The 71,942-nt window shown below is 40.0% G+C and overlaps 2 protein-coding genes and 2 pseudogenes across 6 annotated transcripts; 1 reads left to right on the forward strand and 3 right to left on the reverse strand.

The window, feature by feature from the left end:
• Nucleotides 1–6,997: 6,997 nt before the first annotated feature.
• Nucleotides 6,998–15,597, reverse strand: LOC306666855 (sodium-dependent glucose transporter 1B-like). 3 transcript variants are annotated; one of them, XM_079149151.1, is made up of 4 exons: nt 15,193–15,597; nt 13,258–13,426; nt 12,059–12,175; nt 6,998–10,550 (listed from the first exon to the last, which is right to left on the reverse strand). In XM_079149151.1, exons 2-4 carry the CDS (start codon nt 13,421–13,423, stop codon nt 9,310–9,312), a joined length of 1,524 nt encoding a protein of 507 aa, XP_079005277.1. In that variant the 5' UTR covers nt 13,424–13,426; nt 15,193–15,597; the 3' UTR covers nt 6,998–9,309. The 3 variants fall into 3 exon arrangements, with proteins under 3 accessions (XP_079005277.1, XP_079005278.1, XP_079005279.1); XM_079149152.1 differs by having other exon boundaries at nt 15,138–15,241; XM_079149153.1 differs by lacking the exon at nt 15,193–15,597 and adding an exon at nt 15,122–15,140.
• Nucleotides 15,598–16,474: 877 nt separating this feature from the next.
• On the forward strand, nt 16,475–17,742 carry LOC306666864 (ubiquitin carboxyl-terminal hydrolase 12-like; annotated as a pseudogene). The gene has a single exon. The product of its transcript is annotated as a ubiquitin carboxyl-terminal hydrolase 12-like (transcript).
• A 9,061-nt stretch (nt 17,743–26,803) lies between these two features.
• Nucleotides 26,804–41,965, reverse strand: LOC306666908 (sodium-dependent glucose transporter 1B-like; annotated as a pseudogene). The gene is made up of 5 exons (XR_013766700.1): nt 41,585–41,965; nt 31,311–31,479; nt 30,099–30,215; nt 27,365–29,040; nt 26,804–27,082 (listed from the first exon to the last, which is right to left on the reverse strand). The product of XR_013766700.1 is annotated as a sodium-dependent glucose transporter 1B-like (transcript).
• Nucleotides 41,966–52,097: 10,132 nt separating this feature from the next.
• On the reverse strand, nt 52,098–66,391 carry LOC306666858 (sodium-dependent glucose transporter 1C-like). Its single transcript, XM_079149157.1, has 4 exons — nt 66,128–66,391; nt 56,860–57,028; nt 55,526–55,642; nt 52,098–54,195 (listed from the first exon to the last, which is right to left on the reverse strand). The coding sequence occupies exons 1-4, from the start codon at nt 66,359–66,361 to the stop codon at nt 53,258–53,260; spliced, it is 1,458 nt and encodes a 485-aa protein (XP_079005283.1). The 5' UTR covers nt 66,362–66,391; the 3' UTR covers nt 52,098–53,257.
• Between the last annotated feature and the right edge of the window lie 5,551 nt (nt 66,392–71,942).

Consider the following 71,942-nt stretch of genomic DNA (forward strand, 5'->3'; position numbering starts at 1 on the left):
GCTTAGGGATGATATCTTAGGAATTACTTCTAAATATATTATGTTTTTAAAAAACTAAATGCCTCTTTCATTCATATAGATTCTAATAATCTATGCTGAAAAATAAAGCTGAGTGATTGCATAGTATCTAGAGGCCAATTTGAACCCCAGCACTGAAAAATATATAAAGCCAAGTTAAATGCACTTCAGTTCTAACCATTCCACAAGTATACATATTTTGGAAATATGTTTGCAATCAATATATACAATTTTTGTCAATTTAAACATAAAGCAGAGAAGATATCACTTTTTTTGTATGTGCTCTTTCGATCTTACTTATCCATTGCCAATTGCCTCCAGTTGAGGAGTCTGAGGGGGTCCACACTTTGCACAGTGCCTGAGCAGAGAGCTCCCAGTCACGTCTTACTGACTTCCCAGAGCAACTGAAAGTGTCTTTGTAGTCCATATCCTCAACAGCTTAGTTAAGGGTGTCACATCTGACCTTCCCAGACATAATAATTATAAAAATTTTTAGTATTTCCCTTTTATAGATGGTCTCTTTTACTAATTTAGAACTATCTTCCAGTTCAAATTCCCTATTTTCTGGCATTTTACCCCTTTAGCCTACAAATTAATAATAATTAATAATAATGACTAATATTTACTTTTTGCTGTATATATCTAGATATATATGTATGTATTTGGTGGAACTGCCACAAGTTACGTACCACAGTGGGTGACTTAAACAATAAATTCTCACACTGCTGGAGGCTAGAAGTCCAAGATCAAGGCGCTGGTAGCATTGGTTTCTCCTGAGGCCTCTCTCCTTGGCTTGTTCTCCCTATGTCTTCATGTGGTCTTCCCTCTGTGCCCGTGTGTGTCCAAATTTCCTCCTTTTGTAGGAACACCAAGCTTATTGGATTAGAGGCCACACCAATGACCTCATTTTAACTTCATTGTCTCTTCAAAGACCTGTCTCCAAATACAGTCATATTCAGAGTTCCTAGGAGTTAAAGTTCAACACATAAATTGGCGGGGTGTGGGGAGTGTTAATTCAGCCCATAACAATATGAATAAGGTAATATGTACGTGCTTTACAAACACAGTCTTACTTTCATCTCAGGTGAGTCCATGACAGACAAATGAGGTACACTGGGACTAAGTAATGAGATTAAGGGAAAAGTAGGTGGTAGAAGGAGAATGTGAAACCATACAGACTCCAGATCCTACTCTCTTCACTTCCCGAGTAAATATGAGTTGTTTTTTTTTTTTTTTTTTTTTTTTTTTTCAGACATTCTACCTCCTGGATGCATGAAAGATTCCCAGAGGAGGGAGAATGAAATAACTGTTGTAGTGAGCAGTAGAAAAATACGGTCCATTACTGGGTGTGGTGGTGCACACCTGTAATCCCAGAAGTTTGGGAGACAGAGGGAAGAGGATCCTAAGTTTATTTTTAATTTTATTAGAGAGAGAGAGAGAGAGAGAGAGAGAGAGAGAGAGTGTGTGTGTGTGTGTGTGTGTGTGTGTGAGCATGCATGTGTGCTAGGGATTGAACCCAGGAGTGCTTTACCACTGAGTACATCCCCAGTCATTTTTATTTTTGAGACAGGGTCTCACCAAGTTATTGAGGCTTGCCTTGAACTTGCAATCTTCTTTCAACCTCCCAGGTCACTGGAATTACAGATATGCACTATTGCCTGTAATTAGTGATGTACCTCAGTGGTATAGTGTCCCTGAATTCAATTCCCAGTACCACAAAAGACAAACAAGAAAAAAGCCATTTCCAAACCAATATTCTTTCCAGAGAGGTAGCAGAAGGGCCCCAGCCAGTTCCCAACTCTGTCCTTATGTACCACAGTCCATAGTTCCATCTTTCTGGCCCCATGGGGCCTCTGGCAGTGAGTGGTAAGGTCAGAAGTTGACCATTAGGTCCACCCTCATGTCCAATCAAATCCATGAAAACTAGGAGTTCAATGATAAGCTGAGCCCACTTCCTCAGGGAAAGCCTGGGGACACTTGTATATCACACACTCCATTATACTTAAGAGCTTGAAATCCTCTCCTCTCCTGTCCAGTGCCAAGGCTTTCTAGGAGGAGCCAGAGAAGGCCACCCTTTGCCCAGAGTCCCTGGCATGAGGCAAAGAGGGTCCCTGCTCTGAACAGAGTACACAGCTGTAAACTCAGGTCACTTTTGGCAGACATGGCGGCAATCGAGGACACCTGGAGTATCATTTACCTAACTTGTTTAGATGAGGACAGTATAGACATTTTGTTTCTCTCAACCTCAACTTTGCTATTTTAAAACTATCTTTCTTAAGACTCATAAAATGTTGAGAAGGTGGGGAAAGACCTGTACACTTGAATCTGCTCCAACTTAGAAGCTATGAACTACTTTATCACTATGCTTATTTTAAGTAGGTGAACAAACAGAGCCATGGTCACTGACAGCAAGCTTCCGTTGCTGGGCTCTGTAGAGAAGAGAAGCAGGAAAAGGATCCCAGGTTCTACCTGATGTGCCATTTAGAAAATCTCCATTCTGTTCTGAAACAGAGACATATCTATAACATCTCCATTTGGAAACTATGATTCAACAATAGACACCCTAAGATAAGAAGCTACTAACAGCTTTTACAGTGGACTGGCAAGTTTAGAAAATTGATCATAAACTTGAGGAACACTGAAGGTCAAGATACTACATGTCATTTCCAAAAAAAATGAGTGTGAGGTGAAACTATTACTCTGGTTTCATCATGTATTTTTGTGGGGTGGGGGGACACTCAAAATCTAAAATCTGAAGGAGTGATGCCAAACTCATTATTAAACATCCAATAAAAAACTAAAGAGATTGAATTTTATCTTAAACCAACATCAGTATTTATTTATATCAACATATTTCTCAAACATGCTCTTGTTTTCTACAAAGGCATGAAAACAGTGAATGCACTGATACTCAGTTGTTGTAAATCTACAAAATCATTCCTACCCACTTAAGCCCCAAGATCCAAACTGACAAGTGAAAACTCACGTGGAAGGGCAACATGCAGAAAATCTTAGATCGCTTTTACTCTTACTCTTGGCAAGACTTCAAAGAACAGCATTGACTGTTTCCGTGATTTGACCACGAGGGAGTGGAGGTAATAGAAAACAGAAGACCTCTTCCTCTCAACTTGTCTTTCAAAAAAATGCACAGAGCATTAATCTTCTACAAAGCAGCATGACTTAACCAAGGTATAAATTAGCCTAAAAAAAAAATCCCTCTGACCAGCAGAGGAGGATCCAGTTCTCTGCATTGTCAAAGGTAGTGGCTCTCAGCCTTGACTGAGCATTACACTTACCAAGGAATTTTCAAAATATCACTCAGGCTCCACTGCAGACCAAGTAAATTGGTATTTAAGTAAATGTATTAGGCATTGGAAGTTTTGATATAATGCCAGGTGATTCTTACAGCAGCCAGGACTAAAAACCACTGGAGCAAAGACTTGGATTGGGAACAAGAATACATTCTGCAATCATGTTTTCCCTTTAGGTCATATTTTTCTTCCTACAGTTTATAATTTTGGGAGGGCTACAGAAGCAAAATATCACTAAGCATTTCCCATTTCACAGTCAGGAGTAAAACACATTCTACCCTAAGATAAAACAAAAATGGTAGGGTCCTCTAAATGGTTTTAATCAAAAACAGTAAAATCGTGAATGTTTCCCATAAAGTGGGAAGCTCTAGCAAATCAATTTTGTCCATGGTTTTTGCTATACTACGTTAGAAGATTTGTTGTGATGTTTGTAAACATGATAACAATGAAGCATTTGCTATTTTTCCACTATGAATAGACTTAGCAGACTCAGAAATCTTGGCAGTTTTAAACTCTTCCTTCAAATATTGTGTTTTTTATTGACAAGAGAGACCCTCTCTTGCTTTTGTTGCAGGTAAATGTCTTCTTTCTGCAATGCTTCCAGCTCTGGCTCATTCTTCAACAAGGCAAAGGACCAAAGAGTTTTAGGATCAGAACAGGATGCTCTCCTCCTAAGGGCAGAGTTTTCTGCAAGGAATCAGGGAACTAGATGTGAGTTGAGAACCTGCTCAGTTACCCTGGTGTTGGAAGCTGAAACCCACAATCCAGCTCAACTGAACAAACATGTCCTCTTGACTGTACTGAGCAAAACCCAGTGTTGGTGTCAGACTCCTCTGCTGGAGTCTTCTTAGGCAGGATTGAGCTATATTAACTTTTCCTGCACTGTGCCAAATATTTTTACCAAACTGCAAATCCAGTGTGACCCCAAAGATAGAAAAATATTGGAAATGTACAAATACAAACACATACCAGAAACCACAAGCTTAGCTATTTTGCTTTTCTGGAAGCAACAATTGCAATAAACTGTATTGGCTCTTCAGTTAATAGAAATTATGTCCAGAAAACCTTACATGAAATAGTAAAACAAGCTCCATGAAACAGGAATCCCACCTGTCTTTTCCTGTTTTACCCATAGGGCCCTGGTTTCCAAAAATGGAAAATGCTGAGTCAATATCTGTTAAATGACTAAGCTGTTATGAACTTGGAAACTGTCTGGTCCACAGAGATTACAGCTGTAATATTATCTCCTGAAAGCAAAAATCCACTTACAGCTCACTCAAGTGTAAATGCTGCCCTATTAAGATAGTGCCTTCTTTTCGCTGGTCCACTAGCCTTGTCTACTACTCTTTCTCCCCCCAAATCCTGCATTTTGCTGGAATTGTTTTTCCATTCCAATTCAAAAGATGAATTCAATTCAAAAGATGAATTCAAAAGATGAATCCAGCCCACCCAGTAACTAGCTCATAAATGCTGAAATAAAATTAGCTCAAGCTGAAATAAAATTAGAAATGGATATAAATGTATTCTGAAATTAAATTCCTAAGCTGGAGCAAGACAAGAAAATATATAAGAATTAATACATAGTATAAGAATCAATCATCTCTGAAAGACCTAAAAGAAATAAATCAAAGAGGAGGACAAGAGAACACATAATAGAAATAACCACTGGATAAATGTTGGAAAATGAAGAAAAACATTTTTAAAAAATTTTATTTTGTGGAAGTGGGTATTGAATCCAAGGGTGTGCTACCACTGAGCTATATCCCTAACCCCTTTTATATTTTGTTTTGAGACAGGGTCTCAGTTAAGTTGTCAAGGTTGGATTCAAACTTGTGATCCTCCAGCCTCAGTCTCCCAAGTAGCTGGAATTACAGACAACAACAACAAAAAAATCTTGGTTATAAACATGTAATAAAATTTTAAATCATTAAATGTGAAATGACTTACATATATATATGAATATGCAACTCAATTCCAACCTAGCTAAAATGAACTGGCCAAAGTACCTTTAGGAATTGGAGCTGAAATCTTCCTCCTACAATCAAGATCATCAGTCTGCTTCCCTCCTTCACACGCAGGGGAGGCTACATGAACAATTTCTATCTTTTACTAACATGTAGAAGTCGCAGGATTAAGTGTTCAGTTGCTATGGTTCTAAAGTTCTGGTTATAAGAATGCTATCCCTGTTACTTACTGAATTCAAGTGAAACAAAATCATTTTAGGAATATCTTGGATCTTACTCTTGCAGGAGGGTGTTTGTAACACTAGTGTTTTGTTTGTTTGTTTGTTTTTGTGGTAGTGCTGGAATTAAACCAGAGTCTTATGCATATACTCTTACCTCTTACCTCTCAGCTACATGCCTGGCCCCTTTGTTTTCCTTTGATATAAACAAATTACAATTCTTCAAACAAATGACCAGGTCACCAACTGTAATGTCAATGTAGTTTGGACTCAAATTGGTTATTTCTAGTACTTTACCTGGTAGTAATCTTTACTGCCTTTTACTCTTTATTCACAAATTGTGGTTGATGAGGAATATAAGAATTTCTCTGTGTGCTTAGGATTATACTTTCTGTATAATTATCATTTATGTTTTCCAATATTTACCTAGTTTCTACCATAATCTTTTATAACGGTTATAATAAAGTGACTTTAAGATATTTTCATTAAAAAATAATAAACTAATGCCCTAAAAATTGAGTGCTTTACAATTGCTTCATTATTTTCCTCATATTAAGGTGCACTGAACAAGTTAAAAGTGCAGTAATAAAGGATAAAAGGTAAGATATATTAGGAGGAAAGGCATAATTCTAAGTATTCAACAAAGATTCTTCCATACAGGGTTTGTTGGCCTGGCCAGTGGGTAGCAGTGTGTCCACATACTAGTACACTCAATGGGGTGTACCTATAATCACTGTCACTGACTGCTAAAGCATTTTCTGCAGAAAATGGTTTTTAGTCCTTTTGAAAACCATGATTATAGATACCTAAAGATGGCAGATATGCCCTACAATGAACCCCAATAAATTTCTGTTCAGCTAGACTCCCTTTGAGTCTAGGTAGAACCTACAACTTGCTTCAAGACAAACAAGGATGGCATAGGTGATGGAATGTAATTGCTATAAATATATCATGTGATATATGACTCCAGATTAGCAGAGAGTCACTAGGGCAAGAGAGTCCCCTGCTGGCACTGAGGAGGCTGCCATGTTGTGGGAGGACCTACGAGAAAGTCACATAGCAAGGCAATGTGGGAAGCCTGGAGAACCTAAGAGTGGTGACCAGTTGACTGTCAGCAAGAAACAGGGACCCCAGTTAACACGCTAGGAACTGAATGCTGCAAGCAAGCCCAAGACCTGGAGGAGGACCCAACCTCCAAAAAAGAAGGAAGTGCTACCCAACAGGGATATGGGTCTCAGCCCTGTAAGACCCACAGCAGAGATCACAGTTAGGTTTGCTGAACCACAGAAATATGAATGTTGTTTTAAGCTGCTATTTTTGTGGTCACTTATTAGTCAGCAATAGAAAAGTTGGCTGAAAAGTTGGCTCTTGGTTATTGTGTATCAGCAGACACTGACCTAAGAACTGATCATTCAAAGGAATGCCAATGCTTCAAAGTGTGCTAAGGTCTATTCCTTTCATATGAAACACATTTTCAGAATTTATAATGCCAGTGATCTCAAGGATATTCACATTTTGGTTTGTGGAATCATAGCAACTTTTCTGTCTGGATTTCCAGAATGTATGCCACGTTCTCATTATCATGCATCTCTCCCATGGCCCCAGCTCCTACACTGGAAAGGTAGAAGCTGAGGGTAGAATCCCTGTAGTAATGAGCCTCTCATCAGCCAAACAACTGCTACTGCCTAAGGCCAGCAGCCTGAGGAAGAGCAGAGAGTGAAACAGAGATTTCCAAGCACTAACCAAGGGAGAAGTACAGTGTAAAAAGAGCAACAGGCGTTTTACCATCAGTTTCCCCACTAGCCCTCTCCAAAGCTGTTAGGTTCTCAACTTGAATGAAAGCTGTAAGGTAAAGGAAAAGTGGTTAAGAAAGGTACTGCATTTCACGTAAGACAAACCAAAGCAATTGTTTTTCAAAAACAAATTTATAGAAATTAGGTAAGAGAAAGCAAACACACTGCATTCTGATAGAAACTTGAGGTCACTCAGCAAAAACTTGGGAAAATATACAAAATCTCTCATCAATTACAGATACAACAGTTTAGCCATACTCATTTGAAGTTCCCCTTCTCATCCTTGATGCCTGGATCACTAAGCCACCTTCTGTCTGACACCCCCAATTCCAGCACAAGGGATTGAACTCAGGGCCTTTAGCATGCTAGGCAAGCTCTCTACCACTGAGCTACTCCTCCAGCCCTCCATCTTCTTAATTTTACTTTGGTTTCCCAGGTATTTCAAACTCAGGGAAGAGGATGGGTGGGTGACACAAGAATTCCAAACCCTGGAAAAGTCTGTGCCTCATTGTAAACTGAACTTTTAGCCTGGTTCACAGTACTTATACTGGGATTGTCACCCAAATCCAGTGAGGGTCAAAGTCTTGAAACAGAAAGACCTAGACCCAGCTTCTGTTATGAGGTAGGCCAGGGGCCTCAAAAGACCCATCTATACCTCTACTACTAATGTACTAACACAAATAGCTTCTAATATTGGAACATGGTATCTCCAAATTCCATTTGTATATCACTAGAGATTAAATTAGCATATAAAAATAAGTTTTCTTTCAAAAATATCTGCAAATATAATTTCCATAATTGAATGATTTACTGTCTATCACTGAACCTAAGACACTGATTATAAAATACAACCTTATTTTGTATATGCATATAGTAAAAAAAAAGTCAAACAAGATTTCTCAAAATATTAAAAGATCACTGATTAAAAGTATATGCAGTTCTAAAGACATTAAAGTATGGGGTCAAGGTATATCTTAGTACCAACAAAATGCAGCATTAAAAGTATTCTGCCAGGGGTGATGGTGTAATCCCTGTGAGTGGGGAGGCTGATACAGGAGGATCACCAAGTTCCAGGTCAGCCTCAGCAACTCAGATCCTGTCTCAAAATTAAAAAAAAAAAAAAAAAGCTGGTTGCAAGTGTAGGTCAGTAGGTCAGTGGTAAAGAACTGCTGGGTTCAATTTCAGTTCCCCACCCCCCCAAAAAAGTATTCTTCAGAATATTTTCTGAAGAACATATTTAATATACAGCATATGAAATTGGAATGAATTCATAATAGCACATACATAAAACTATTTATAATTTTTGTTTTAATTTGAAACAAAATGTGATGCTCTAGCTGTCATCCTGTACAAACCTTAAAACTTAACGAGTTTCTCAATTTGGATCTCATCTCACTACTATGTCTAGAGTCACAGATCAAGTGACAACATAAGCCAGACCTACATCGAGAGCCCTCAGCCAGACTCATGTCTTAAACCCAGTCTCTTGGGCCCTAGAAATCAAATATGAAAGGAGTCTTTAACAATCTTTGGTGCAACGATACAGATAAGGTAAAGTAATTAACAGAAACAACTATCAGTTTCCAGAGATGATCTTTCATGAAATTTCTCTGCCCAACATCCCAGACAGAATATGAATGCCTGATAGTTGAATGGAATATCCACCCCACACATACTGCTTTTGTTCTAGTAGAACACTACCCAACTTCTCAAGGAAAAAAAAAAAAAAGAATTCTGTGTGCTCTGAAAGGTAGAGACCAGAAAACATTACCTAATCAGTCTATGACAAACAATAGTCTCATAACAAGGTCCTACTGTACCACAGCAATTGATACTTTGTGGGAAACACTGAACATTAGAACGCTCCAAATTTTCAGCATTTACTATAAGTGGGCCTGGAATCTTTGATCCCCAAAGCATGCTGAAATCTGCTTATGCTGCTCTGCCCTCTTTAGAAGTGGCATTTATTCCCAGCAGTCAGTAAATAATTCATCTTCTCTAAGTGTTAGTCCCTTTTGTTCAGGCTTCTGGTAAGGTGTTTCACAGGGGAATCAGCAGTATTAACTGGAGAAGACTCAAATATTAATGTACTTGATAGGAACTGGGTGGAGACATCAGCTCTGGGTTCCATCAAAATATTTCCAGAATTTTCTGTGATAATATGTCTCATTGTATCATTCATTTCAACCACTTCAAAATCCATTTCATTCCATTGTTCTGCATCCTCCCCTTCATTTTCCTCCTCATAGTCATTTAGCTCAGAGTTGGAAAGCAAAGCCTTTTGGTCCTCACTCTTTCTGATTGCTTTTCGCTGGCGATCCAGAGGAAAAGTGGCTAATTTATACAGCACAGGAAATATAACAGCAGTGAATATTGATGACCCCAAACAGGTGTACAGAACTATGGGCAAATCTGGGTATTGTCCTTGAACAATTCCAATTACTGCAGGAATAGCCATTTCTCCAAGGGCAGCACCGACTACAAAAAAGGCTGCAGATTTCCCACTTATGGTCGTGTACTGCTCAATCCAGGAAACACCACTGGGAAACGTGGCTGCCATTGAGGCCCCATACACTGAAGTGGCAATCCAGAGACAAAGTGGACTCTTGTCAAAAAGCACCAGAAACAAAGATGAAGCCAGGCTGCCAATGTTGCTCAACACAATCATGGTGCCAGGCTGTAGACAGGTAGCAAAGAAGATTGCCAGCCCCCTGCAGGCTGCAAAGGTCCCCCAGAAGATGGAGTTCAACCCAGCTGCTTCTCGTTCTTCCATGCCAGCATGGGTGGTGGCAAAGGAGAAAACATAAGAGCCATATGTTACCTCTGCTCCAACATAAAAAAAGAAGAACAGGAAAAGGAGGCAGAGAAGGCTTTTGTGATATTCAGCCCTTCGATATCCCTGAGCAGATGCTTTTGATTTTTCCTGCCTTGAGCTTTTCTTGAAAAACAGAGCAAACAGGAAGACAGACACTATGAAGATATAAGTGCCAATAAAAGCATAAGCCCACAGGAGATTCATGTTATCAGGCAATCCAAACAGAGAGGTTGAGTCACCTTCAGATGACCAGTTGGTGGCTGGAGGCTGAAAGTCAGGCTCTGTGTGGTTTTCGGCAGACACTGTGGTACCCAAGGCCAATTTAGCCAGAAGTGGAGCCAGAAAGGCACCCAAGGCGAAACTGAAGTGTAAGGCCTGCATGTGTGGGGCTCCTTCATCCCCCCAAATAGCCAAGATGAGGACATTACCACCTGCCAGTGAAAGATGGGGAAATCATTTATGTTAAACAGTTATCCCATTTAAAGAAACAAAGTAAAACAGGTCTTTACTATCAGAAAGAGGATAAGTCTGTATTACATGACATGAGCATTTTAACAAAGTTATCAAACACCATGCTTGAGTTAATTCTCTGATTAAGGAACTCTAACCTACTACCACCAGAGAGCTGTCTTAGAACATCTCATCTGCATACATGGAATTCTACAAACTGGTAAACCACTACTTCCTAGAGTCGGGCATATTAGCAAAGCTACTTATAAAAGACTGCCAACATCATACTGGGCAGTACATTCATACACCTACTTATTTGTAACCATTTTAAATTTTTATATTTAGTTGGAAAATTTTTACCATCAGCAAGTGGCCAATTACCAAAGTTTTCTATACTTGGAATTGATGCCACTTGAGGAATGTTATTTATTTATTAATGAAACAGATGCAAAACACACATTCAGGAACCTGAATACTCCAGGCCTCTGGTGTGCCCATCATAGGAAATGAGAACACATTTTAGCATCTGTTCCTACACCGTCTGAACACCTGCAAGGTGAAAGGCCAGAAGCATTAGTCTTTGACTTTTTAAATCAGTCTCAGATAAACATATAGTAACACCCTGTAATTTGCAAACAAACTAGGCCAGAAGTATAAAACATTTCTCCAATCTATAAATAACCTTAGAGTAGTGAAGGGAGGCATAGAAAGCTGGATCTGGTGGTCAACACATATCACATGTTACTTAGCAGGTTTTCAAAGACATGATGATCCATAGAGAAGTTCTACTGTGAAAAAACAAGAACTTTTGAGAGAGAAAAGAAAAGCAAGCAAACTAGTACCCAGCATGGGTTTCTCTTAACTCAAAAACCAATGTGAATTTTAATTGGAGGCTGCTTCTATACTTCATCAGCCAAATAATGGTTCCACACTCGTTTTATCTTATTAAACCATCAATTCCTCTTATACTACAATGTTAAAATTCTCTCCCAATATAAAATCTGCTCACCTGCACAGTATTAGCCACAGGAGAAGCTTCTTCCCTGTTTGGATACAGTAAATCACTATCTCCCACAGAAAATCCTTTATGTTAAATTCATAGTTGGCTGCTCAAAAATCGGTACCCTGACTGGCAAGAACAGTAGCTGTTGGACGGGTGGATCTGAGGAGATGAACTCATGACCTAAGTTCATGTCGCTTTTTCCCCCTGGTTTTAGGGATTGAACCCAGGGACACTTTACCATTGAGCTACATCCCCAGCCCTTTTTATTTTGAGAAAGGGGTCTCAATAAGTTGCTGAGGCTGACCTTGAGCTTGTGATCCTCCTGCTTCAGCCTCCTGAGTCTCTGAGATTACAGGTATGTGCCACCAAATGCACCACAGTCCATGTCATTTCAAGAGCAATGCAAGTGACAGTTTAATATCATTTGATCTACTTTTCTAGTAGAAAGTCCCCACTCCCATAGATGACACTTGAGGGCTCACTAACCTGTATCCAGAATGCCCATTGAAACACCAATGATAGACATCATGAGAATCAGTAACACTGCTGCCTTGCAAAAAGGAATAACATAAAGACCAACTGTGGTAGCCAACAGTGAAGCCCCTGAGAAGAAGAGTTAAAAGTTAATTATAAAAAGCAGGAGTCATGCAGAAACCTAGGTCAAGGAAACATCATAAACACTTCTGAAAATGCAAAAGTAAGGTCAAATTTAAACTTGGTAATCATACATAGATGAGAGTTAGCAGCTGCTACAAGTGATTTTGTCATTTAACTATTTAATAAAATTTATGGATGATAAAATATAAATCACTATGACATGATTACAATTCAAGTACTGTTGATAATCGAACTAAAAATTATACCAGAACAAAAAATTTTATAGCAAAAGAGACAGGACAAAATTATTTACTTACATATTTCACATTTAAGAACCTAAAAATATACCTGGATAGGAATTAACAGTGTATAAAAGCAAAAATAAAATGAAATAAATAAAGTACTTTGTAATAAGACCTTACTAAATAAACTAGGGAATAGGGAACATAAGAAATAAATTCTTTCAACTCTCACTGCAAAGAAAGTGAATTCTTTATTTATTCATCAGCAATAAATTAGTCTCCTTGCTTCCAAAGAAGTTTTATCACATTAATCTAAATTTTCTTTAATCATGTTGCTTTATCAAAAAAAAAATGTTAAAACTTTTGCCATCTATTTCCAAGGTGATGCCATAAGTGACATGGGGCAGCAGGGACAAAAATGTAGCCTACTTCAGTTCACTCAACATGCCCTCCCCACTTCACTTTCAATCCAGAGTCTGTAGAGCTTGGGCAGATTCCAGGAGCTCATTCTGAGGCTGGAGGAGATCTGCCCTACACCGGAATAAGCAGAGAGAGCTATTTGAACAACACATGCATGATCCTACAGTGGTACCTAAATTACAGTGCAAGTCAGGAAGTCCAAGCATTGCTAACACACACATGGGACAGCTGATCTGTTTCCAGAGGACCCAACACAGGTTTCCTATGTCAATATAAGAGCAGAAAACATGGAAATTCAGTTTCTATGGAGAAGACACAAACACCACTCTTTTCATTTGTCAACCACTCAGCAGCTACTATTTTTCATATTTAAAGTCATGTTCTAACATGACAGCAACAAAGAACTGCAAAGCAGGGTTTACTTACCCAAAAGTAAAAAATGATTCATACAGTCAAAAAGAACTCCACCAATCATAGAGCCACACAAATATCCAGAGGCACGGCCCACAAAAATGAGAGAAAGACTGCTGATGTTTCTGTTCACATTCCTTGCCAAATCTTGAAACGTGGGTCCCAATATAGCGATACTCATTCCCTATAATATAAAATGACAATTTGTTTTTTTACTTATAATCTTTAAAATAATGTCTAAGTGGTAGTTTTTTCCACTATAAAAAACAGTGTGAGGGGGATTACAATGTAATGAAGAATACTTTATGCCCTATAGTCAAGAAAAATGAACAATACTACTATTATAGCTATAGATCCATGGGTTTTCTTCTATTTAACTCTCAATTTTTTAAATAAATTATTTAGTTTTTTGGGCTCCTTGAGGCAACTCTGTTTAGTTTTTTGAACAATACCTTAAAAAATTATTCTGCATTATTAGTTAATAAGATGTAACAAAACCATCCTCAAAATGCTTTGTTATTTCATATACTACACAAATGAATAGAATAGGAATTTAGTTGCTAAACATTTAAATTCTCAACACATAGAAATATATTCCCACTTTAAATGTTGAAACAGTAATATTTCTGGCACCCTCTGAACTACCCATATGCAAAATGTGTGGGAGATTAAACAATTTGAATGTTTCTAACATATATTTTGCTTCAAAGAAAATCCAAAGCCATCAGGAATGTGGTTTTTTTAAGATTTTCTGAGAAGATATCACATACATGTATTCAGAATGACTTTAACAATAAAATGTCACAGGACAACTGGTCAACAAGAACTAAAGATGACAGCTGGTTTTCAGAGGAAATTCACTGGACCCTTTTTAAAGTTTTTGAGCCTGAGGGTTGGGTAGAGGGGTGTAATCCCACTCACTGGGCAACTAAGGCATGAATATCACCAGTTCAGGGTCTCCCTGGGGCAACATAGTGAAATCCATCTCCAAGAAAAAAGAGAAAGAAAAAACTTTTTCTAATTCATCTACATTTCAAGGATAACTGATTCTATTTGCACTTTCTGTTGTACATGCAGGGTGTACCCCCCTGTCCAAGCAGGAGTACTCCAAGACTAAGGACTTGGGTATGCACAGGCCCAGAGCAAGCATCAGGAACAAGGAAAGAAGCCTGAACACTGGTCTAATGCAATTACTTCATGTCTTCAAAGGATTTACAAGACGTGGTGCACAGTGAGGGCTCACCAGGAATCTGCAGTGATTTCTTTCTCCTCCCCAAAATATTCTAAGAATATTGTGGCTCAGACTGTCTGATATGCTAAGTAACCAGAAGTGACTCTCCGCAAAGGGCAATGTGTTAACTAAGGGTTACAACTCTCCAGCTTCCAAAATTATCACGTTTGGCAAAAAGGGTTAGGCAAAGCTGCATCTAGCCTTGCACTATGCTCCAAGAAAATCATGTAAGGATATGAACGCTTGATATAAATAGGACTGTGAGTGGAGTAAGATGTTCCTGGCTCCACCGCTTATACATCTGTGTGACACCGAAGTCACTTTGCTCTCCTTGCAAATTTCCCTATCTGCAAAATTAAGTGGTTGGCTTAATTTGATCAGGACACTAGAAAGAGTATATCCCAGAAAAATCAGCTTTTCTTTGTAATCATGTGAGGACTAAATGGGTGGGGTGCGAAGGCCTCTGCACCGGCGAGGTATGAAGGTTTGCTGCAGTCGTTAAACATAATAGGCAAATTAGTTCCACACTTGACAATACCCCCCCAGGTGGAATTGTGCCCGTTTTCCAGATGACCAAACTGAGGCCGAGGCAGATTAACTAATAAGCCCAAGGTCACACTGCGCGGGGGGAGAAGCCAAGACTCCAACCGTGAAGGCCACTTGCTTTGCAGGGCGCCTTCTCGCGCCCGGCCAGGGAGGGTCGCTCCCACAGCTCTCACCAGCCCCAGGAAGGCGGCACACAGGATGGCGGTGGTGAACCAGCGCAGCACGGTCCGGGCCCGGCTGCTCGGCCGGGAATCCGCCACCGTCTCTGGTTCATTCGCCTGGACGTCAGCCTGGAGGAGCCGCTGCCCAGCAGCCGGGGCCCCGGCCCCACGGAACTCCAGTTCCAACTCCAGCTTGGAGGCTCCAAATGGTCTCGCTGCGGTTCTCTGTTCAACCGAGCTTCAGGTGCTCGGAGGTGAGCCACGGTCCCGCCCCCCGCGGCCCGACAGCCTCCCAAGGTGCCGCCTCCCCTCCGCCCACCAGGAGAGAAGCCCGGGAAGTCGGACTCCGCGAAGCGCAGGTGTTGGTGCGCAGCTGGCATTTGCCCTCCAGATCGCGCTGAGCTCGCGCGGGTCACTTGACGGAAATGAAGCCTCTAGCCAACCAGAACCGCGCTTCAAACCGGAAGTTGCTCCAGTTGCCTAGGAGACTGGATGTCTGACAGGCATCGCATCACACTTAGTTGAACTTCCTGACGCTAGGGGACTGGCGCCCCGAGGCGGAGCAAACGGAAGCTGCAGCCTCTGAACAGACAAATCGGGAGGTAAGATGCCCCTGAGGAACAGGGTATAAAGTGGCAGGATTGCTGGCAACTATGGGCCAAGGACTGCAACGTGGAACCTCCACCCTGCTCCCCGGGTCTCCTAGGAAACACTGGGAAACTGCGAGGCGCGGTGGTGCACGCCTGTAACCTAGTGACACAGGAGGCCGAGGCACAAGGCAAGCCTCAGCAACTTAGTGAGATAGTGAGATCCAGTCTCAAAATTAAAATAAGTAAAAAGATCTGGGGTGTAACTCAGTGGTAAAGAACCCCTGGATTCAATTCATTCCACAGTAACTAAGCCTCTCTCTCTCTCTCTCTCTCTCTCTCTCACACACACACACACACACACACACACACGACAAAAAAAAAAAAAAAAAAAAAGAAGATAGGAAGACCAAAAGTCTTGCCTTCATAGAGTTTTTCTTTTTTTTTTTTTTTTTTCTTTTTTTTTTTTATTGTAAACAAATGGGATACATGTTGTTTCTCTGTTGGTACATGGCGCAAAGGCATACCATTTGTGTAATCATAAATTTACATAGAGTAGGGGGCCGAGGCCGGGAGTGCCTGTGCGCCGGCGGCGACGACGCCGGCAGCGGCGGCCCAGCAGGCTCTGTGCGTGGGTCCGCGGCGGCTCCGGGTCCGCCCGCGGGTTGCGGTGCGAGCGGGGGCCTGGCTGCCCTCCTCCCCCGCCTGCCGCCGCCGCTGTGATTAGGTGGAAGATGGCGCTGGGCGGATGGAAATCCTAATGACAGTCTCCAAATTCGCTTCCATCTGTACCATGGGCGCCAATGCCTCGGCATTAGAGAAAGAGATTGGTCCAGAACAGTTTCCAGTTAATGAGCACTATTTTGGATTAGTCAATTTTGGGAATACCTGCTACTGCAATTCAGTTCTTCAAGCACTTTATTTTTGTCGTCCATTTCGGGAAAAAGTTCTAGCATACAAGAGTCAGCCTAGGAAGAAGGAGAACCTTCTTACGTGCTTAGCAGATCTCTTCCATAGCATAGCCACTCAGAAGAAAAAGGTTGGAGTAATTCCTCCGAAGAAGTTCATAACAAGATTACGGAAAGAAAATGAACTTTTTGACAACTACATGCAGCAAGATGCCCATGAATTCTTAAATTACCTACTAAATACAATTGCTGATATTTTACAAGAAGAGAGAAAGCAGGAAAAACAAAATGGTCGTTTACCTAATGGAAATATTGATAGTGAAAATAATAACAGCACACCAGACCCAACGTGGGTACATGAGATTTTTCAGGGAACATTAACTAATGAAACCAGATGTCTTACTTGTGAAACTATAAGCAGCAAAGATGAAGATTTTTTAGACCTTTCTGTTGACGTGGAACAAAACACATCAATTACTCACTGTTTAAGGGGCTTTAGCAACACAGAAACTCTGTGCAGTGAATACAAATATTACTGTGAAGAGTGTCGTAGCAAGCAGGAAGCACATAAAGGCTCTGCACCTGAAGAGATTTAAATATATGGATCAACTTCATCGATACACAAAACTTTCTTACCGGGTAGTTTTTCCTTTAGAACTCCGTCTGTTTAACACTTCAGGTGATGCGACCAATCCTGACAGAATGTACGACCTAGTTGCTGTTGTGGTTCACTGTGGAAGTGGTCCCAATCGAGGCCATTATATTGCAATAGTTAAGAGTCATGACTTTTGGTTGTTGTTTGATGATGACATTGTAGAAAAAATAGATGCACAAGCTATTGAAGAATTCTACGGGTTGACATCAGATATCTCTAAGAACTCTGAGTCTGGTTACATCCTTTTCTATCAGTCTCGGGACTGAGGGGGAACCGTGATGAAGAGATATTTTCTGCCTCATTTCTACTCTGGTTATTTTGGAAAGGATCAAGCACTGATTTTTCAAGAAAAGAGAAATGCAGGAAGCTCAGGGGGCAGTAGCACACTTTGCACACAATAAAGCAAAGACTCTGGATTAACAAAAAAAAAAAATTTACATAGAGTAATGTTGTTTGATTCATTCTGTTATTTTTTCCCTTCCCCCCACCCCTCCCACCCCTCTTTACCCTCTATACAGTAGTTCCTTCCTCCATACTTGCCCCCCTCCCTAACCCTAACTCTAACCCTAACACTAATCCTTCCCTCCCCCCCATTGTGTCATCCTCCACTTATTAGCGATATCATTCGTCCTTTGGCTTTTTGAGATTGGCTTATCTCACTTAGCATGATATTCTCCAATTTCATCCATTTGCCTGCAAATGCCATAATTGTATCATTCTTTATGGCTGAGTAATATTCCATTGTGTATATATACCACAGTTTTTTTATCCACTCATCAATTGAAGGGCATCTCGGTTGGTTCCACAGTCTGGCTATTGTGAATTGAGCAGCTATGAACATTGATGTGGCTGTATCTCTGTAGTATGCTGATTTTAAGTCCTTTGGGTATAGGCCAAGGAGTGGGATAGCTGGGTCAAATGGAGGGTCCATTCCAAGTTTTCTAAGGAATCTCCACACTGCTTTCCAGAGTGGCTGCACTAATTTGCAGCCCCACCAGCAATGTATGAGTGTACCTTTCTCCCCACATCCTCGCCAACACCTGTTGTTGCTCTTATTCTTGATAATCGCCATTCTAATTGGGGTGAGATGGAATCTTAGGGTGGTTTTGATTTGCATTTCTCTTATTACTAGATATGTTGAACATTTTTCCATATGTTTATTGATTGCTTGTAGATCTTCTTCTGTGAAGTGTCTATTCATTTCCTTAGCCCATTTGTTGACTGGATTATTTGAATTCGTGGAGTAGAGTTTTTTGAGTTCTTTATAGATTCTGGAGATTAGTGCTCTATCTGAAGTATGATTGGCAAAGATATTCTCCCACTGTGTAGGCTCTTTCTTCTCATTGCTGATAGTTGCCTTTGCTGAGAGAAAGCTTTTTAGTTTGAATCTATCCCAGTGGTTGATTCTAGCTTTTATTTCTTGTGCTTTTATTTCTTGTGCTTGTCCTGTTAAGGAAGTCTGGTCCTAGACCAACAAGGTGAAGATTTGGACCTACTTTTTCTTCTATAATCTGCAGGGTCTCTGGTCTGATTCCGAGGTCCTTAATCCATTTTGAGTTTAGTTTCGTGCATGGTGAGAGATATGGGTTTAGTTTCATTCTGTTGCATATGGATTTCCAAATCTCCCAGCACCATTTGTTGAAGAGGCTATCTTTTCTCCATTGCATATTTTTGGCCCCTTTGTCTAGTATGAGAAAATTGTATTTATTTGGGTTTGTGTCCGTGTCCTCTATTCTATACCATTGATCTACCTTTCTATTTTGGTACCAATACCATGCCGTTTTTGTTACTATTGCTTTGTAGTAGAGTTGAAGATCTGGTATTGCAATACCCCCTGTTTCACTCTTCCTGCTAAGGATTGCTTTAGCTATTCTGGGTTTCTTATTCTTCCAGATGAATTTCATGATTGCTTGCTCTATTTCTGTAAGGTACGTCATTGGGATTTTAATTGGAATTGCATTGAATTTGTATAGCACTTTAGGTAGTATCGCCATTTTGACAATATTAATTCTTCCTATCCAAGAACATGGAAGATCTTTCCATCTTCTAAGGTGTTCTTTAATTTCTTTCTTTAGTGTTGTATAGTTCTCATTGTAGAGGTATTTCACCTCTTTTGTGAGATTGATTCCCAAGTATTTTATTTTTTTCGAGGCTATTGTGAATGGGGTAGTTTTCCTAATTTCTCTTTCTGAAGATTCATCACTTATGTATAAAAATGCATTGGATTTATGGGCATTGATCTTGTAACCTGCTACTTTACTGAATTCACTTATGAGTTCTAAGAGTTTTCTGGTGGAATTTCCAGGTTCCTCTAAATATATAATCATGTCATCAGCGAACAGGGATAGTTTGAATTTTTCTTTTCCAATTCGTATCCCTTTAATTTCTTTGGTTTGTCTAATTGCTCTGGCCAGAGTCTCAAGAATGATGTTGAATAGAAGTGGTGAAAGAGGGCATCCCTGCCTTGTTCCAGTTTTTAGGGGGAATGCTTTCAGTTTTTCACCATTTAGAATGATATTAGCCATGGGCTTCGCATAAATGGCCTTTACAATGTTAAGGAATATTCCCACTATCCCTATTTTTTCTAGTGTTTTGAGCATGAAGGGGTACTGTATTTTATCAAATGCTTTTTCTGCATCTATTGAAATAATCATGTGATTCTTGACTTTAAGTCTATTAATATGGTGAATTACGTTTATTGATTTCCTGATGTTGAACCAACCTTGCATCCCTGGGATGAAGCCCACTTGATCATGGTGCACTATCTATTTAATATGTTTTTGTATGCGATTTGCTAAAATTTTGTTGAGAATTTTTGCGTCGATGTTCATTAAGGATATTGGTCTGAAATTTTCTTTCCTTGATGAGTCTCTGTCTGGTTTAGGTATCAGTGTGATATTGGCTTCATAGAATGAGTTTGGGAGGGTTCCCTCCTCTTCTATTTTATGGAATACTTTGAGAAGTATTGGAATGAGCTCTTCTTTAAAGGTCTTGTAGAACTCGGCTGAGAACCCATCTGGTCTCGGACTTTTCTTTGTTGGTAGGCTTTTGATGACTTCTTCTATTTCAGTACTTGAAATTGGTCTATTTAAATTGTTTATGTCCTCCTCGTTCAGTTTAGGCAATTCATATGTCTCTAGAAACCTGTTGATGTCTTCGAAATTTTCTATTTTGTTGGAGTATAGATTTTCAAAATAGCTTCTAATTATGTTTTGTATTTCAATCCTGTCTGTTGTGATATTTCCTTGTTCATTCCGAATTTTAGTGATTTGGGTTTTCTCTCATCTTCTCTTTGTTAGTGTGGCTAAAGGTTTATCAATTTTGTTTATTTTTTCGAAGAACCAACTATTTATTTTGTCAATTTTTTGTATCGTTTCTTTTGTTTCAATTTCATTGATTTCAGCTCTGAGTTTAACTCTTTCCTGTCTTCTACTACTTTTGGTGCTGTTCTGTTCTTCTTTTTCTAGGGCTTTGAGCTGTAGTGTTAGGTTGTTTATTTGTTGAGTTTTACTTCTTTTATTAAATGCGCTCCATGAAATAAATTTCCCTCTAAGTACTGCTTTCATAGTGCCCCAGAGATTTTGATATGATGTTTCTTTGTTCTCATTTACCTCTAAGAATTTTTTAATTTCCTTCCTAATATCTTCTGTTATCCATTCATCATATAATAGCATATTGTTTAATCTCCAGATGTTGGAATAGTTTCTGTGTTTTACTCTTTCATTTATTTCTAACTTCAATCCATTATGATCTGATAGAATACATGCTAGTGTCTCTATCTTCTTGTATTTGCTAACATTAGCTTTGTGGCATAATATATGGTCTATTTTAGAGAAGGATCCATGTGCTGCTGAGAAGAAAGTGTATTCGCTCTTGGTTGGATGGTATATTCTATAAATGTCTGTTAAGTCTAAATTATTGATTGTGTTATTGAGATCTATGGTTTCTTTGTTCAATTTTTGTCTGGAAGATCTGTCGAGTGGTGAGAGAGGCGTGTTAAAATCACCTAGTATTATTGTGTTATGGTCTATTTGGTTTCTGAAATTGAGAAGGATTTGTTTGACATACATGGATGAGCCACTGTTTGGGGCATAGATGTTTATGATTGTTATATCTTGCTGATTTATGCTTCCCTTAAGCAGTATGAAATGACCTTCTTTATCCCTTCTGACTAACTTTGGCTTGAAGTCCACATTATCGGAAATGAGGATGGATACTCCAGCTTTTTTGCTGAGTCCATGCGCATGGTATGTTTTTCCCCATCCTTTCACCTTTAGTCTATGGGTATCTTTTTCTATAAGGTGAGTCTCTTGCAGGCAACATATTGTTGGATCTTTCTTTTTAATCCAATCTGCCAGTCTATGTCTTTTGATTGATGAATTCAGGCCATTAACATTCAGGGTTATTATAGAGATATGATTTGGTTTCCCGGTCATTCGGTTCATTTTTAAAATTTTATTTATTTATTTGTTTGACACAACTTGTTTCCTCCTTTATTTCATAATTCCTTTAGGATAATTCCTCCCTTTGCTGATTTGCTTCTTTGTTTTTCATCTCTTCCTCATGGAATATTTTGCTGAGAATGTTCTGTAATGCTGGCTTTCTTTTTGTAAATTCTTTTAGCTTTTGTTTATCATGGAAGGATTTTATTTCATCGTCAAATTTGAAGGTAAGTTTTGCTGGGTATAAGAGTCTTGGTTGGCATCCATTTTCTTTCAGGGCTTGAAAAATGTTGTTCCAGGCCCTTCTAGCTTTTAGGGTCTGGATTGAAAAATCTGCTGATATCCGTATTGGTTTCCCCCTGAATGTAATTTGGTTCTTTTCTCTCACAGCCTTTAAAATTCTGTCTTTATTTTGTATGTTAGGTATTTTCATTATAATGTGCCTTGGTGTGGGTCTGTTGTAGTTTTGTGTATTTGGAGTCCTATAAGCCTCTTGAAATTGATTTTCCATTTCATTCTTCAGATTTGGGAAATTTTCTGATATTATTTCATTGAATAAATTGTTCATTCCTTTGGCTTGTTTCTCTAGGCCTTCCTCAATCCCAATAATTCTTAAATTTGGCCTTTTCATGATATCCCATAGTTCTTGTAGATTCTGTTCATGATTTCTTACCATCTCTCTGTTTGTTCAACTTTGTTTTCAAGGTTAAATATTTTGTCTTCAATGTCTGACGGTCTGTCTTCCAGGTGTTCTATCCTATTGGATATGCTTCCTATGGAGTTTTTAATTTGGTTTATTGTTTCCTTCATGTCAAGGATTTCTGTTTGGTTTTTTTCAATATCTCTAACTCTTTATTGAAATGATCTTTTGCTTCTTGTATTTGCTCTTTTAATTGTCAATTGGTGCGATCATTCAATGCTTGCATTTGCTCTTTCATCTCATCATTCAGTGCGTGCATTTGCTCTTTCATCTCATGGTTGGCTTCTCTGATCATTTTAATTATGTACATTCTGAACTCCTTTTCTGTCATTTCTTCTGCCATGCTATCACTGGGTTTTATTGATGTAACATCTAGATTTGTTGCAGCATTTTCTTTCCTTGTTTTCTCATATTGTTCAGGTATCAGTGGACTGCTGAGATATTGTAGATTTCCTCTATTGACTTACAATGTCCCTGAAGATTTCTATATATATCCCCCCTTAGCCTTCAGTAGGCTGAAGTCTTGGAGGAAGTTGATAATGCGGTGCTCCACAAGGAAGCTGCCTCTCTAGGAGTGGTGGCCTTCAGGTGGGGTATAATCCCTGCTAGTGGGCAGAGGTGCCTCCACTTGTTGACCAATGGTCATCCAAAGGGGACCTAGGCTGCGGGCTGAGGCAAGGCCTGTTTGGGCCTGAGTCTCTGGTTTTACCGTCCTTGTGGGGAAACCTCACCCAGCAGGGAAGACTCACCCGGTGGGGAGGTCTCGCTGGTCAGTTCCCTCCTAGAGGTTCCCCTCAATTTACAGCTACCGCCTGGGCTGGGCTGCCTTCCTCTGCAAAGTTCCCAGGGGCCCGGCCCTACCTCCTGGGCCTGGGAGCCTCACCCTTCGCAGATGAATCTCCTTAGGCTGCCCCTCCTCAGAGAATCTGCCCGCAGGCCTGGAACCTTCCCTCCGCCCTAAGCCTGTCTCTGTGCGGCTCTTCCACCAAGAAGCCTCCTAGATCCTGGGACCCTGCTCTGCACCTAATCGCCTGGCTATGCGGCCCCTCCTCTGAGCAGCCACCTGGGGCCCCGTACAATCGCTTTGAGTCCCAGAGACCCGCCACACGCCTCTTCCTCCAGACAGCCGCCCAGTATTCCGGTGCGGTCATTAGGAGTCCAAGAAACTCACTGCGTGCCTCCACCTCCCACCAACCACCCGTAGCCCTGGGCAATCAATCACTCCAAGTCGAAGTGACCCTCCCCGTTCCTCCTCCTTCTCCAGATAACCCCCCAGGTGTTCAGGAGCGGTCGCTCTGAGTGGCTCTGAATCCATGTGACCCGCTGCACGGGTCCTCTGGGCAACCGCCCGGAGCTCTGGTGCGGCCACTCAAGACCAAGCGGCCCACCACGCTTCCCCTCCAGGCAGCCCCCCTGTGTTCAGGAGCTGTCACTTTAAGTCCAAACAACTCACCACTCGCCTTCTCCTCTGAGCAGCCGCCTGGAGCGCTAATGCAGTCACTGCGAGTCCAAACGACCCGCCGCGCTCCTCCTCCTCCTCCTCCTCCTCCGGGTAGGCCCCGGTTTTCAGAAGTGGTCTGAGTCCAAACAGCTCACCACGCAGCCCCTCCTCCGGCAACCGCCTGTAGCTCTGGTGCAGTCACTCTGAATCCAAGCGGCCGCGCTCCTTGTCCTCCTCCTCGTCCTCAGGGCAAGCCCCGGTGTTCAGAAGCGGTCGCTTAGAGTCCAAACAGCTCGCCGCGCGGCTTCTCCTCTGGCAACCGCCTGTAGTTCTGGTGCAGTCACTCCGAATCCAAGCGGCCACGTTCCTCTTCCTCCTCCTCAGGGCAGGCCCCGGTGTCCTGAGTCCACACAGCTCTCCTCGCCACTCCTCCCCTGGGCAGCCGCCGGAGCCCCAGTGGTTGCTCCGAGTCCCAGCGCTGTGCCGAGCGGCCTCCTTTACGGCGCTCCCAGTTGTCCGCGTTCACTGCTCCAGCAGGGGGAGGGGCGTCTCGCCGGCAGCTCTACTTCACAAAGTTCCCTGCGTTTTGGGACCACCGTCCCATCCGGGACTCCTTCCCAACGGGTGAGAGTCACCCGGCTGCTTTGAGTTGGTCCCAAGTGTCTCAATATCTCCTCTTTTGAATCCTGAGTCCTGGAGCAACATGAAATGCAGCCACCCTCTAGGTCGCCATCTTGAAACCCTTCATAGAGCTTTTCAAATTCACTGCCCTTGCTCCTTTGGTTTTTCAGTGTATTGTACATCTTTCAGTCCACAAATATTTGTTGAAACTCATGTAAGCTTTCAGTTCCACTTTGGCCCCATTTACAGATAGGGATATTAAGGCAGAGAGAGTAACGAGGAAACAACTTGCCCACGGTAGTCAAGGAATCAGTGACCCTATATGAATAGTGCAACAGTAGCTCAATAAAGCAAGCTGGATTCAAAACTGCCCACAGCATACAGCTGCCTCAATTCCTGTAGATAATTACCATGTTGTGAGGAAGTGGAGCCATTGGCAGTATTTCTGACAACAGCAGTCAACTGAATACTGCCAGCAACCATGTGCCCTGGAAAAGCTGTCCAAGCTCTGATAAAGAATGCTACACTACCCAACAGTGATCTTTGTCCTGTGAGACCCATAGTAAGAAGCACAGTTAAGTCATGTCTACATTGCTGAACCACAGAAATATGAATGTTGTTTTAAGCTGCTATTTTTGTGGTCACTTATTAGTCAGCAATAGAAGAGTTAGCTGAAAAGTTGGCTCTTGGTTATTGTGTATCAGCAGACACTGACCTAAGAACTGATCATTCAAAGGAATGCCAATGCTTCAAAGTGTGCTAAGTCTATTCCTTTCAATGTGGAAACACATTTTCAGAATTTTATAATGCCAGTGATCTCAAGGATATTCACATTTTGGTTTGTGGAATCTTAGCAACTTTTCTGTCTGGATTTCCAGAATGTATGCCACGTTCTCATTATCATGCATCTCTCCCATGGCCCCAGCTCCTACACTGGAAAGGTAGAAGCTGAGGGTAGAATCCCTGTAGTGATGAGCCTCTCATCAGCCAAACAACTGCTACTGCCTAAGGCCAGCAGCCTGAGGAAGAGCAGAGAGTGAAACAGAGGAGATTTCCAAACACTAACCAGGGGAGAAGTACAGTGTAAAAAGAGCAACAGGCGTTTTACCATCAGTTTCCCCACTAGCCCTCTCCAAAGCTGTTAGGTTCTCAACTTGAATGAAAGCTGTAAGGTAAAGGAAAAGTGGTTAAGAAAGGTACTGCATTTCACGTAAGACAAACCAAAGCAATTGTTTTTCAAAAACAAATTTATAGAAATTAGGTAAGAGAAAGCAAACACACTGCATTCTGATAGAAACTTGAGGTCACTCAGCACAAAACTTGGGAAAATATACAAAATCTCTCATCAATTACAGACACACCAGTCTGGCCATACTCATCTGAAGTTCCCCTTCTCATCCCTGATGCCTGGGCTAAGCTACCTTATTATCTTCACTTTGGTTTCCCAGGTATTTCAGACTCAGGGAGGAGGAGCCCTGGATAAGTGACCCAAGAATTCCAAACCCTGGAAAAGACTGTGGCTTATTGTAAACTGAATTTTTATACTGGTTTACAGTATTTGGAGTGGGAATAACCCCCAAACCCAGTGAGGATCAAATCTTAAAACAGGAATACCTCTTACTAAGACAAGCCAGAGGCCTCAAAAGAACAACCTACTTCTAATGTCGTAACTCTCTGAGACAGCTTCTAATATTGGAATATAATATCTAAAATTCCATCTGTACATAACTAGAGATTAAATTAACATTTAAAAATAAGTTTTATTCTGAAATATAAGCAAATATAGTATAATTTCCATGATTGAATGAATTACTATATATCATTGAATCTAAGACATTGATTATAAAACACAACCATATTCTATATATACTTATAGTAATGTGAATTAAATTTTGTCACTATGTTCAATGATCATTAAGACATATCCTGATTGAACATGTTAAAAAGTATGGGGTAAAGGTCTGTCTTAGGATAAACAAAATGCAGCACTAGAAAATGCATTTTTCAGAAAATTATTCAAGAACATATAAGCATTGAATATATGAAAGTGATATGAATTCATAATCAGTAACACATACTCTTTAATTTAGATATTATCTCATTTTCATTTCAAGAATCACACATGAGGCTCTGCACAGTGGAGCATGCCTATAATCCCAGTGGTTCAGAAGGTTGAGGTAGGAGGATTGTGATTTCAAAGCCAGCCTCAGCAAAAGGAAGGTGCTAAGCAACTCAGTGAGACTCCATCTCTAAATAAAATGTGAAATAGGGTGGGGATGTGGCTCAGTGGTCAAGTGCCCCTGAGTCCAATCCCTGGTACCCCCCCAAAAAAAGAATCGCAAATCAGGACATGATATAAACCAGGCCTCAGTGTAGTGCTGGAAGACTGAGTAACACCTTGAATCCAGGTCTCATGGGCTCTGTTCTGTGTTCTCTTTATAGAAATCAAAAATCAAATAAATCATTAGCATTCCTTTGTCTAACCATATAGATAAGGTAAAAGAATTAATAAAAACATCTGCTGATTCCAAAGATGCTTTTAAAGACACTATTCGAAAAAAATAACAGAATGAACATTGCCCTATGTAAATTTATGATTTTTAATTAAAAAAAAAAGTGTCTCAAATATGGCACAGGCCAGGTGTTAGGTCAGTGTACTCTATGGTTTCAGCTAGAATAGGTGGAATATTTTTCCCATCTAGTTGGTGATAACTCTTATGTGCCTGTTCTTCACTGTGTATTTAACTTTTAGTGAGAGTAAAGGCTTTTGTGAGACACACACACATACACACACACACACACACAAAAAAAAAAAAAAAAAAAAAAAGACACTATTCTCCCCAAATTCCCAGGAAGAAGATGACTATCTGGTAATTTACTTAGCAAATCCATTGCACTCCTCCTCAGCAAATTCATTGCACTCAGCAAATCCATTGCTCTACTAGAATACTACCCAAGTTCTCAAACACAAATAGCTTCACTACCTGCTCTGAAAGGTGGAGACCATAAAGTATTACCTAATCAACCACATGCCAAACACTAGTCTCATGACAACTTCCTACTGTACCATATCATACCAATCGATAGTTTCTGGAAGACTCCGGCTTTTAGAGAACATTTCAAAACTTTTCAGCATTTGCTATTAATGAACCTAAAAATTGATCCCCAAAGCATACTAAAAATCTACTAATGCTCTCCTCTGAATGACCTGGTTAGAGGTGGCATTTATTCAAGGCAATCATAAATAATTCATCTCCTCTAAGTGTTAGTCCCTTTTTTCCTGGTTTCTGGCAAGATGCTTCAGAGGGGAATGACCAGATTAACTGGAGAAGATCCAAACATCAATGCATTTGAGAGTGATTGGTTGGAAACATCTGGGCTCTGGACTCCATTGAATTATCTCCAGATGTCTCTATGAAAGAATATCTTATTTTATCATTTATTTCTACCACTTCAAAATCCATTTCATTTCATTTTTTCTACATCCTCCCCTTCATTTTCCTCCTCATAGTCATTTAGCTCAGTTGGAAAGCAAAGTTTTTTAGTTCTCAATCTTTCTGTTTGATTTTTGCTGGTGATCCAGAGGCAAAGTGGCTAATTTATACAGCACAGGAAATATAACAGCAGTGGATATTGCTGACCCCAAACAGGTGTACAGAACTATGGGCAAATCTGGGTATTGTCCTTGAACAATTCCAATTACTGCAGGAATAGCCATTTCTCCCAGGGCAGCACCAACTACCAAAATGGCTGCAGATTTCCCACTTATGGTCGTGTACTGCTCAATCCAGGAAACACCACTAGGAAACGTGGTTGCCATTGAGGCCCCATACAGCGAAGTAGCAATCCAGAGACAAAGTGGACTCTTGTCAAAAAGCACCAGAAACAAAGATGAAGCCAGGCTGCCAATGTTGCTCAACACAATCATGGTGCCAGGCTGTAGACAGGTAGCAAAGAAGATTGCCAGCCCCCTGCAGGCTGCAAAGGTCCCCCAGAAGATGGAGTTCAACCCAGCTGCTTCTCGTTCTTCCATGCCAGCATGGGTGGTGGCAAAGGAGAAAACATAAGAGCCATATGTTGTCTCTGCTCCAACATAAAAAAAGAAGAACAGGAAAAGGAGGCAGAGAAGGCTTTTGTGATATTCAGCCCTTCGATATCCCTGAGCAGATGCTTTTGATTTTTCCTGCCTTGAGCTTTTCTTAAAAAACAGAGCAAACGGGAAGACAGACACTATGAAGATATAAGTGCCAATAAAAGCATAAGCCCACAGGAGATTCATGTTATCAGGCAATCCAAACAGAGGGACTGAGTCAGTTTCAGATGATCCATTGGTGGCTGGAGGCTGAAAGTCAGGCTCTGTGTGGTTTTCAGCAGACACTGTGGTACCCAAGGCCAGTTTAGCCAGAAGTGGAGCTAGAAAGGCACCCAAGGCAAAACTGAAGTGTAAGGCCTGCATGTGTGGGGCTCCTTCATCCCCCCAAATATCCAAGATGAGGACATTACCACCTGCCAGTGAAAGAGGGAGAAATTATTTCCATAAAATACAGTTACCTTGTTAAAAATATAGGTCATTAGAATTAGAATTAATATTTATTTCATGGCATGAGCATCATAATGTTCAAAATTATCAAATACTGCACCTGATTCCATTCAGATTAAAGGAACTCTAACCCACTACCACCAGAGAACTATGTCTTACAACATCTCATCTGCATAATGGAATTTTACAACTATTAAACTAGTACCTCCTAGAGCTAGTCACATTAGCAAAGACATTTTTTTTAAAAAAGCAGGGCTTAACACCAAACTGAAGAGTAATATTTTTACACCAAATATTTATTTGTAAGTATTTTAAATACATACATATTTACTATGCAAACTTTTACCATCAGATCCTGGCCATATTACCAAAGTGTTGTGTGCTTGCATGATGACATAGTAGCTCTAATGCTGGGCAACAGAAGCACTTGAGAGAGGGGAGAAAAAAGAAAGGAAAGTAGTAGTACAGTGTATGCATTTCTCTTTAGTTCAAAACAGGTGCGTTTTAAATTCGGTAGCTGCTTCTGTGCTTGTGGAGTCAAATTAAGCTTTGACACTTGTTTTGTCCTATTAAATCATCAATTTAATGATAAAATTCTCTCCCCAAATAAAGCTCACTCACCTGTACCATAATTAGCCACAGGAGGAGGGTCCTTCCCTGCTTGGATACCATACATCAACAATCTCCCTTAAAACCAAACTATTTCTATTCATTTAATAGGTGGCTGCTAGGGCCTGGGGATTTAACTCGGTTGGTGGAGTGCTTACCTCGCATGCACAAGGCCCTGGGTTTGATCCCCAGCACCACCCAAAAACAAAAATAGTTGGCTACCCAAAAATTGGTGCCCTAACTGGCAAGAAGAGGAGCTACCTCTAGAAGGGTGGTTCTGACAGGGTGAACCCACGACCCACTCAGTAAGTCCATGTCATTTCAAGAGCACTGCCAGCAACAGGCTAATATCATCTGCTACACTCCCTGGTAGAAAGTCCGCACTCCCAGAGATGACACTGAAATGTTCACTTACCTATACCCACAATGCTCCCTGAAGCACCAAAGACAGACATCATGATGATCATTACTATTGCTCCCTTGTAAAAAGGAATAAGAAAAAGACCAACTGCAGTAGCTAACATTGACATCCCTGAGAAGAAAAATTTTAAAGTCAGCTATTAAAAGCAGAATTTAGGCAGGTTCACGGGTCAAGTCAACATCATAATAACTTTAAAAATGCAAAATAAGGTGAGATTTAAATTTGGTGATTGTGTGTAAATGAGTTGCAGCTTCTGTAAGTGGTTATGTCATTTAAATTTTTATAAGCTTTATAGACTCTAAAACACAAATTTCTATGACATGATTACAATTCAGGTACTGTTAATTGAACTATAAATTATGACACAAAGGAAAGTTTTATTGTAAAAGACTTGCCAAAATTGAATGTTATGCATTTAAGAAACTAATGGTATGCTTAGTATGTATTAACAGTGTAAAAAAACAAAAATTAAATGCAATAAATATAGTATTTTGTAGTAAAAACTTACTAACTAAACTAGTCTTAGGAATAGGGAGGGAAAAAAGAAATATATACTTTCAACTCACATTGCAGATAAAGGGGATTCTTTATTTTTCAGCAACAAATTATTCTCCTTGCTTCCAAAGGAGATTTATGTTTTATTATATAAATCTAAATTTTCTTGAAATATGCCAATTTATTCAAAACAGAATAGGTTAAAAGCTTTGCCATCTATTTTCAGGGTGAATTAGAGCAATCCAGGGTCATCACTGACATGGGACAGCAGGGACAAAAATATAACCTACCTCAGTTCACTCACCATCCCCTCTCCCTTCACTTTCAATCCAGAGTCCATAAAGCCTGGGTAGGTTCCAGGAGCTCATTCTAATCTCTATGGCCCTAGGAGATCTGTCCTACAACATGAGCAGAGCCTTTTGGACAACCAGTGCATGATCCTACAGTGGTACTTAAATTACAGTGAAGGTCTAGGAGGCTAAGGAGTGCTCATGCACACATCAGAGGGCTGATCTAAGTTTCCAGAGGGCGCAGCACAGATTGCCCCAAACTGCCAAGGTGAGAGCAGACATGGAAACCAAATTTCCAATGAGGACACCCAAATAGCACCCATTTTAGTTGTCAATCACTCTGCAGGCTACTATTTTCATATTAGAGCCAAGCTGTAAAATCATTTGCAGTCACAAAAAACACAAAGCAGTGTTTACTTACCCAAAAGTAAAAAATGATTCATATAGTCAAAAAGAACTCCACCAATCATAGAGCCACACAAATATCCAGAGGCACGGCCCACAAAAATGAGAGAAAGACTGCTGATATTTCTGTTCACATTTCTTGCCAAATCTTGAAAGGTGGGTCCCAGTATACCGATACACATTCCCTAAAATTTCAAAAGATGAAAGCATTTTATTTACAATCATTAAAATAATGTCTAAGTGGTAGCTTTTTCCAGTATTAAAAGGTAGGAGGGAGGATTACAATGTAATGCAGGGAATTACTAAGTCCCACAGTGAGGTAAAATGTACTATGACAATACCATTATTATTAGAATTACAAACTCCTGTAGATTTTTCTTGTATTTGCAACTCTCAATGTTACAAAATTATTTTAGAGGATTCAAGATGGCAATTTAGAGGAAGCCTGCATTCCTCAGGGCTCCATGGCTTAGATTCTCATGGCAGGAATATGCTCCTCAGTGAAGTGAGCGGATGTGGGATTGCACTGAAATTCAATCATCCTAGTGTCTTACGGACTCAGAAATTTGGGTACATTAAACAAAGAAGAAGGGGTTTATTGGAGCTGAACCATTGGCAGTGGCAGCAGTAGCAACAGCAGCTCTGGTTCACCACAGAGGGAGGGAGAATACAGAGAAAAACCCAGATTTGGTATGGAAAAACCTGAGACCAGAAAAACAGACTAAACAGCTGATCCAGAGGCTGCACTGTGCAGTGGTGCTTGAAAAGTGTGCTCTCTGTTTCCCAACATGCCACAGAGAGCTGAGGTGGAGCCATTTTGAAGCAGTCATGCTATAGCTGATGCTGCAGAGTCAGGAGAACATAGCAAACACTGCCATGCTGCTTTGGCAAGTGCCTACCATGTGGCCTAGGGTGTACCTGGCAGAACATGTGTGAAACAGGCACAAAGGAGATTGTACCCAGGGGATTCAAGTTGAAAAAGTAAAGGGAATCCTAATACTTCTCCTTTGAGTCTGGCAGCTCCTGATCCACTGAAGTGGGTAGGGAATCTGAAAAGGTGAATGTGAATACACTCAGGGACTAAGCCTGGGAAGGCTGTGCTTGTGGGTGTAAAGTTGGGTAAGGATTAACTCCCCGGCCCCATGTGTAGACTTCTTGGGAGGCCCCTGTTTTAGTCAGCTTTTTCATTGCTGTGACTAAAGGATCTGACCAGAACAATTTTAGGGGAGGAAAAGTTTATTTTAGGGCTCACAGTTTCATTGGTCTTAGTCCATAGAAGGCTGGCTCCATTCCTCGAGGCTCAAGGTGGGGCAAAGGGAAGCAGCTCACATCATCAGGAAGCAGAGAGACTCCACATTCCATATACAAATATATAACCCAAAGCCACGCCCCAATTCCCACCTCCTCTGGCCACACCCTCCCACTTCAGTTACCATTCGGTTAATCTCTATCAGGATATTAAATCACTGATTGGGTTAAGACTCTTATAACCCAACCTTCTTGCACTGTCTCACATGTGAGCTTTTTGGGGGACACCTCACATCCAAACCATAACAGCCTCTGAGATCCACACTCTCCAGAGCAAATGTCACCCAACAAAGCCCCTGAGGCCTGATTAGACCTAAGCCCCACCCAGCAGAATTTCCCTCAGGGAATTCTGCAGCAGCTTCACCCCTAGGAGGGCACAGATCTGGTCTGTGCACACAAACTCCAACATCCCAGTCCATCCTATGTCACACTGGTGAGAAGGAAAGCTGAGAATAATTTCGACAAGCTTCCAGCTTAGGCCATTCCAACTAGCAAACTGAAGAGCAACACAAAGAAGGAGGGGTTAAAAACCCCCCACCCGTACTCTTATCACTTAGTAAATAGCTCAAGAAGAAACGAAAAGACACTTAAGCATAGACAGTGACCATCCAAAATAATCTTGTTGATTATTTTGACCACGTTAGTGGAGAATATTCATTTTTCATTAATCTTTTTCTTTTATTTTTCTTTGTGTGTGTGGGTGAGGAGAGGAAGAGAAAGAATACCTGCTGTGTCAATTGGTTTAGGGATATATATACATATTTGTTTCTATTTTTTTTTCTCATTTTTACCAGTTTTAAATGTAGTTATTTTTCCTAGCCTTGTCTTTTAAGGGTAAGGTTGTTTTGGTTTGTATATTTTGCTGTGGTTTTGTATTGTTTTCATTTGTTTGTTTCTCTTTCTCTCTCTTCCTTTTAATAGCCAAATTCTATTGTTCTCTCTTCCCATTTCTTTTTACTTTGTTTCTCCTATTTTTTCTCCACTTTCCTTTAACCATCATTTGCTATATCTCGTCTCCATTGTTTCTGTTTACTTTTGGAAACTGTAAACTTTTTTCTACTTTCTTAGCACATTTTCATTTCTCTTAATTAACTCTATTTTTACCATCTTTTAGAACTATTTGGTTTATATAATTCCTCCCCCTCCCCTTAATACTGATGCAATTATTACGTCTGTGGATGACATAGTTGACACCTGCCATTTGCTTTAAAGCCAGATCTAGTTCATGGTTATTGTTTTTACTGTTGACAATTGTTGACCAACCATTCCTGTTTTATATGGTAATTAATGTTGTAAATGTCATAGTAAGAACTGGGCATTTACTGTAATGCTGTGCATCGTTTGAATCAGTTGTTACTATTGTTTGTTTTTCCCTATTCTGTAAGTTGCTGGGAACCTACAGGGACACTACAGGTTCACAGAGTAGACACTCTGCTGCTGAACTACACTCTACTAAAAGAGACAGCACTTTGCCCACACACAAATTAATTACACTCAATCTTTAGCTATACTTTAATACAAAGAATAGAAGACACAAAAACCCAAATTAATGAGCAGGCTCCAAATAGAAACAGATAGCAATGACTCCCACCCCCAGTTCCACCTATGGACGCCCACTGCTACAGCAAAAAGAAAATTAACATAAAGGCTGTCGATACCCATCTATAAAGGGGATCTCTATCTAGGTCATGCTAGGATACTTTGGCATGACCATAGACTAAAATGACCATAGACTAAAAAGTCCCATACATAAGAGAAAAAGAGAAATTCTTCCAACAGACGCATAAAACCCAACACAGGAATACAAGAAATATGAAAAAAACAAGTAACATGGTCCTCCTAAAGGTCATAGGTAACCCGCAACTGACCATCCAAATATTGAAGTGGATGAAATACCAGATAAAGAATTCAAAAGAATCATTATAAAAATAATTAATTCAAAGAGAACACAGAAAAACAACTAAGTGAATTAAAGAAGTCAGTAGAGGACTATGAATGAGAAATTCAATGAGGAGATAGAAATATTAGAAAAGACCCTAACAGAAAGCTTGGAATTGAAAGACCCAATATATCAAATAAAATGTTCAGCTGAAAATCTCTATAACATCTGAAAGTATAACAGAGTAGACAGAAATTCAGAGCTGAAAGACAAAGTGGCCAACCTTAATATACTTTCAGTCAGCATTATAAAAAAAAAAAAAAGTAAGTAAGTAACCATGATCAGAATATACAACTCTGGGAAAACATTAAGAGACCAAATTTAAGAATCATTGGAATTGAGAAGGGTTGTGAGATGCAAGTTAATGGAATGAAAAACCTCTTCAGAGAAAGAGTAACAGAAAAATTTCCAAACCTTGAGAGTGACATGGACATCCATATACAGGAGGCATTCAGAACTCCAAAGAGATAAGATCAAGAAAGACCCTCTCCATGACACATTATAATTAGAATGCCTCACATATAAAGCAAGGATAGAATTTTAAAAGCCTACAGAGAAAAACATCAAGTCATATTTAAAGGCAAGTCATTCAGAATCACTTTTGATTTCTCAGTACAAACCCTAAAAGCCAGAAGGGCTTGGAATGATGTGTTTCAAGTCCTGAAAGAAAACGATTGTCAACCAAGACTGCTATTTCCAGCAAAGCTATACTTCAAAGTGAAAAAGGAAATAAAAACCTTTTGAGATAGGCAGAAAATAAGGGATTCATAACTGCTAAACTGGCACTACAGAACTTACTTAAAGAATACTCCACACAGGAGAAATAATAAACCCCAGAGCTCACAAATAAACAAATCTCATTTGAAGAGTAGTTAAGTAAATGAGACACAGGGCCAAACTTAACATTATAAATAAATCAAAATGGCAGGCATTTATAAATATCTCTCTATAATAACATTGAATGCAATTGGTCCCAATTCTCCAACTAAAAGACATAGGCTGATGGAATGGACTAAAAACAACATCCAACTCTATGTTGTTTGTAAGAGATGTACCTCACAGGCAAAGACAGTCACAGAGTGAGGGTACAAAGATGAAAATTAATATACCAAGTGAATGGAGGCCCAAAACAAGCAGGTGTAGCTACTCTCATATCTGACAAGGCAGATGTCAAAGCAAAATTAATCAGAAGAGACAAAGAAGGTCACTTCATACTGTATGGGGAATGATCCAAGAAGACATACCAATAAAAATATTTATGTCCCAAACATGAATGCAACTAATTTCATGATAGAGATACTCTTCAAATTGCAGCCTCAGGTACACCCCAGGACAATAATACTGGGTGATTTCGACACACTTTTCTCACCATTCCATAGGTCATCCAGACATAAACTCAGTAAAGACTCTTTGGCTGGGTGCAGTGGTGCATGCCTGCAATCCCCGCAGTTTGGGAGGCCGAGGCAAGAAGATCATGAGTTCAAAGCCAGCCTCAGCAACTTAGCGAGGCCCTATCTACTCAGTGAGACCCTGTTTCTAAAAAAAAATTTTTTTAAAGGGGGGACTGGAGATGTGGCTCAGTGATTCAGGGCCCCTGGGTTCAATACCCAGTGACAAAAATAAAAGACTCTTTGGACCTGAAAATATTATAAATCAAATTGACTTAGTGGTCATCTTCAGAATATGTCATCCAACAACAAATGAACACGTGTTCTTCTTCTCAGCATTTCATGGAGAATTCTCCAAAATAGACCATTTTAGGAACAGAGCAACTCTTAGCCAATATCAAAAAGTTGATATATTTCTTTACATCTTATCAGATCATAATGGATTGAAATTAGAAATCAACATAACAAAACCCTACAGAAATTATATAAATACATGGAGATTGAACAATGCCCTTTGAATGATGAATGGGTGATAGAAGAAATCAGGGGAGGAATTAAAAAATTCATAGACTCAAATGAGAATAGTGATACAACATACCAAAACTTCTGGGACACTCTGAAGGCAGTTCTAAGAGGAAAGTTTAGAGCTATAAGTGCCTACATAAGAAAATCAGAAAGATCCCAAATAAATAGACTACTGATGCATCTCAAATCCCTTCAAAAGAACAACAACCAGTTCCAAAACCAGCAGACGGAAGGAAGGAAAAAATTAAGGTCAGAGCTGAAATCAGTGAAATGGAGAATAACAATACAAAGGATCAATGATACAAAGAGTTGGTTCTCTGAAAAGGTAAGTGCTTAACCAAACTAATCAAAAGAAAAAAATGCAAATTAATAAAATTAGAGATGAAAAAGGAGAAATCACCAGACATCATAGAAATCCAGCAGATCACAGGGACTATTTAGAAAAAACTTATACTCCAATAAACTGGACAACCTGGAGGAAATGGATACATTTCTAGGCACATACAATCTGACAAAAGTGAACCAAGAGGGCACAGAAAACCTAAATGAACCAATAACATAAGATAGAAGCAGTAATAAAAACCCTTCCACAAAAGAAAAACCCATGATCAGATGAATACTAGCTGAATTCTACCAGACCTTTAAGAAAAAACAAATGCCAATACTCCTTGAATTATTCCATGAAATAAAAAGGGATGGAATACTTCCAAATTCATTCTATGAAGCCAGCATCACCCTTGTACCAAAATCAGGTAAGGAAATGTCAAGGAATGAATACTACAGATCAATATCCCTGATGAGCTTAGATGCATAAATACTTAATAAAATATTAACAAATTGTATTCAACAATGTATTAAGAAGATTGTACACCACAGACAAATTGGTTTTATTCCAGAGATGTAAGGAAGGTTTAATACATACAAATCAATAAATGTAATTCATAACATAAATAGAATTAAGGACAAAAATCACTTAGTCATCTCAATAGGTGCAGAAGAAGGCCTTTGACAAAACTCAGTGATAAAAACAATGAAGAAACTTGGGATAGAAGGAACCTATTTGAACATAATAAGGGTCATATATGAAAAACCCAAAGCCAACCTCATAGTAAAACAATGAAACATTTTTTTTTTTAAATCTGGGACAAGACAAGGATGTGCACTTTCACCACTCCTATTTAATGTATTGCTAGAAATTCTAGCTAGAGCTATTAGGCAAGAGAAAGAAATAAAAGAGATAAAAATTAAAAAGGAAGAAGTAAAAATATCACTGTTGGCAAATTATATGATCTTATACCTAGAAGATCCAAAAACTGCACCAAAAGACTTCTAGAACTAATAAATTTGACAGAGAAGCAAGTTACAAAGTCAACATATAACGTACACATATACCAACAATGAATCTGCTGAGTAATAAATCAGGAAAACAATTCCATTCACAACAGCCCAAAAAAACACCCACAAACAAGCAAACCTAGGAATAAATCTAACCAAAGAGGCGAAAGATCTCTACAATGAAAATGATAGAACATTGAAGAAAGAAATTGAAGAAGACCCCAGAATGTGAAAAGACCTCCGATGTTCATGGATAAGCAGAATTATAATGGCCAAACTACCAAAAGAAGTCTAGAGAGTCAATGCAATCCCCATCAAGATATGAATGACATTCTTCAAAGAATTAGAAAAAGCAGTCCTGAAATTCATTTGTAAGAATAAAAGCAATATAGCCAAAATAGAATATAGCAATTCTAAGCCAAAGAAGCAATTCTGGAGGCATCACAATACCTGACTTCAAATTATACTATAGAATTGGAGTGACAAAAAATATGGTACTGGCATCAAAACAGACACATAGACCAATGGTACAGAATAGAGGACACAGAGATAGACTCACACTTGTATAGTATTCTGATCCTTGACAAAGGTACTAAAAACATACAATGGAGAAAAGATGGCCTTTTTAACAATGGTGTGGGAAAACTGGTTATCCATAAGCAGAAGAATGAAAGCAGACCCTTACCTCTCACCCTGCATGAAAATAACTCAAAATGAATCAAATACCTAGGAATTAGAACAAACTATGCAACTCCTAGAAGAAAACGGAGGGTCAACACTCCAGCATAGAGGCACAGGCCACAACTTTCTCAGTAGGAGCCTTAAAGCTCAGGAAAAAATGTCAAGACTTAATAAGTGGGATGGCATCAGATTAAAATGCTTGTGCAGAGAAAAGGAAATAACTAGGAATGGGAAGAGAGAACCTACAGAATGGGAGAAAATCTTTGCTAGCTACTCTTCTGATAGAGGATTGATATCTAGAATATATAAAGAACTAAAAAAACTTTACATCAAAAAACTAAATAACCAAATTAATAAATGGGCAAATGAATTAAGCAGACTCTTTTCAAAAGCAGAAATACAAATGGTCAACAAATATATGAAAAAAACATTCAACATCTTTAGCAATTGGGGAAGTCCAAATCTAAACTACACTGGGATTTCATCTCATACCAGTCAGAACAGCAGTCTTCTGAGGGCATGGGGAGTGAGAGGAGAATGGAGAAACTTTTGGTTACATAGAGGGAAATGAGAGGGAGGGGGGTATGAAAAATCTAGAAATGAGACAGACATCATTACCCTATATACATGTATGATTACACAAATGGTATGAATCTACATTGTGTATGACCGTGGAAATAAAATGACGTGCCCCATTTGTGTACAATGAATCAAAATGTAGTCTGTAAAAAATTTAAAAAATAAATAATTTAAAAACGAATACAAACAATAATAAATGCTGGAGAAGATGTGGAGAAAAAGGAACACTTTTACATCATTGGTGAGAATGTAATTTGGTACAATCACCATGGAGAATCAGTATGGAGGTTCCTCAAAAGAATAGGCATCAAACTACCATATGACCCAGCCAGATCCTTAGTATTTATGTTAAAGAATTAAAGTCATTATACTACAGTGACACATGCATACCCATGGTAATAGTAGCACAATTCACAATAGTCAAACTAAAGAACCAACCTAGGTCTCCATCAATGGATGAATGGATAAAGAAAATATGATATATACACCCAATGGAGTTGTACTCAGCCATAAAGAAAAATGAAATTATGTCATTTGCTGGAAAATAATGAAACTAGAGACCATTATGTTAAGTGAAGTAAGCCAAATTCAGAAGGTCAATTGATATGTTTTCTGTCATAAGTGGAAGCTCAAGAAGAAAAAGGAAAAGGAAGTTGGGGGGAACAAGAAGAAAGGTACCAAGGAGTGAAAGGCAGGGAGGGAGGGGTGTAATACTGGTCAAATTATATTGTTATAGTGTGTGCATGTACAAATAAGTAACAAATCCCATCATTGTATACAACTATAATGCACCAATAAAAATTATTCTAATTCTTCTGACTTTTCATTGCAATTTTGTCTAGTTTTTGAATACCTTAAAAGAGTATTCTTGATGAATTGTTAATAAACTGTAACAAAACTATTCTCACAGTACTTTGGTATATTTTGAAATATACTACATGCACAAGTAACCTTGGATTGTAGATTTTAAAATTTTAAATTATCCACACATCAAAATATTTCCCTGGGTTTTATGTTAAAACAGCAATATTTTGGTAGGGTCTTTCCTCAGAACTACACATATGCAATATGCAGGAGATAAACAATTTGAATATTTCCAATCTACATTTTTCCAAAACCACTAGGAAATATCACAAACACATATACAGAATAACTAACAATAAAATGTTACTTGGACAATGTGTTAATAAAGAACTAGGGGTTACAGTTCATTTCATGGGAAATTTGTCAGATCCTTCAAGAAAAACATGTTTTTTCTTCATCTACATTTCAAGAAAAATTGATTCTAATTACACTGCTCTGCTTTAAATGCAGATTATATCTGTTGTCCAACAGAAGCCATCCAGTTGGAGAACCAGGGTGTGCACAGGCCCAGAGCAAGGTTCAGGTTGAAGGAAAGAAGCCAGAATACTGACTCTAATCATATTATTACTCCTGTTCTTCAAAGGACTTGTAACAGGATTTGGCACATAGTGAATGCTCACCAAGTATTTATTTCCTCCCACATCAAATATTCTAAGAAATAACTGTGGTTCAAATTCTCTGAGATGCTAAGTGGTCAGATGTAACTTTCCCCAAAGGTCTAAACCACTTAACACTCCAGAATGGGAAATTATCAAGTTTGGTAAAAGGCACTTCTAGACTTGCACTTTGCTGAAGAAAAACATTTAAGGATCTGAAGGATTCATGTCAATAGGATTGTGAGCAGAATAAGAGATGTTCCTAGCTAGCCAGGCAAGGTGGTTTAATTTAATAGGCCAGTAATTCCAGTAACTAGGAGGCAGAGGCAGGAGGATCACAAGTTGGAGGCCAGCCTGTGTAATTTAGGTGAGACTCTGTCTAAAAATAAAAAAAACAAAAAGGGCTGGGGAAGTAGCTCAATGGTAGAGTGCTCCTGGGTTCAATTCCCAGTAAAGTAAACACACACACACACACACACACACACGCGCGCGCGCGCGAGAAAGAGAGAGAGAGAGAGAGAGAGAGAGAGAGAGAGAGAGAGAGAGAGAGAGAGAGAGAGAGAGAGAGGTGTGGGGGGAACGGGAGAGAAAATGTTCCTGGGTTCTTGGCTCTACCACTTACCAGCTGTTTGATAAGGGAAAAGTCACTTTCCTCTTTGCCTGTTTCCCTATCCTCAAAATTAAGAGGTGAGTTGATTCTGAGCAGGACACTTAGAAGAGGATATCCCAGAAAAGCAGCTTTCTGCATAATAATTTTGGCCTTGAGTGGGTGGATGCGGAGTGCAGCCGCTAAAGACCTGCGCAACCTCTCTTGTATCTAACTCAAATAGGAGATATAGGAAAGGTTACTCAGTTGGAAAACACATTAAGAAAATCAATTTTGCGCTTGACAATAACCCTCCACGATTCGAATTGTGCCCATTTTGCAGATGACCCAATAGATGCCCAGGCTGATAAACTAAAGCGCCCAAGGTCACATAGTGCGCAGGTGGCAAAGCTCGGACTCCACCTTCGCCACTTGCTCTGCAGGGCGCCTGTTCGCCAGGGCCTGGGAGGGTCGCAGCCCAGCTCTCACCAGCCCCAGGAAGGCCGCATACAGGATCACGGTGGTGAACCAGCGCAGCACGCTCGCGGCGCGGCCGCTTGGCGGGGAGACCGTCACGGTCTCTGGCTTATTCCCGGCGGGGGCCTCCGCCTGGAGGAGCCGCTGCCCAGCAGCCGCGGCCTGGGTCCCACGGAACTCCAGTTCCAGCTCCAGCTTGGTGACTCCGAAATGGTTTTGCTGTGGTTCTCCGTTCAACCGAGCTTCAGGGGTTCCGAGGTGAGCCACGGTCCTGTCCCTTGCGTCCCGACTGTTGGCAAAGTCGCCGCCTCCCCGAGGACCGCCCCCAAGAAAGTCGGACTTTGGGATGCGCAGGTGTGACACGCAGCGGGCCCTCGCGCTCCGGATCGCACGTCAGGTGAGACCACTGAGGCCAGGGGACACCGTGCACCTTGGCAGAGTCAACCGAAGCTGCAGTCTTGGAACACCAAGTTAAGGGGTGAGGTGCTGCCAAACCTTTAGCAGGAAATATGGGCCAAGGGCTGCAGGATGGAACCTCGTGCCGGCTCCCCAGATGGGAGTTGAGGGAATATGAGGATCTTCCCTTATAAAGTTTCCAAATCCCTGCTCTTACTCCTTCCGAGATATGAGGTTTCTTGGTCTACCTTTCATCTTTTGTTCCGTAAATATTTGTTGGTCCTACTGTGTAAGCTTTCACATCGTACTATCTCAGTCAATCTCACAATAACACTCTGAAATCACTTTAGCCCCCAAGTACAAATCGGAGGATTAAGACGTAGGGAATAAGTAACAACATGCTCGTGCTCAGTCAGCGAGTCGGTGGTAACACGTGAACAGACTGACAGTAGGTCAAGAAAGCAATCGGTGTCTAAAGCTGTGATTCCAGTCCCACATCTGCTCAACTCCTGCAGTTAATCCCGGTGTTGTAAAGAAATGAAGAAAAGAAGGCGTTGGTTTGGGGGATTGCTGAGTAAAGTTGTGCCTGCTGAAAAAGAAAGGCCTTATCTTCTTTAATCTATACCAGTTTTGTTTTCTTTTGCTCTCCAGCCAAAGACCTCATCTCAAAATGTGATGTGAATGTTTTTCTTTATCCTCTCTCTGAAATATTTTTCACCTGATTTCTCTCTCTCTCTCTCTCTCCCTCTCTCTCTCTCTCTCTCTCCCTCTCTCCTGTACTATGAACTTCAGTTTCATCATTCTTTGCAATTCAGTTCTCCAGCTTCATCCTTTCCATCATTAAATCCTCCTCAGTTTAACCTCAGAAATGTCTCTTCAATCTACTTCCAACTCCCCATTCCCGCTACCTTATTTCTTTTTCTCCTCATTTCTTGCTTAGGCTAGTACAAAAGCTTTCTGGTTGATTCCAAAGTCTAAATCTTGAAGATTTCAGTGGGGGCCTCTGGGACATAAATATGATGACAGAAAACAGGACTTCAAAAAGTAAGAGTCAGTCATTCAGGAGAGAGGTAGTGCTTTGAGATATATCTTCTGTTAGTTGAAACAGTACATGTAGGTTGGATATCGACTGTGGGATTCCAGCTACAGTAGAAGGAAAACAATGAGCAAAGGGCTATGGCATCATGTGGACATTAGGAACTGATTCCACTTGTGGAGTCATAGAATGTTTCAAAGAGAAGATGATATTTCATCTAGATCTTTCAAGAATAAGTAGAATTTGTCATAGGGAAAGGGGTGTTTCAAGTAAAAAGATATTTCCTCTTAGCACAAACATACAGAGAAATCTGAGGGCATGGGGTGTTTATAAGGCAGGCTCTGCTAAATTCTGGGAAAATACGCACATAGAAGAGACAGTTTCTACTGTCACAGAGTTCATGACTGGTATTAAACCATTACACAAAGGTTGTGGAGCTTAATAATTGAGCAAGTCATATGAAGAAAACAGAGGATATGACATAACCTATTTTCGTTTTGGATGTTTGGGAAGTGTATTTTTGAGAAAAGTTTGGTGTGGTAGAAATAAAAGATATATCAAAAAGAGAGCAGAAGCTGGGCATGGTGGCGCACACCTATAATCTCAACTGCGGGTAGTCTGAGGCTAGAGGATCGCATATTTGAGGCCAACCTGGGCAATTTAGGGAATTAAAAAAATTTTTAGAAAGGGTTGGGGATGTAACTCAGTGATAGAGCACTCCTGGGTTTAATCCCGCACGAGAGAGAGAGAGAGAGAGAGAGAGAGAGAGAGAGAGAGAGAGAGAGAGAGAGAATGGAAGATGATGTGCGAGACAAAGGTTAGGTGCACATTGTAAAGAGTTTTGAATGCTGTACAAAGGAGTTTGGACTTGAGCAACTCATTTCTGTTGATACAATGAGATCTAATATAAGCAAAAGTATTTTTTCAGAATATAAAGCTTCACAATATTTAATCTTTATATACTAACACAACTCATGTCACTCTCCTGGTATTTATTCCATGTAGCCACCACCATGCACCTGACCATCTCTAAGGAATTTGAGATCCTGCCTTGACGCTTCTTTCTTTCTAGATAAATTGATTTATTTAAAGATCTATTTATTCATTTAAGATCTAACTGGCTTTTATTTTGGATTGGGGAACATCTCTTTCTATCAGATAGAATGGGTATTTGGGTGAACTGAGCAGAGGTGCTTATCTTTATATGCAGAAAAGTACTGAAAAAGAAACAGGAACAAGAGTGGATGGGTTCTTTAAAAATTACTTTTCTGAGAGAGTTAGAAGAGAGACTTCCTTATCATGTCTGCTCAGGTATATGGGGCCCCTTCTGATTGGCTACTGTGTTCTTATTGGTCGTTGCCCTCAGACTCTGAAATTATAAGGTCAGAGATCATATCCATTTGTTCTTCAGCATATGCCAGTGTGAGCAGCAAACTGCGCATGTGGAGGTTAATCAAATCACTGATATATCAACGACTGAATTAAAGGATTAACAATTAAAATTTAAAGTTCCCTGCAGGTCTAGAACCCAGAGTTGTCACTGAAGATTGAGCAGTTCTGTGGACAGATGGGGTTTGAAGCCAGATTACAATGGACCAATGGTAAATGAGGGGGTGAATTAGCCACCTTAGTCAAGAGGTTGGTTTACATATGTCAACTTTCTATAAAGAAGTAGAATAGTTTAGTGAAAAGAACATGGGCTTTTTGCATTGGAGTTCAATTTCTATTGAATGCAGAACTATGGAGATAAACGCATTTAAGCCTACATCTTCCTCTATAAATTAGGAATAAAGCCATCTGCCTCCTTGGTGCTTGAAGGTTTAAGGAGATGATGACAGATACCCAGATGGTGTTACAAGTGTGTATAGAGTTATTGTTATCATGAAGCTGATTTCAGCTAATGCATTATTTTCTCACTCCTTTTTCTTACCCCAAACTACAGTTCTTGATTTCAATCCCCAATGATGACTGAAACTATAGATAGATAGATAGATAGATAGATAGATTGATGGAGTTGGGTACCTTGGATAGGTAAAAAAATATTTATTCACAAGAAACTAGATAAAAACAGTTTTTTAAATTAACTGCTGTTATAATAAGAAAATAAAAAGACACCATCCCCCCAGGTCATCATCCTTTCCAAAGGGAAGTAGTCAAGGGACTTCATCCAGTACTCAAGTCTGTCTTTGTGACTACAGTTTATAGTCCCATCCTTTGGCCCCACAAAGCCTCTGGCAATGAGTGGTGAGGTCAGAACTTGACCACTCGGTCCACCCTAATGTCCAATCAAATCCATGAAAACTACTTCAATTAAAAGTATGATGATAAGCTGAGCCCACTTCCTCAGGGAAAGCGTGGGGACTCTTGTATATCACGCACTCCATTATACTTAAGAGCTTGAAATCCTCTCCTCTCCTGCCCAGTGCCAAGGCTTTCTAGGAGGAGCCAGAAAAGGCCAATCTTTGCCCAGAGTCCCTGGCATGAGGTAAAGAGGGTCCCTGCCCTGAACAGAGTACACAGCTATAAACTCAGGTCACTTAAAGCAGAGATGGTGGCAGTCAAGGACACCTGAAGTATCACTTCCTGTAACTGTTTATGTAAGACAAGAAAAGTGTGGTAATTTGTTTTCTCTCAGCTTCAACTTTCCCACTTTAAAAAAATATTTTCCCCAAGACTTATAAAAAAAAGAAGAGGGCAGGGGAGATAGTTGTACACTGAATCATGTTCAAGGTTAGAAGCATTGAACTACTTTATCAGTATTCTTGATTTAAGAAGGCTGACATCAGGCTTTCAGTTGCTAGACCCTCTAGTGAAGGGAAGAAAGAGGAAAGATTCCACTTTCTCTTGGTGTGCCACTTAGAAAAACCTCCTTTCCAGTCTGGTGCAGAGATATCTGTAATCATCTCCATTTGAAAATTTTTATTTAAGTAAAATGCATACTAAAATATTCAGCTAGTAACAGTTTTTTTGGTGGACTGGTAAATTTAGGAATTTAATCATAAACTTCATGAGGGAAGCTGAAAGGTCAAAGATGTCACATATCATTTCCAAAATATCTGTGTGAAGTAAAAATACTACTCCCATTTCAGGAACCCAACACAACCATCACATATTTGGGGTGGGGGGAGGCACTTAAAATCTAAACTATGAAAATAACTAATTTCTGAAGAAGTGATGCCAAGCTTATTTTTAAATTTCAAAGAAACAACTGACACATTGACCTTATTTTACACCAACATTAGTATTTATTTATAACAATACTTTATTCAAATTCTTGTACAAAGCCATAAAAATAATGAATATATTTATTACTGAGATATATTAAATCTATAAAATCGCCCCTATCTTTTCCACCCCCCAAATAAAAATTGATTAATGAAAACTACCTAAAAAGGCAACCAGCAGATCAGGTATGAGTGTTTTAGAAAGGACTTCAAACCAAAGTGTTGACCATTCCCTTTACTCAACCAAGCAGCAGCAGAAGTAATAGAAACAGATTTCTTCCTCTGTGCTTGTTCTTCAGAGAAAGTGCAGTGTGTCAATTAAAAAAGCATAACTTAACCGACATATAAATTATTCTAAAAAATCCCTCTGACCAGCAGAATTTCCAGTTCTCTGCATTGTCAACGGCAGTGGTTCTCAACCTTGGCTGAGCATTATACTTGTGGGAGAACATTTGGAATATCAGTACTGAGGCTCTGTTGCAGTCCAGTTAAATTGCTACTTAAGTAAAAGTGCTGGGTATTGGCAGTTTTAAAACACTGCTCTGCGATTCTAACAGCAGCCAGGGCAAAAAAACAAAAACAAACAAACAAACAAAAAAACACTGGATCAAAGACTTATCACTTGGACTGAGGACAAAAATACATTCTGCAAGCATGCTTTTTCCCTTGGGTAATTTTTCCTCCTGGAGTTTATGGATTCTGGAGGGTTGCTGAAGCATAATGTCACTTTGCTCTGCTTTGGTTTCACTAAGCACTTGCCATATCACAGTCCAGGAAAGGAAAAAAAAAAAACTTTCAACCCAGAGATAAGACCAAAATGGTAGTGTCTTCTAACTAGTTCTGAATATAGCTATATCTCCTTGAAGGTTTGCCAAAACCTGCATAACCCGTATTCTCTGCCAAAGTAAATTTCACCATGGTTTTTGCTGTAACATGCCTAAAGGTTTTTTGTGAACTTTGTGAACATAACCATGCAAGGCTCTTGCTGTTTTTCCATGATGCTTGGAAACCTTGGCAGTTTTCATATTTTTTTCTTTCAAAAACATTTATTTATTTTCTTTTTTAGCAAGTCAAGACTTCCATTGCTCCCTTTGCAGGTGAGTATTTCCTTTCTGAAATGCTCAATCTCTGAGTCATTCTTCAACAAGGCAAAGGACCAAAGGGTGGTTGGATCAGATCAGGGCACTCTCCTCCTAAGGGTAAGATTCTCTACAAGAGATCAGGGAAAGAGCTGAGAGCTGAGAACCTGCTCAGTTACCCTGGGTGTTGGGAGCTGAAACTCACAATCCAGTTCAGCCATAAATGTGTCCTCTTTGCTGCACTTAGCAAATCCTAATGTTGTTGACAGACTTCTTAGGCAGGCATGAGCGATATTAATCTCACCTGCACTATGTGAAGTATTTTTACCAAACTCCAAATCAAGTAGGACCCTGCCCCCAAAGATATAAAAATACCGGAAATGTACAACAAACACATACCAGGAACCAAAAGCTCAGCTATGTTGCTTTTCTGGAACTGTGTGAAAACAATTGAAATAAGCTTTATTAACTGTTTGGCTAATAGAAATGGTGTCCAGAAAATCTTTCTTAACAGTAAAACATAAGCTTTGTTAAACAGGAATTCTACCTGTCTTCTCCTGTTTTGTCCACAGGACCCTGGTTTCCAAAAATGGAAGGTGCTGAGTCAATATCTGTTAAATGACTGAGCTGTATGAACTTGGACGAAACTTCCTGATCCTCAGAGATTAGGGTTTTAATAGTATCCCTTGAAAACTATAAATCTACTTACAATTCGCTCAAGTGTAAATGATATCACATTAGGACAGTGCTTCTTTTTCTTGATAAAAATCATATTCCACTAACTTTATATGATAGACTCTTCCACAAAAGTCTGCAATTTGCTTTAATTTCATTTGTTCATTCCAATTGAAAAGAGGTTTCTAGGGCCTACCAGTTCCACTTAGGGACCCATTAGCAATAGTCACTGAGCTTAGTCCTACTCAGATAAAGTCAGTGGAACTTCCCTTCAGGTCTAATGGTCCCTGTACTCTGAATGGAATGTAGAGGTGGACATCTCTCAAAGAAGCAGTAGCATCAAGCCAAGATCAACTCATCCTTAGGCTGACTGGGAAATTCTAGGGCTAGGCCTATAAGGACAATGATATCTACTTAGGTCAGACAAATTCCTTCTGATTCTGGACCAGAAATATACAGAGGATGATCCAGAAGGTGAAGGAGGAAGGAATAGTCCCTGGGTGGGGTAGAGCTGCTGTCAGAGAGTCAGAGAGCAGCCTAACCCATGGTTCCCTAACCACAGACCTTCTGTTCCCAGTCAGTCAGAGGGATCTCCATGTTTGTAAACAAAGGAGCACAGGATGATTCAATTAGTAGAAAATTGTAATCTAAGCCCCAAATCACATGTTAATGATACTTGGTCCTTTAAAGACAAGAAAGGAAGATCATTAATACTTAGTTTGCCATGCCTAGCACATGGTAAGATCTCAAACACTTGCTCACATATGGAGCAAAACTGGAAGGAGAGATGACAAAAGTATGAGGTAGATGCCTGACATAACCCTTCTTTAAATTCATTTCCTCACTTCATGAGTAAACTGATTATAATAGTCCAAAAATCTTATGGCTTGAAGCAATAGTTTAACGAGCATGTGTTTCTCTGTGATCTTCTTATAGTTGGTGTCTTGGATTAGAGTTAATCCAAAATAATGAAGCAAAACAATAAAAAAAATACCAAAATATTCAAAATAGAATTACCACATGATCTACTTATTGGTATATACCCTAAAAGGATTGAAAATAGGGTCTAGAAGTTTATATATTCACATTTATAGTAACATTACCACAACAGTCAAAAATGGAAGCACCCAAATGTCCATGCACAGATGAATGGATAAATACAATGTGGAACATACAATGAAATATTATTCAGGCTGAAGTGGGAAAGAAATTCTGACATGTTCTACAACACTGATGAATCTTGAACACATTGTGCTAAGTGAAAGAAGCTAGTAACGAAAGGACAAATGCTGTATGATTTTGCTTGTATGAAGTACTTTCAGGAGGCAAATCAAAGACAGAGAAAGGAGAATGGTAGTTGCCAGGGGCTAGTGGGTGGGTCTAACATGGAGTTATTACTTATGGGTACAGAGTTTCACTTTTGCAAGATGAAAAGAGTTCTGTGGATGGATAGTGGTGATGGCTGCACAACAATGTAAATTTTCTTCCTTCCACTGAACTGCACACTTGAAAATGGATAATACATGGGCTAGGGTTATGGCTCAGTGGTAGAGTGCTTGCCTGGCATGTGTGAGGCCCTGGGTTTGGTCCTCAGTACCACATAGAAATAAATAAATAAATAAATAAATAAATAAATAAATGTTCATCGACAGCTAAAATATATATATATATATAAAAGAAAATGGATAATATAGTAAGATTTACATTTTGTACACCACACACCATTAAAAACACATGTTTGTAAAAGTACCTTATACTCCCAATGAGTTGTTCAGAAACTAAGAAGCCCAATATCTTGTGCTACTCATGTCATCAGACAATTTCAAAACCTTTCTCCAGCTCACCCAGTGACTAACTCAAAGCTAAATGCATCAAAGGCAAGCTGCAATAAATTTAGAGCCAGATACTGAATGCAGTTTGAAATTAAAAACCTAAGCCAAAGGCTGGGAATGTAGCTCAATGGTAGAGCACTTGTGCAAAACATGCAAGGTCCTCAGTTCAATCCCTAGTACAACAAACAAAACAAAACAAAACAAAAACCCCTAAACCAATGGAAAACAAGGAAATATATAAGAATTGGTATTCAGTGCAGAAACCAATCATCTTTGAAAGATCTAAAAGAAATAAATAAAACATAAAGGATAGGAGAAGACACATTTAAAATAATTGCTGAACAAATGTTGAAAAATAAAAATTCTTTTGATCATAAATTTTCAACATATAAAATTTTAAATCATTAAATATGAAACTAGACTGATGTGATCCTGCAATATGTATAATCAGAAAAAATGAGAGATTACACTCTATTTATGTATGATCTATTAAAATGAATAAATGCATTCTACTGTCATGTACAACAAATTAGAACAAATAAAATTTAAAATTTTTAAAAATATGAAACTATACAAATATAAAAATCTAATCAAGAGTTGCACACTTTGAGCCTGCCTGTAGTCCCAGCTACCTGGGAGTCTGTCAGGAGGATCACTTGAACCCAGGAGTTTGATGCCACTCTGAAAAACATGGTGAGACCTTGACTCAAAAAAAAAAAAATCAAACTCCAAGTTCAACCTAGCTCAAATGCCCACTGGTCAAAGTACATTTATGGAAAGGAGCATAAATTCTCCTCCTGACTACAAAGTCACCAGCCTGTTGGCTTCTTTGACACACAAGAGAGGTGCCAACCTTCTTTTTTTAGGCCACTAAGTATCATCTTCTACTATCCCCATTTATTAAGATCGGGGCTTTCTGAAAGGCCATGACAATTTGTATTATGCCATTTAACAAGATATCTACACAACCTTTCTGACCCCATATATTTGTTAATTTCTATGACAACAGCAAACAAATCCTTCCTGAAGACACCCTCTGTGGTGAATTATTTGACGCCTTATTTCTTACATTAGGCCTTTAAGACTAAAATTTAAATTAAATTAAAAATACATTTGGTATCATACCATATTTTGAAGGCTAAATTCACCCCAAATGTTGTCAGTGCTACTACTGGAAAGTATAGATATAAGTGTAGATGTAGACCTTGTCCATCATCCCAGAAACTTCTACTGGAGAGTACATTTGAGGGGAAGCCCCATGAGGGCAGGAACCTCTGAACTGTCACTAGTGTCTACCTGGCTTTTCTCACACAGATGGCAAAATAGGAGGTATCCACAAATCATGTGAAATAAATCATTAACGGTCAATGAAGTAAAGGGAGAAGACTAAAGGTAGCTGTTTTAGAGCACTGCAGCATGTTTATGTAGGGTGTCCTATACATAGTGGGGTGTGTGTATTGTGTGCATGTGTGTAGAGGGTACACAGGGGGACTACGAACTCCTAAAGACAAAAAGAGTCAGATTTAAAACAAAACAGACAACATTTCCATAAACAGCAAAGTGGTCACCCCTGCTAAAATGTGGTCCTTCCTAACTTAAGTGTGGTCCATGGGCCAGCAATAGAACCTCATCTAGGAGTTTGCTGCAAACATAATACAGAGGCCATTTGGTTTTTAATTCACGAAATTTGCATGATTTTCCAGTGTACATTTCTAATTTTTATGCCATGGCCTCATTACCATGCTTTCTCCCTCAGCTCCATCTGTTTGTTTGTTTGTTTGTTTGTTTATTGGTACTGGGGATTGAACCCAGGAGTGCTTAACCACTGAGTCACATCCCCAACCTTTTTTATTTTTTAATTTTGAGACAGGGTCTCTTTAAGTTGCTGAGGCTGGCTTTGAACTTGTGATCCTCCTGCTTCAGCCTCCCAAGCTGCTGGGATTACAGGTGTGCACCACTGTGCCCAGATCAGCTCCATCTTCTACCTTCTAGAAATGGAAGGTTACAGTGGGATCCCTGTAGCAAGGAGCCTCCCAGCAGACAGACAACTGCCGCTGCGTAAGGCCTAACAGCCTGAGGAAAAGCAGTAAAGGGAGCAGAGGCGATTTTCAAGCTCTGGCTAAGGAAAAAGTACAGTATAAAAAGAGAAACAGGCTCCTTCTTGTTAATTTCTCCACCAGCCCTCCCCATGTTGTTAGGTTCTTAACATGAGCCAATATTGTGAAGTGAAAGGGGCAGTGGTCCAAAAAAGGTGCCATGTTTCAGTGAGACAAACCAAAATTATTTTCAAAAGCAAATTTATAGAAATTAGACAATAGAAAGCAAACATTGTATTCCAGTGAAAATCAGAGGTCACGCAACATAAAACTTCGGAAAAGTAAACATAATCTCTCATCAGTTCTAGTCATTTATTGAAGGATGGCCATACCAGTTTGGCCATACTCTTATAAAGTTCCCTTTTTCTCATCCTTGGTGACCTGGGTCACCAAGTCACCTCATCTTTACTTTGGTTTCCCAGGTGTTTCAAACTCAGGGAGGAAGAGCCCTGGATAGGTGACACAAGAATTCCAAACCCTGGGAAAGTCTGTGCCTCATTGTAAACTAAACTTCTAGCCTGGTTCACAGTACTTATAATGGGATTATCACCCAAACCCAGTGAGGGTCAAGTTTTAAAACAGAAAGACCTAGACCTAGCCTTCATTACTGAGGTAGGTCAGAGGCCTCAAAAGACCCATCTATACCTCTACTACTAATGTACTAATTCAAATAGCTTCTAATATCAGAACATAGTATCTCTAAATCCATCTGAACACACTAGCGATTAAATTAGCACATAAAATAACTTTTAAAACATCAGTGAATATAGTGTAATATTCATAATTGAATTACTATATATCGTTGAATTGAAGACACTGACTATAAAACAGAACCTTCAAAAAAACCCATCAGTAAAAATTTGTCAAAATGTTAAATGGCAGTTTATGAAAGACTCTGGGAATTAGTAGAATATCTGGACACGTTTTAGCATTTGCTATAAATGAACCTGGAAACTTTGATCCCCAAAGCATGCTGAAATCTGCTAACGCTGCTTGGCGTTCTTCAGAACTGGAGATTATTCAAGGAAGTCAGTAAATTATCCATCTTCTCTTAGTGTTAGTCCCTTTAGTCCAGTCTTCAGGCAAGGTGCTTCATAGGGGAATTGTCAATAGTAACTGAAGAAGAATCAAATATCAACTTATTTGAGAGGAATCAGAGTCTTCAGTTGTGGGCTCACTTAAACTATTTCTAGATATCTCTGTGACAACGTGCCTTACTGTGTCATTCATTTCAACCACTTCAAAACCCATTTCATTCCATTTTTGCTATCCTCCCCTTCATTTGCTTTCTCATATCCCAGAACTAGAGGGTAAAGCTTATCAGTACTCACTGTTTCTGTTTGCTTTTCATTGGCGATTAGGAGGCAAAGTGGCTAATTTATATAGTACAGGAAATATAACAGCAGTGGATATTGCTGACCCCAAACAGGTGTACAGAACTATGGGCAAATCTGGGTATTGTCCTTGAACAATTCCAATTACTGCAGGAATAGCCATTTCTCCAAGGGAACCACCAATTACCAAAAAGGCTGCAGATTTCCCACTTATGGTCGTGTACTGCTCAATCCAGGAAACACCACTGGGAAACGTGGTTGCCATTGAGGCCCCATACAGCGAAGTGGCAATCCAGAGACAAAGTGGACTCTTGTCAAAAAGCACCAAAAGCAAAGATGAAGCCAGGCTGCCAATGTTGCTCAACACAATCATGGTGCCAGGCTGTAGACAGGTAGCAAAGAAGATTGCCAGCCCCCTGCAGGCTGCAAAGGTCCCCCAGAAGATGGAGTTCAACCCAGCTGCTTCACGTTCTTCCATGCCAGCATGGGTGGTGGCAAAGGAAAAAACATAAGAGCCATATGTTACCTCTGCTCCAACATAAAAAAAGAAGAACAGGAAAAGGAGGCAGAGAAGGCTTTTGTGATATTCAGCCCTTCGATATCCCTGAGCAGATGCTTTTGATTTTTCCTGCCTTGAGCTTTTCTTGAAAAACAGAGCAAACAGGAAGACAGACACCATAAAAACATAAGTGCCAATAAAAGCGTAAGCCCACAGGAGATTCATGTCATCAGGCAATCCAAACAGAGAGGCTGAGTCAGCTTCAGATGATCCATTGGCGGCTGGAGGCTGAAAGTCAGGCTCTGTGTGGTTTTCAGCAGACACTGTGGTACCCAAGGCCAATTTAGCCAGAAGTGGAGCCAGAAAGGCACCCAAGGCAAAACTGAAGTGTAAGGCCTGCATGTGTGGGGCTCCTTCATCCCCCCAAATATCCAAGATGAGAACGTTACCACCTGCCAATGAAAGATAGAGAAATGATTTATGTTAAACACACTTATCCTGTTTAAAAAAATAGGTCATTACTCTTACATAGAGGATGAATGTGTATTACATGGCCTGAGCTTTGTAAGAAAGTCATCAAATATCACACCTGAGTCAGTTCTCTGATTAAGGAACTATAACCCACTGCCACCTGAGAGCTATACCTTATAACTTCTCATCTGCATACTTGGAATTATACAAACTGGTAAATTACTTCCTTCCATTGCCAGGAACATAAACAAAGGATTTTTAGAAAACAGTGCTAACATCATATTGGGGAGTAATATTTATACCCCTAATTATTTCTAAATAGTTTAAACATATATTTACATATATATTATCAATCTTATCATATATTAGCCATATTACTGAAGCTTTCTTTTCTTGGAACTGGTAGCTACTTCAAGAACTTTATTTACCTATGTATAAACCAGATGCAAAACACACATTGAGGAACCTGAATACTGCAGGACTCTGGTGTTCCTTTACAGGGAACAAGAACACCCTTCAGCAGCTGCACTCGCCCTGTCTGAACACCTGCAGGGTGAAAGGCCAGAAGCATCAAGTCTTTGGCTGCCTTTTTTGTTTTCAATTAGATATTTTCAATAAAAACATAATTCTCTACTGTAATTTTACAGCCAAAGCCTGAAGAATAAAACATTTCCACAATCTATCAATAATCATAAGGCAGGGAAGTGAGGCATAGAAGGTTGGATTTGGTGCTAAATAAATATGAATGTTATTTAACAAGTTTTCAAAGACATGATAACAGATGGAAAAGCTTTACTGTGAGAGAAAAGGAACTTCTGAGAGAAAGTAACAGAAAGGAAAAATAAGGAAAATGGTGCATGCTACAGGTTTCTCTGTGCTCAAAGGTCAGTGTGTTTTAAATTGAAGGTTGCTTCTGTGCTTCTTCAAACAGTGGATCCACATTTGTTTTATCCTACTAACCATCAATTCCTCTTATGCTAAAATGATCAAATTCTATCATGACACGAAAAGCCCCTCACTTATAATGTAATTAGCCATAGCAGGGAGTCCTTCCCTGTTTGGATACTTAATTCAATAATCTCCCATAGAACAAAATTCTTTAATTTCACATTATAGTTGGCTGCTCAAAAATCAATGCCCAACTGGCAAGAAGAGCTGCAGGAAGAGTGGTTCTGACAGGGGGAACCCATGATTCACTCAGTAAGTTCATGTCATTTCAAGAGCATTTCAAGAGACAGTTTAATACCATCTGCTCGCCTCTTCCTAGCAGTAGTGTCCAATCCCAGAGATGATACCGAAGGGTTCACTAACCTGTATCCAGCATGCCAAATGAGACACCGAAAACAGACATCATGACAATCAGCAACACTGCTTTCTTGCAAAAAGGAATAATATAAAGACCCACTGTGGTGGCCACCAGTGACATCCCTGAGGAGAAAGGTAATAAAGTCAGCTACAAAACACAGGAGCCATTAGGAACTTAAGTGTTGAATGTTTTCTTTCACATGTGGAAGCTACAGCAAAGTAATGGGGAAAAGGATGGGGGATCAGATATCATAAAGATATAGGGAAGATCAGTGGAGTAGATGGAGGAGATTGAAGAAAAGGAGAAGGGACAGAAAGCGGGAGGACACCTGTAATCCCAGTGGTTTGGGAGGCTGAGGAAGGAGAATCACGAGTTCAAAGCCAGCCTCAGCAACAAGGTCTTAAGTAACTCAGCAAGGTCCTGTTGCTAAATAAAACATAAAAAGGGGCTTGGGATGTGGCTCAGTGGTTAAGCACCCCGGGTTTAATACCTAGTGCCAAAAAAAAAAAAAAAGAAAGAAAGAAAAAAGAAAAAGAAATGCAATCAGTGTAGTGACTTGTAGCAAAACTTTAAATAAATTAGTTTAGGGCATAGGAAAGAAAATACAAAATATGTATATTTCAGCTGGCATGTAGGTCATTGGTGGAATGTATACATAACATTTGAAAGGCACTGGGTTCACCTGAGGACAACAGATAATCAAAAACAATTGCGCACACACATACACACCAACTTTGGAAATAGGAGAAGTTATTTACTTATTCATCAGCAGTAAATTATTCTCCTTGTTTCCAAAAGAGTCTTATCACATTAAATTTGCTTTAAATGTGTAAATTTATTCAAAACAGAGTGTGTTAAAGCTTTGCCATCTATTTCTAGGGTCAGGTAGAGCAGTCTGGGGTCATCATGACATGGGGCAGCAGGGACAAAAATGTGGCCTACCTCGGTGCACTCACCATCCCCCTCCCCTTCACTTTCAACCCAGCCTCCACAGAGCCTGGGCGGATTCCAGGAGCTCATTCTGATCCCTGTGGCCCCAGGAGATCTGCCCTACACCCTGATGAGCAGAGTCTTTGGGACAGTCATCGTGTGACTCTGAAGTGATGCCTAAATTACAGTGAAGGTCGGGAAGTCTAAGCACACACACAGCTGAGGGCCCAGCAGACTCCCCTGAACTGCCAAGGTGAGGCCAGGACCCTGGAAACCCAGCTTCCATGGAGGACACCTGAACATCACCCATTTCAGTTGCAAGCTCTCTGCAGGCTACTGTTTTCATTTTTAAAGACAAGTTCTAAACTCTTTGAAAATCACCAAGAAGTGAAAATTAGTGTCTACTTACCCAAAAGTAAAAAGTGATTCATACAGTCAAAAAGAATGCCACCAAGCACAGAGCCACTCAAATATCCAAAAGCACGACCCACAAATATTTCAGAAAGACTGCTGATGTTCCGGTTCACATTTCTTGCCAAATCTTGGAACGTGGGTCCCAATATAGCAACAGTCATTCCCTGAAATATATAAGAACAAAAAGCTTTTCCATATTTAAAAAAATGTTTTTAATTTGCTTGCATTTAAAAGTGGGGAGGAGAATATAATGCAATACAGAGAATGACTTGAAAGTTCACAGTAAGGAAAAAAAATGTATGATAATGCTAATATTATTAGAGTGTTAGATTGCTGCTATTTTTTCTTTTTAAAATGCTCAATTTTAAAAAAAATCTGTAGTTCTTTTTGTTTTTTTGTTGCAATCTGTTTCCTATTTGAATAATACCCTAAAAAGTCTACTGTGTATTAATGGAGGAACTTTATATAGAGGGAAATGAGGGGTGGTATGAAAAATGGTGGAATGAGACAGACATCATTACCCTACGTACATGTATGATTACATGAATGGTATGAATCTACATCATGTACAACCATAGAAATGAAAAGATGTACCCCATTTGTGTGCAATGAATCAAAATGCAGTCTGTAAAAATTAAAAATTAAAAAAAAAAGAGTTAATAGGATCTAGGGATGAACTCATTGGTAAAGTGCTTGCCTAGCATGCACAAAGTCCAGTATTTGATCCCTAGCACTGCAAGGGAAGGAGAGAAGAAGGAAGGATAAAAGGGAATGTAACATTAAATCTATTCTTGAAATAGTTGTCTGTTTTGACATATACTACATGCACCAACATACAAGTTTAGATGTTAAAAATTCAAATTATCACATTTTCTCTTTCTCTCTCTCTTCAGGGGCACTCAACCACTGAGCCACATTTCCAGCTCTATTTTGTATTTATTTAGAGACAGGGTCTCACTGGGTTGCTTAAGCACCTTGCTTTTTTGCTGAGGCTGGCTTTGAACTCGCAATCCTCCTGCCTCAGCCGCCCAAGCCACTGGGATTACAGGCATGAGCCACCATGCCCGGCCAAAACATTCTCATTTTTGATATTGTTAAAATAGCAATGTTTCTGGTGTATATAGGGGGCTTCCATTCAATGACACAGACAATAAGCGGGAGATAATATAAGCATTTTAAATATTATAATTTTCTTCAAAGAAACCTTCAGCCATGAGGAATATAACCTGTGAAGCTTTCTGAGAAAACTTTACATACTAACATACAGAATGATTTTAACAATAATTTTTTATTCAAAGATAATACATTATGAAAAATTAAGTTTGACACAAACCAGCCTCCATATATTACAAACCGTAGCCTCATATGTCAAAAAAACTGTAACCTAAGAGTATATTCTTACAGCTAATGCCCACACCTTGACCAATTTTATCAATCATAGGCTGTACACTGTTCAGATTGTCCAAATGAGGCAAACGCAAAGCTACAACTTACATACTATAACTTCCTTTTTCTCACTATAAATACTGACTGCCCATATTGCTGGGTGGGTTGTCTCAAGCTTTTATTTGTCTACAGTGCTGCCCAGTTTATGAATCCTGTCATTGCTCAAATAAACTCTGCGAAATTTTTCTGAAGTTTTTCTTTTAACTGATAAGCATCAGATGTGCAATATGAAATAGAATTCCAATAACCTCCAGGAACAATGAGAGATCAAAGAAATTTACAAATCAAGGTCTCTTGTGCCCATTGATCTCACACAGTGACTGAGCTCATTAGCAAGTTTTCTTTTCAAGTAAGCTTCAATAATTTGAGTAAAAAGCTCTCTACCTATATTTTGAGCTTTTTTTTTTTTTTAAATGGACTGAGTCCATGACCACATTAAATCTGAAATTTCACTGGACTGGACTATATCCAGTTAGAGGCTTCTGGTAGTTACCTTATGAAATCTAAAGAGTCTGGGATATCAAGAGTCAGGGAGTCCACTTTCTGGGGCACCCACGAGCTTTATTCACAATAAAATGGGCTCACATCTGTGTTTTTGGATAAAATGGGTTAACCTTCCTAAGGACACCATAGAGTTATAGTGGTCACATTGAGAAAGTTTCTACCTAGATGAAGTTTCTCACTTGGGAGATGCATAAGAGAAGATACAAAAACCACAAAATCAATGAGATGCATCAACCTTATGTTATCCCTATTGTACAAAATTTGTCAACAAGAAAAACAATTTATGATGGATAACTGTTCAATGTCTCATTTTTATAAAGAACTAGAACATAGTTGTTAAAAAAATAAGTGAAATAAATCTATGTAAGATAAGACACTCATGTAAGATACCAGAAGTGGTATAACATTATTAACAAGATTAAAAAATTGGGGTTGAGGGGACTATATATAAATAACAATTTAATTGTTAAGGCTAGCAAAACCTAACAAAACCTAAGGTGGCAGCAATGAAAGTTTGCCTCCTCTACAGTTTCTTATGACAGAGGGACTGAAGATATTTGGAGCTGTTAGTAAACATGTTCTGTGACACACTGACAAGTTATACTTTGAGAGAGCACATGCTTCTAGAAGTTATGATTCATAGATTTGCCAATCTACACATGGTTGATGTGATATACACAATGGCTTGCTTCCTACAGATCACTGTAGATTAAGTCACTAAAGGTTAAGAATTCTAATTAATATATGACACTAAAATTCATACAAATAAGAAAGGGGACACCCTGTATGCAATCGTACAAGGAAGATGAGATGTGTTTTTGGTAAGGAAAAGCTGTGGTATTAAGATATTCTGTTTTATTGAGGGAAAAATAGAGTAATTTTTGTTGTAAAGTAGATTGACTTGTTCTAAAATGATAAGAGGAAAACTACCAGACAAAAACTGAATGGATAAGGAAGTTGTAGTAGGTATGTGGAAGATAAATCTTGTGAAAGGAATTTTACATGTGACCAAGCTGGTTATGATTAGAAGGGAATTACGTAGAAGTTTTACTAAAAATGGAGCATTAATATCTAAAGTGCACCACAAAACAAGATTTTGGTTCCCTCTGTTAAAATAACAAAGTTTCCTTAGAGTATTGGTCAGTTCTTAATATTTGAGGTTAAGAACTCAAATGTGTCTTAGCAAGACCTCACTTGTGTCTTAGCAAGATTCCTGTGCTTCATGACATCTTTACTAAGTTTTTGATCACTTACAGAATCAAGTCCTCTCTCTTAAAAGGGTTAACTAAAATTATGTCATTTTTGGTATGTACCTTTGAAGTGTTACCATCACTTTGGTTAAGTGAATGATTATAGTATAAAATGACCTGTGGTTTAATTTTGATGACACGCCTTAAACCTTTCATGTTTTTGTTAACTTTCCAAAATAATTCTAAATGGTCTTTTTCTTGATCTTGAATTAGTTTTGGGGGTTTTCCTGAAGAAGCCTTAGAACCCTTGGAACTGTCAAAAGAACAGCTCTCTTTACAAAAAGAGATACAAACTAATTGGGCTTTTTGATGCATCAAATTATAAAGGGAGCATTGTCACCTAATACGTAATGCTAAAATTTCTTTGAGTTATATTTGTATGGTTATGTTATTAATATGTTTCAGAGACTATATGAAGTTCCTAGAAATCTAATAGTCCCTAATATTATACCATCAGTCATAATTCTGATTATTCTCATTCAGTGTTGTATGCAGGAGCCTGGCACAGTGGCATGCACCTGTAGTACCAGCCACTCTGAAGGCAAAGGCAGGAGGATCACCTGAGCCCAGGAGTTTGGGACAGCATGGACAACATAGCAAGACTCAGTCTCATAAAAAAAAATGTTGTATACAATAGGAATAAACAATTTTTCTTATCAATTGCACTCTCATCTTACCTTTAACCATGGCCATTTAAAACATGTTCATGCACAGTTAATTGTTTAATTTGGGCCATTATCAATTTGGTGTTGAAGGACATTCAAGGAAAGGAGTCATGTACGGGTCTCTGATAACTTAAAGACAATTCTACTGGATGAGTAAGAACTCTCAGAACTGTAATGAAGAAACTAAATAACTTGTAAACATCAAGTTGATGTTTAATCAGCTTTGTACAATAGTCATTCATTTAACCAAATCACCCAGTGAGTGGAGAATGCCTGTAATTCCAGCTTCTTGGAAGGTTGAGGCAGGATTACAAGTTTGGGGTCAGTCTGGGCAATTAGCAAGACCCTGTCTCCAAATAAAAGATAAAAGGGGCAGGTATGTAGTTTGGTAGTACAGTGCCTCTGGGTTCAATCCCCGGTTTAAAAAAAGGGGGGAGATCTAAATCACGAGTACACACGGAGCACTTGGATGGCTGCCCTGTCCTCAGAGTCGTCACAGCTTCCATGATTAAAAACTCTGTGCTCTTTTTTAAAAAAAAATATTTCTCAATTGTCAACAGACCTTTATTTATTTATATGCAGTGCTGAGAATCGAACCCAGTGCCTCACACACGCCAGGCAAGTGTTCTGCCACTGAACCACAACCCCAACCCAGCTCTGTGCTCTTAAGATGCATCATAGAACAGATCAAATGATTCAAATTATGAAAAAACATTGAAGGGGTGACTTTAAAATTGCATGATAAGCTTATAATCAATATTTGGTTTGCCAAACCCCAAATTCTGTTAAGACAATGAAAAAAAAAAAAAAAAAAAAAAAAAAAAAAGGAAATCCAGCAGATGGATTTCATTCACTTGCCACCTTCAGTGCACATTTTCTGGTTGTATAGACACTCTCCCATGGAGAAAGGCTGATTCCATAACAGTAGTTACAGTTATTAGAAAATGTGTTTTCCATATGGGGCATTCCTGGGGTAAATCTCCAATAATAGAGTACTCATCTCACTGCACAAGAAAACAACTGTGCCAAGCACAGTGGCTCACACCCGTAATGCCAGTGGCTCAGGAGGCTGAGGCAGGAGGATCGCAAGTTCAAAAACAGCCTCAGCAATTTAGCGAGGTCCTAAGCAACTTAGCAAACCCTGTCTCAAAATAAAAAATAAAAAGGTCTGGGATGTGTCTCCATGGTAAAGTGCCCCTGGGTTCAATCCCTAGTATTAAAAAAAAAAAAAAAATGCAAAAGTGTTTAAACAAAAGGGGAGTACTACAAACACAATGGTATTAGACACAGTTCACTTGATAAACTGAATTCCCTTTTAGTCAAAGGTTCTACCAGTTGATGACAATCAGATTCACTCCCTCTGAAGAGCAGAATGACTTTTTGTGAAATAGTTCTTGGAAAACCTATGCCCTCAATAATTTTATCACCACTCTATAAATCGATGTGACTCAATAGGACAAGGCTTTAATGCATATTAAAACATATTTCCCATCAAGTAAAAATACTCTTTATGTCCCACCAACTGATGACAACCAACACTTTCATGATCTAAAACCTAGAGAGGGGGTCTTTTGGAAACCATATCAGAAAATTACTGTGCTTGACTCTGTTGGAAGGGACCATGTCAGGTTTCTCTCCTGCAGAAAACTTTCAAGAAGTGAATCTTGGATCTACCTCTCTCAACTAAAAGGGGCCCTTCTAGATTCCTTGTACGGTATACCTGTTGGAGACCCTGTTGAAGCAGGGAAGTTGCTTCCCTGAGGTTGAGAGCATCCTAGAGGGGGACAGCTTTTCCAAGATCAGGGATCAGGACTTCAACATCCTAAAAGCCTTATCTTTCCCTCCCGCCTTTTCCCTCTATTACCTGCTGAATTAATTCCATCCCTTTGCTTACAGAAAAAATACATGGACCAAACTCCATGAATGGCTTTAGCAAAGGCTAATGCTGTAGCAAAAAAAAAAAAAAAAAAAAAAAAAATCACAGCAATCATTTATTTGGTTTGTTGGCTAATGCCCCCAAATCAGAAAACAACTTCGCTTATGCCAATGCTGACCCATGTTCCCAATGACTCACCTTGAAACCCCAAAGAAAGAGTGGAAGTGCTTCTTGATATTCTAGACATCACTGCTCCATGCGTTCCTACACTTGCTTGAAATAGGACCCTGATATTTTCAATTAATAACATAATTGAAATTATGTTATATAGAAAACCTATGAGTGATGTCTGCATAAGTTGTGTGTCTAGGGGCTGGGGCTGTAGCTCAGTGGCAGAGTGCTTGCCCAGTGTGTGTAAGGCACCGGGTTCAATCCTTAGCAACATAAAAATAAACAAATAAAATAAAGACAAACTACAAGCTGTTTTTTAAAAGTTGTGAGCTGGGAATTAACTAGATGGATACAAGCTGAGTGCTGTCTGCAAAAGGTGCATGGCGATGCCAGATATTGCAAGCACAAGACCCGAGGATTACAAATACTTGTATAATGTCACATTAAATACAACAATGTCCCTTTCCAATAAACAAGGTTATATACCCTTTCAACATGATATAAAGGAATCACAGAAAATAAGTTTCCCACTGGACTTCGTTCAGAACTCCACAGATTTCCCATGAATAAATTTAACTGACCTCTGCTCAAAAGCCACTAGATGGCACTCTTTTCCAGTCTCCAAGGGCCTTTATGGGTGTGTAGCTATTTGTCTACTCTGTTCTGCATCTTTCAGATCTTGCTCTCTCCCCTGCTCACTCCTGCTTTCTCAAGAGCTTTCCCTGGTCTGGGGATGTAGCTCAATGGTAGAGTGATTGTCTAGCATGTGTGAGGCCATTGTTTCAATCCCTAGCACTGCAAAAAAGGAGAGAAAACCCTTAAAAGAGCTTTCCCTGAGTTCTGCTACCTCCCATAATCAGAAGTCAAAGATGTCAATATCCAAAATTAGTACCAACCTTGGAGAAAATAAAAATAAATCAGTTTTCATTGAGGAAAGTCTGTAACAGGATTCTTAGGTTTTTATTTTGGGCAGGAGTGGATGCCAATTGTATGAAACTTGAAGCTAACTAGTAAATTGGGGCAATTTTGGATCCTGTATCCAATCAGACTTCCCAAGGGAACAAAACTGACTAGAGTGAGAATATTAATGTTTAATAAAAACACTTACTGGAGCAAAATTTAGCTTTAGATCTTACCACTCATGTAGAGGGCTTGAGTGTGGTCCTAAACAAAACTGAGTGTTGTATTTAACATTCTAATTTCATTAATTCAGCAAGGGCAATTTAAAAGATGGTTGATCAGGTGGGGTTATAGTTCAGTTGTTATCAAATGTGCTTAGCATGCATGAGGCCCTGGGTTCAATGCACAGCACACATGTGCAGACACATACACACAAAGTCTGGCTGATGATACTGCTGCTTTTCTACATACTGCCACTGCATACATTAAGAAAGTTTCTCAGGGAAAGAAACACAACGTGTTTAAGAGAGCTGCTAACGGCTTGCTGGTAACTCGAGTGGAATGAAGGATGGCAAGCCTGGCTCTTCCAGGTGTTCCCAAACTTCATGTTTAGTGGGTCTTCAGGTTCCTATAACATGTGTACCAGGCCAAGAACAAAAATACTTTTATACCAGCCCATTTATAGTTCCTTAATCAACATCATGTTCCAAAGACTATGACCAACTGAACTTCATTGAATTCTCTTTATTGTATGACCTTTGGATTCTCTGATTCTGATTAAGAAATGTACTTTAGCCTCTTGGTAGAAATCATGATGGTAATTATGTCTCTCTGATGGGTTGTATCCCCTCAAGAGTCACAGATGCTTCTACGTAACCGTCTCTTCTACATCAGGCTGGCAACAAAAGCATTGAGAATGTATAATCATCCAATTCATTTGCCATTGTACATTGTGAATTCCATAATTATGCCAAACTTGTCAATTATGTTGGCTCAAGGTTTCAGTCAATTTCTCAAAACTGAGTACTGACCAGAAGGTTGGAATTGTTATATTGGGCCTAAAGCTGCCTGCATATGGGAAGCTTAACACACCTTAATAGGTCAACAAACCGCACCTGAGAGTATATTCCTGGAACAAGTTGTTGTGCAGCGAAGTGCATCACCTACTGCAAACTGCTCAGAAATGTGCACCCAGGCAAATGAGCTGTAACCGTTCAAGTTATTTCTATATGTCACTTTCTTGTTCTGTCAATAGATACTGCCTGCCCACCTTCCTTAGTGGGGCTTTTTGAACCTTTACTGGTTCAGGTGCTGCCAGGTTCCTGAATCATTCCTCTGTGCAAAGAAACTAAAATTAAATTGTATAACCTTTTCTTTTTTAACAACTGTTAGCTTTCAGAGGAAATTCCTTGGACCCTTTAAAAAAAAAAAAAAACTTTTCTCATTCATCTATATTTCAAGAATACTTGTCTCTTAATTGCACTGCTCTGCTCCAAACTCAGGGTGTGCCCACCGTCTGAGCAAGGAGCAGTCCAAGCCTGAGAACCAGGGTGAGCACAGGTGCAAAGCAAGCACCTAGTATATGGAGAAAAGCTAGTGCACTGGCTGTAATCAAATTATTTCATGCCAAAGGATTTTCAAGACCAGGCGCAGGATGAGGGATCACCCAGCTTTTGCAGTGTTACCTTTCTCACACCTCACCCCTACGACCCCCAATTAAAAAAAAAAAAAAAAAAACTTTAACAAATAATTGTGACTCGGCGTCTCTAAGATACTATGTTGTCACAAGTGGCTTTCCTCAGGGGGCTCGACCTCTGTATTTCCCCAAGACGGGTAAGAAGAAAGTTCCCCAAAACAGTGAATGAGGGGCAGCCCAGGAATTTAGCAAAAGGGGCTTCTAGCCTGCACTTTGCTCCAAGGAAGACATATCGGGATTTGAAAGTTTGATTTAAATACAACCAAGGGCAGAGTAAGCAACGTTCCAAACTCTGCCACTTAATCAGCTGTGCGTTTGATGAAAGTCACGTTCCTCTCTGGGTCTATTCCCTATCTGCAAAACTAAGTAGTTGGCTGAATTTGGTCAAGCCATCAGGATAGGGAATCCCAGAAAAGCAGTTTTTCGGTGTCATAATTCCAGGGATGGATGGCAGTGGCTAAAAACCTGTGCAATCCCTTTTGCTGCTTCTCATCACAACGAGGAGGCAAGGAAACTTTGCCGCGGTTAAAAAACATGTTAGGAAAAATCTATTTCGCGTTTGACAATAACTCCCCACAAGTTAGAACTATGCCCGGTTCTTAGACGACTACACTGAGACTCAGGCAGATTAACTCGAATGTTCCCAGGGTCACACAATATGCAGGGAACGAAGGACAGACTCCAAATCGGAAGGTCACTTTTTCTGCAAGGCACCTGCTCGCCAGGGCCTGGAAGGGTCGCAGCCCAGCTCTCACCAGCCCCAGGAAGGCCGCATACACCATCACGGTGGTGAACCAGCGCAGCACGCTCGCCGCCCGGCTGCTCCGCCCGCACGCCTCCATCGTCTTGGTCTCTTTCCTCGCCGGGTCCTCGGTCTGCAGGAGCCGCTGCCCCGCAGCCGCGGCCCCGGCACCACGGAACTCCTGCTCCAGCTCCAGCTTGGCCGCTCCGGAGACGTGGTCTTGCTGCCGCCGAGCTTTTCGGCCCATCCTTGGAGCTCTGAGCAGTCGTCCCTACTGACCAGAAGGTCCCTCCTTGTGCCACCGCCCCCGAAGATCCTTCACGATTCAAGGTATGAGAAAATCGTACTTTGGACCGCGCGGCTGTCGCAGGTAGCGACCCGAGGCTCCCACTATTTCTGGGTGGATCACGTGGCAGACACCAGGCCTCTTGCCAACCAGGATCCTGCAGCGACCCGACGTGTCGTGTTGCCTGGGAGACCGGCGTCGCCCTCCGGCTTCAGCTGCGGGCTTTGCGGAACCCACTGCGACCCCAGACCGGCGCCCCGCGGCCGAGCGAGCTGAAGCTGCAGCCTGGGAACCCAGGAACCCGAAGGGAAGACGCGCGTCCTGGCGGCTCCCGCAGCTCCGGGGCTCCCGGCGACCGGGCTGTGCCTGCGGCGGAGCCTCAGCGCGCCTGGCCGCCGCCTCCGCCAGCGCCGCCCGAGCCCCCGCCAGCCGTCGCGCGGCGGTCTCCACCTGGGACTCTGCGGCGGGCCCGAGGGACAAAAGCATCTCCACATCCGGCCCGTGCACATCCAGGCCAGTGAAAGGATTTAACACCCAGGCACAGAAGCCCGGAGAGCCCAACAGCAAGGAGTGGGCGCCACACGCCTAGTGAGAAGGGCAGCGAGCCCGTCTCTCCTGCTGCGGAAACCAGGGGACTTCCGTGTGAAAGGGACGCACCGAACGTGTGAGCAGCGAGGGTTCCGGGAAGATGAAAAGCAGCTCCACCAAAGGCGGACCGGGCAAGGACACCAAGGAGGTGCGAACGCTGGTGTGATGAGCAAGGATCCTTGTAGCAGGAAATAATGAAGAGATTTCACGTTGGACACCCAGGTGTTGGTCTTAGTCAACTCCCTTTAAACCCCTGGTGCTAAATCACCACCACCACGTGTGCTTATGCCAAGTGGAGGAGTACTCGAATTTCTGGAATTGGACCTCAACCTGAAGGATTCCTTGCAGCTGGCAGCCCTTAAAACTCTAAGAGTGCAAGTGTCCAAACGGACAGCTGGAGCATCAGATGACCTGACTTACAAATTTAGCTTCAGTAAGTTCAAACTAATAGAAATGTAATTTTTAGAACAAGAGAAAAATGAATTTAATTGTCACGTGTTTTGTTTCTATGTTTGCTCTGGTAGAGCAAGAAGTAACCTCACTCCTAGAGGTAACCTCAGCAATCAAAAATAATTTTTCAGCCGGGCACAGAGGCTCTGGTCTGTATTCCCAGCGACAAGGAAGGCCGAGGCTGGAGGATCGTATGTTGGAGTTCAGCTTCAGCAACTTAGCAAGGGCCTAAGCAACTTAGAGAAACCCTGTCTCAAAATTAAATGGTCTGGGGATGTAACTCAGCACCAGAGCATCCCTAGGTTCAATCCTTAGTACTAAAACAAACAAACAGCTGGAAGTTCTAACCAGCTGGAAATACAAAGGATTTGCAAACTTAAAAAAAAAAAAAAAAAAAAAAAAGATTAGGGAAAATCTGGGATCAGGACTGCACAATCCCACATCCACATCTTGCTACCAGTACCTATTCAGGCCTCAATCAGCCGACAGATTGAAAGAGGAAAGTTACCTGTCCTGGAGATTCCATCTGGCTCCACTCTCTTTGACTGGCCCTCTGTCACCAATTCCCTATGGTCTGCCTCTCCACCTCTATGCTTTTTCCCAACCAGGCTTTGGAGCACAAATTCTTCTGTGAAAATAAGTGGCCTGTCATTGACTGCCTGAGCAGAGGCATTTGTTGCTGTATCAAAAATGTTATTATATTATAAACTCCCCTTCCCTGAAGGAGTTTGAATCTAGAAAGGAAAGACATTCAGCAAAAGTAAGGTAGCTGCTAAAGCAAATGTGGCCAGAGTTAAAAAGCTATTTGATCTATAATTTTTACGAGCCCCCTTTAAAAAAAAAAAAAAAAAAAAAAAGAAAAGAAAAGAAAAAGCATATATGCAACATAGCTAAAAAATATTACATTGCACCTCCGTATCTTGTCAGAAACTTCATGTCAGGAAGTAAATGAAAATTACTAAATGTTAACTAAATAACAAATGTTTTGCCAGGTGCTATGGCACACTCCTGTAATCCCAGCATCTTGGGAGGCTGAGGCAGAAGAAGTTCAAAGCCAACCTCAGCAAATACATGAGGCTCTAAGCAATTCAGCTAGACCCTGTCTCTAAATAGTCTCTAAATAAAATATGAAAGAGAGCTGGGGATGTAGCTCAGTGGTGAAGCACCCCTGGGTTGAATCCCCAGTACAAAAATAAAAGTTTTGGAGATTAGACAGAGGCATTGGGATGTCTTCAGATTTAACCAAAGTTGCTAGAATTGTGAAGTCTCCATTTAGGCAGAGATAAGGGGTGGGCACCACTGTGAGCAGACCTACATAAGAAAGAGTGAGTCCTGGGGCCTAGAAAATTCTACTTCTTGCCATGTCCCATCTTGGCTGTGCCATTGGAAGCAGCCCTCTGGCTCCCTAGCCTAAGATAAAAGAAAAAACCAGGTTCGCATTAAGGAGTTTGGGATATATTTAGGAGCCTGTTGGTACTACAGTGTCTACCTATGACTTGTTTTCTGCAAATATTTTATGACAGAAGACTAATATTTTAAAACTCACAATTGGAGGTAACTTTACAGACAAATACCCAGTATAGGGATAACAGTGACTGAAAGTTGATCCCCCCTCAGCCAGTTATTCTCCAAGTATGGTCTCCAGACCAGCAGCAGCAGTGCACCTGGGAAGCTGACAGAAATGCAAATTCTTGGACTTCACCTCAGATATCCTGAATTAGAAACTCTGGAGGCAAGACTAGCATGCTAAAGTTTGAGAACCTCTGGGCAAAACTGAACACTCAAACCAATGACTAAGAATAGAACCACTCACCCTTCCCAGCTCCAAAGTAACTGGAGGTGAAGTTGATGGACAAGGCAGAGGAGCCATGGGACTGGAAGAAAGCGCAGAAGTTGAGTCAGATGGTGTTCAAGGGAATCCGTGCGTGCTATGGTTTGAATATGGTTTGTCTGAAGCTTATGCTGAAATTTCATTCCCAATATGACATATTAAGAAATGGAACCATGTGGAACCTTTAAAAGGTGATTAGGACTTGACCAGCAAGAAGATCATCACCAGTTATTGTCCCTCAACTTTGAATAAGAACCATGAGAACAAAACAAAGCAAAAACAAAAAACAAAACAAAACAAAACCCTCTTTTCTTCATAACTTAACCAGTCTGTGGCATTGAATACAGCAACAGAAAATGGACTATATGACATATGAAGTTGTACCTGTCTTTCTTGGTTATTCAGTAGAACAGTGATCAGCAAATCAATATTGCCATTACAGAATGGAAATGCATAACTTGTTGAATGAGTGACAAAGCACTGACAACCAACTGTGGACCAGGCATGAGACAAACAGTAAATAAGCTTGGAGAGTCTAGTGGGAGAAACTAGTAATCAAGCAATGGCCCTTGTTGTCGCTCTTGTGACCATGTATTGGATGCTGAGGAAGCAGATGAAAGACTCCTACCTCAGAATTAGGGGGGTCAAGAAAGGTGTTGAGAGCTAAAGCACAAATAAGAGTCAGATGGAGGGAGGAGGGACTCAGGTACAGAATCCATTGAGGTTTCCTTTTCAATAAAGAGGCTTTGTTTCCAGATGATTTATTCTGTTATTCACACAGGACAATTTTAAAAAATGTTCAAGATGTCTCCTAAGTAGTAAATAAGTGAAATATAGCACATGTAAGAAAATAAGTCAGCTTTTGATTTATTTGGGCCCTTGAAGTCTTCAGTTTGGTTAAATAATCATTCATCTGTCTGCTCACAGATTTGAAGTTATAGAGGATGTTATACCCACTCACCAAAATTATAAAATGTGATAATGTGATAAAAATACTAAAGGATTTTTAAATTTTTTTTTTTTTTTTTGCGATGCTGGGAATTAAACCCAGGGCCTTGAGCTTCACAGGCAAGCACTGTATGAACTGAGCTATATCCCCAGCCCCGTAAAGGATCTTTTTGCAAAGAAGTCACAAATATGGATGTTTGTTTGATCAGTGTTTCAAGAAATACATGGTAGTGTCTAATTTATTGTTGGGGCAGGACCAAAGTGGCTGAAGTTAGGCTCCTTGCAAGACTTCCAGTGGGCTATGTTATGTTTTTAGTGTGTAGCCAGGACTAGGAACTGGCTATGTTATGATTAGTCAAGGTCATAAACATGAATTTGTGAGTGTGTGCACCTCACTTTCGTAACCTGTTGGTAGTGTGCCTTCTTTGACCTGCATATAAAAAGGACTTATGGGGACAAAAATGGGGCAAAATTAGGGCTAAAATGAAACTGGCTGGGGGCTGAAGCTGGAGGCTGAGGGCTGTGGCCACTACTGAATAAAGCATGTCTACTATCCTTAAAAAAATAAAAAAATGTAAAAAAACAAAACAAAACAAAACAAAAAGATTAGATGAAGTCAACGCTTATGAAAAAATTCAGACCAGTAACTGCAAAATAGCACCTCAACCACTTTCCAGGTCTCCTGAGTGTTGGAGGGAACCCAAAGGTCTTGTTTTTATAAACTTTCCAAAAATGTCTGCCTTTGCTCCTCGAACATTGTGGTTTCTTGTTCCAGGATGCATCCTTCGGTCCACAGTATTTGTTGAACCTCATGTAAGTGTGTTAGCTTTTACTCCTATATCTCAATTTTCACAATACTCTGAATTTCACCTTAGGTGTTTATAGCTAGGAGGATTAAGGCATACTAGTCAGTGACAACTTGCCCAAGGTCAGTTAGCCAATCAGTGGCAGAACATGAATAGCATAAGGATGGCCCAAGAAATAAATCTGGGTCCAAACCTGCAGTTCCAAGCACCCAGCTGCTCCAATTCTTGCTGGTAATTCCAATACTGTTAGGAAATGAATCAGGGTATGACTTGGTGGGATTGCCAAGAAAAGTTATACCAGCTGAGAAAGAAAGGCCTTACATTCGTTTGTTTTGTTTTTGTGGTTCTGTGAATTGAACCCAGGACCTCCCACAGGTTAGACCAGCTCCTTAACACTGAGCTAAATTCATGACCCTTTTTATTGTTTAATTAATTAATTTATTTTTGGTACTGGAGATGTGGCTCAGTACTCTACCACTAAGCCACATCTCCAACACTTTTTATTTTTTATTTTGAGATAGGGTCTTCGTAAGTTGCCTAGGCTGGTCTCAAACTTAAAATCCTCTTGTCTCAGGCTCCAGAGTAACTGAGTAGCTGGGATTACAGGCGTGTACCACCCACCCAGACAAGTATGGCTTGTCTTTTTCCTCTGGAGACCTTATCTTCATCTTACTCCAGCTTTGTGTGTTTCTGCTCTTTAACTGAGTCAACTGCAGTATCAAAATGTGATGTAAAAGATTTCCTTATCATCTCTCTGAAAAAAATCATTTTCCACCCGATTACTTGCTCATCCTCTTAGGCCCCAAGACTACAAAACTCAGTCTCTTCTTTTCTTGCAACCCAGCTCTCCAGCTTCATCCTTTTGGTTATTAAATCCTTCTCACTTTCTCTTTGAAATGTCCCTTCACCCTGCTTCCAT

This window comes from Sciurus vulgaris, assembly GCF_902686455.1.
Source record: "Sciurus vulgaris genome assembly, chromosome: 7".
In the NCBI taxonomy this organism is placed as follows: domain Eukaryota; kingdom Metazoa; phylum Chordata; class Mammalia; order Rodentia; family Sciuridae; genus Sciurus; species Sciurus vulgaris.

Excerpts from the sequence above, each read along its gene's own strand:
- LOC306666855 (XM_079149151.1), bottom strand. The coding sequence starts at position 13,423 with ATGAGTATCGCTATATTGGGACCCACGTTTCAAGATTTGGCAAGGAAT. Across the intron at positions 12,176-13,257 it reads GAATCATTTTTTACTTTTGG|GGGCTTCACTGTTGGCTACC; the intron begins GTAAGTAAACCC and ends TCTTCTTCTCAG. Across the intron at positions 10,551-12,058 it reads AATGGGCATTCTGGATACAG|GTGGTAATGTCCTCATCTTG; the intron begins GTTAGTGAGCCC and ends TTTCACTGGCAG.
- LOC306666858 (XM_079149157.1), bottom strand. The coding sequence starts at position 66,361 with ATGGGCCGAAAAGCTCGGCGGCAGCAAGACCACGTCTCCGGAGCGGCC. Across the intron at positions 55,643-56,859 it reads GAATCACTTTTTACTTTTGG|GGATGTCACTGGTGGCCACC; the intron begins GTAAGTAGACAC and ends CTTTCTCCTCAG. Across the intron at positions 54,196-55,525 it reads ATTTGGCATGCTGGATACAG|GTGGTAACGTTCTCATCTTG; the intron begins GTTAGTGAACCC and ends TTTCATTGGCAG.